The sequence below is a fragment of the Sturnira hondurensis genome, unplaced genomic scaffold (assembly GCF_014824575.4).
Source record: "Sturnira hondurensis isolate 20B ecotype Veracruz unplaced genomic scaffold, ASM1482457v3 Scaffold0004089, whole genome shotgun sequence".
Classification (NCBI taxonomy): Eukaryota; Metazoa; Chordata; class Mammalia; order Chiroptera; family Phyllostomidae; genus Sturnira; species Sturnira hondurensis.
This window is the reverse complement of record NW_028076720.1, coordinates 250188-317990: the sequence shown is the minus strand read 5'-3', so window position 1 is coordinate 317990 and position 67803 is coordinate 250188. Positions and strand designations below refer to the sequence as shown.

General features: G+C 51.3%; 5 protein-coding genes across 30 annotated transcripts in view; 4 read left to right on the top strand and 1 right to left on the bottom strand.

Moving 5' to 3' along the window:
* FLYWCH2 (FLYWCH family member 2) overlaps positions 1 to 7947 on the top strand; it is a 14335-nt gene extending 6388 nt beyond the window's left edge. For 2 of the 7 annotated variants that reach the window (XM_037043426.1, XM_037043424.1), the window contains 3 exons: positions 3744 to 3841; positions 4616 to 5048; positions 5919 to 6410. In XM_037043426.1, coding sequence (XP_036899321.1) covers positions 4718 to 5048; positions 5919 to 6298 — 711 coding nt within the window. In that variant the 5' untranslated portion in view covers positions 3744 to 3841; positions 4616 to 4717 and the 3' untranslated portion in view covers positions 6299 to 6410. Of the gene's footprint in view, positions 1 to 3743; positions 3842 to 4100; positions 4215 to 4615; positions 5130 to 5918; positions 6411 to 6667 lie in introns of those variants that run through there. The other 5 variants (XM_037043427.1, XM_037043425.1, XM_037043429.1 and 2 more) reach the window with 4 other exon arrangements.
* Positions 7948 to 12124: 4177 nt separating this feature from the next.
* On the top strand, positions 12125 to 36161 carry FLYWCH1 (FLYWCH-type zinc finger 1). 12 transcript variants are annotated; one of them, XR_005066054.1, is made up of 11 exons: positions 12223 to 12495; positions 14474 to 14590; positions 24427 to 24862; positions 25108 to 25572; positions 26511 to 26942; positions 27075 to 27338; positions 30598 to 30861; positions 31683 to 31955; positions 32826 to 32898; positions 35025 to 35301; positions 35878 to 36161. XR_005066054.1 is itself a non-coding variant. In XM_037043414.1 (10 exons), the coding sequence occupies exons 3-10, from the start codon at positions 24529 to 24531 to the stop codon at positions 35062 to 35064; spliced, it is 2145 nt and encodes a 714-aa protein (XP_036899309.1). In that variant the 5' UTR covers positions 12142 to 12216; positions 14474 to 14590; positions 24427 to 24528; the 3' UTR covers positions 35065 to 36161. The 12 variants fall into 12 exon arrangements, 11 of the variants coding, with proteins under 11 accessions (XP_036899310.1, XP_036899309.1, XP_036899317.1 ...); XM_037043414.1 differs by lacking the exon at positions 12223 to 12495 and adding an exon at positions 12142 to 12216 and having other exon boundaries at positions 35025 to 36161; XM_037043422.1 differs by having other exon boundaries at positions 25111 to 25572; positions 35025 to 36161.
* Positions 36162 to 40251: 4090 nt separating this feature from the next.
* KREMEN2 (kringle containing transmembrane protein 2) lies at positions 40252 to 44561 on the top strand. Its single transcript, XM_037043451.1, has 9 exons — positions 40252 to 40348; positions 40591 to 40765; positions 41486 to 41577; positions 41678 to 41802; positions 42004 to 42157; positions 42464 to 42796; positions 42864 to 42989; positions 43073 to 43151; positions 43368 to 44561. The coding sequence occupies exons 1-9, from the start codon at positions 40252 to 40254 to the stop codon at positions 43576 to 43578; spliced, it is 1392 nt and encodes a 463-aa protein (XP_036899346.1). The 3' UTR covers positions 43579 to 44561.
* Positions 44562 to 44831: 270 nt separating this feature from the next.
* On the top strand, positions 44832 to 51656 carry PAQR4 (progestin and adipoQ receptor family member 4). Of its 6 annotated transcripts, none has more exons than XM_037043407.1 (4): positions 44832 to 45356; positions 46692 to 46913; positions 47064 to 50480; positions 51250 to 51656. In XM_037043407.1, exons 1-3 carry the CDS (start codon positions 45191 to 45193, stop codon positions 47495 to 47497), a joined length of 822 nt encoding a protein of 273 aa, XP_036899302.1. In that variant the 5' UTR covers positions 44832 to 45190; the 3' UTR covers positions 47498 to 50480; positions 51250 to 51656. The 6 variants fall into 6 exon arrangements, with proteins under 6 accessions (XP_036899302.1, XP_036899301.1, XP_036899300.1 ...); XM_037043406.1 differs by having other exon boundaries at positions 50957 to 51656; XM_037043405.1 differs by having other exon boundaries at positions 47064 to 51132.
* PKMYT1 (protein kinase, membrane associated tyrosine/threonine 1) lies at positions 48371 to 63010 on the bottom strand. 4 transcript variants are annotated; one of them, XM_037043402.1, is made up of 8 exons: positions 62946 to 63010; positions 62052 to 62186; positions 52543 to 53049; positions 50930 to 51423; positions 50130 to 50236; positions 49576 to 49993; positions 48687 to 48764; positions 48371 to 48610 (listed from the first exon to the last, which is right to left on the bottom strand). In XM_037043402.1, the coding sequence occupies exons 3-8, from the start codon at positions 52891 to 52893 to the stop codon at positions 48499 to 48501; spliced, it is 1560 nt and encodes a 519-aa protein (XP_036899297.1). In that variant the 5' UTR covers positions 52894 to 53049; positions 62052 to 62186; positions 62946 to 63010; the 3' UTR covers positions 48371 to 48498. The 4 variants fall into 4 exon arrangements, with proteins under 4 accessions (XP_036899297.1, XP_036899299.1, XP_036899298.1 ...); XM_037043404.1 differs by lacking the exon at positions 62946 to 63010 and having other exon boundaries at positions 49576 to 49733; positions 49821 to 49993; positions 62052 to 62444; XM_037043403.1 differs by lacking the exon at positions 62946 to 63010 and adding an exon at positions 61604 to 61671 and having other exon boundaries at positions 62052 to 62443.
* Positions 63011 to 67803: the final 4793 nt, after the last annotated feature.

Here is a 67803-nt window from a genome sequence, read left to right as displayed (position 1 = left end):
TGGTCATTGGACTTGCTTTCTAACACTGCTTTTTTTGTAAATCAGATGTAAACACTTTAAAGCCTTATATTCTTTTCCTTTTTCACCCCTAGTGTCCACTCTTTTTTAAAAAAAATATTTTTATTTATTTATTTTTAGAAAGGGAAAGGAAAGGAGAAAGAGAGGGAAACACCAATGCATGGTTGCCTCTTGAGCGCCCCCTACTGGGGGACCCGCCCACAACTCTGGTATGTGCTCTGACTGGGAATTGATTGGGCGACCCTTTAGGCCACAAACCAGAACTCAGTCCACTGAGCCACACCAGCCAGGGCCCTTTTTTTTTTTATCTTGGTAAAATGGTTCATTTTAAGGAGCAACATCTCTATGTTTTGGCCTTCTAGAGTAATGTTGCTAAAGGTTTAAATTGAATTTTCCACAATACAAGGGTAAATTAAATTGTGCTCTGGCACTTTATGAGAGTCTTTACATCTGGTCTGTAAGCTGGTGGTTTCCACCTTACAAATGGAAAGAAAACAGGAAATACAATTATTTGAAAGCTTTGCTTGTAGCTATGAAAACTGTATGTAGAAAACAATGCAGAAATGAAAGCAGTTTGTGATAGGATTATGCAGATTTACTGTTATTGTTTAGTGTATTCTGTATAACTTTTTCAATTAAATATTTCAAAATTTTAAAATAAGCTCAATATAATCTATCTCATTGCTTTCCCTGGGTTAGAAAACTAAATCCGGATAGACTGTGTGGTGTCTCAGCAGAGTAGAAGAGCTGTTTATTGTACAGGAATATGATTTCAAACTGGTAGCTCTTGGATGGTGGTTTCTATGCGCATTTATTTTTTTTTTAAATTTGAATGATGATCTAAGGAAAAAAAATCCATACAGGTCTATTTTGGCTCCCTGGGATGACAAGCAGAGCTTTTAGGATGGTGAAGGCAGCTGTGCTAAGATCTAGCCGGCTTGAGGGCTCCACACTGAGCAAACAGCCCCTAGTCTCATGCGCAGGCCCTGTGTGCACCTCCCTTCCGAGAGCATGCTCTTGGTTTGAATGTGCATGGAAGGTTGGGATCAAGATACAGGGATACCACAAGTTATGATTTTTTTAAAGATTTTATTTCTAGAAAAGGAGAAGGGAGGAAGAGAGGCTGAGAAACATCAATGTGTGGTTGCCTCTCATGTGCCCAGGTCAGTTCTCATGCACTGGGGAACTGGCCCGGAACCCAGGCATATGCCCTGATTGGGAATTGAGTTGGGGACCCTTTGGTTTGCAGGCCAGCACTCAATCCATTAAGCTACACCAGTCAAGGCACTTATTATTGGGCACTTACCATGCTCTATGCCCCATTGTGCTGACTTGTGCCTGCCCCCAAATTCATATGCTGAAGTTCTAATTTTCAGGACCTCAAAATGTGACTATATTGGAGATAGGGCCTTTCAAGAGGAAATTAAGGTTAAAATGTGTCATATTAGCTTGGCCTTGATCCAGTATGAACAGGGTCCTTGTAAGAAGATATTAGACTGTGAAGCTTCCATCCAAGATGGAGGCATAGGTAGATTTGCCTTGCTTCCTCACACAACCAAAAGAAGGATAACAGCCAAAACAACCAAACCTGCCAGAAAATTGAACTGTATGGAAGTCAAACAACCAAGGTGTTAAAGAAGAAACATTCATCCAGAGTGGTAGGCAGGGCGGAGATGGACAGCCATGTAGGAAAGGATGCATGGCAAGGCAATGGCTGGTAGACTGGGTGGTCCCACATTTGCATGCAGATAAACTGGGAGAAACAACTCGGAAGTGAGACAGACAGTGCAACCCAGGGTTCCAGTTCTGGGAAAGAAAGCTTCAAACACCTCTGGCTGTAAAACCTGTGAGGTTTGCAGCAGTGGGAAAAACTGCCAGTCTCACAGGAGAGTCCTTTGGAGGGGCCCACAGGGTCCTAAACATACACAAGCCTATCCACTCGGGAATCAGTACCTGAAGGGCATAATGCTGTTGTGAGTAGTGAGGGAAGTGACTACTCACAGTGGGGGCAGGAGCTGAGCAAGTGGGGCAGGAGCTGAGCAAGCAGCATTGTTCCCTCCCTGACCACTCCCCCACATACAACACTACAACACAGAGATGTGGGTTGCCCCACCCCCAGTGAATACATAAGGCTCCACCCCTTACAACATAACCGGTGCGCCTAGACAAAGAAATATGGCTCGGATGAAAGAACAGATCAAAACTCCAGAAAAACAACTAAGCAACGAAGAGATAGCCAACCTATCAGATGCAGAGTTCAAAACACTGGCAATCAGGATGCTCTCAGAAATTACTGAGTATGGATGCAAAATAAAGAAAGAAATGAAAGCTATGCAAAGTGAGATAAAAAAAATATACAAGGGACCAAGAGTGAAGGGAAAGGAAGGGACCAATGATTTGGACCAGAAGGAAGAAATAAACATTCAACCAGAACAGAAAGAAGAAACAAGAATTCAAAAAAATGAGGAGAGGCTTAAGAACCTCCAGGACAACTTTAAATGTTCCAACATCTGAATCGTAGGGGTGCCAGAAGGAGGAGGAGGGGGAGAAAAAAAGCAAGAAATCGAAAGCTTATTTGAAAAAATAATGAAGGAAAATTTCCCCAGTCTGGCAACGAAAATAGACTTCCAGGAAGCTCGAAGTCCCAGAGAAGTTGGACCCAAGGAAGCACACACCAAGGCAAATCATAATTACATTACCCAAGATTAAAGATAAGGAGAGAATCTTAAAAGCGAGAGAAAGGGTGAGCGTTACCTACAAAGGAGTTCCCATAAGACTATCAGCTGACTTCTCAAAAGAAACCTTGCAGGCAAGAAGAGGATGGAAAGAAATATTCCAAGTCATGAAAGGCAAGGACCTACATCCAACATTCCTCTATCCAGAAAAGCCTTCATTTAGAATGGAAGGGCAGATAAAGTGCTTCCCACATAAGGTCAAGGTAAAGGAGTTCGTCATCACTAAGCCCTTAGTATATGAAACGTTAAAGGGACTTATTTAAGAAAAAGAAGAAAATCAAAACTAAGAACAGTAAAATGACAACAAACTCATAACTATCAACAACTGAACCTAACAAAAACAAACTAAGCAAACAACTAGAACAGGAACAGAACCACAGAAATGGAGATCACATGGAGGGTTACCAGCAGGGAGGGAGATGGGGACGGAGGAGAATGGGGGAAAAGGTACAGGGAATAAGAAGTGTAATTAGTAGCTACAAAATTGAGGGGGGTAGGTTAAGAATAGTATAGGAAATGAAGAAGACAACTTATATGTACAACCCATGGACATGAGCTAAGGGGAAGAATGCTGTAGGGAGGGGGGTGGATGGAGGAAGGGCATAAAGGGGAGGAAAAATGGAACAACTGTAATAGCACAATCAATAAAATATACTTTAAAAAGATAATATATACACACACAGGGAAGACTCTGAGGATGCAGGAATAAAGAAACAGCGGGAACCACAAAGCCAGTTAAAGAAACAGGTCCAGCGGTACAAGTAGGCATCTGCAGGCCTTGACGCCGCCTCAGTCCACGACAGGACAGGTAAGATGTATCTCCATGCTGCAGCGTTGTTTCTGGGCGAACACTGTAAACTGGGAAGATGTGCCATCCACCCACACCACCAAGTTGCCCTCCAAAGAAGGCTGATGTCCCCACATTGTTACTCCAGGGCTGTGGTCTTCAGACCAGCATTGTCTGGTAATCTGTTGTTTCTTCTTCTTCAGGCTAGAAGCCAGGGAGCCCTCAGTGACCACATATTCTCTGGACCACTCCATACATACCCTCTCTCCACCTATCCAAGCAGCACCAGCTGAAGCACAAGGTCCCTGCACTCACGGCGCCCCAGCACCTCCTGAGCTCTGGGTGGCCCCAGGCCTCCTGCCTGGGGTTGGGGCAGGATCTAGTTGTGAGTCCAGGGAGTCCCACCTCCCAGGGCCAGGAACTCTGGTCTGCAGAGTGTCAGGGTGAAGAGGTTCTGGGAATTCTGGGAGGGTCAATGACCTGAGCCCACGACCCCACTGTCTGTCTCAGATGCCTGGTGCTCAGGAACACCAGGGACTGTTACCCTGGACAAGGTACAGCAGGTGTTGTGTGAGGTTGGGCTCCGGGTCTTCCTCAGCTGGACTCCCGACTCTGCTGCTTTGTGGCTGTGTTAGCTGCCCTGGCCTGGCTCAGTGTCCTCATCTGTAAACTGGGTCAGAAACATGGTAAACTTTTATAACACAAGGGGGGCTGAAAGGTTCAATGGAAAAACCTGTGGAACCCTTGGCCCCATCCTCAGCACCTCCCTCAGCACCTCAGGACTCAATTCTAGTCACTCAGTTATCAGTATCTGAATCCCCCAACAGTGCCTCCCTCCCTGCCCCACCCAGAGCCCTGTGCTTGGCACATTTTACACAGGGGAAAGTGAGGTTTGGATGGGGGAGGTGACATACTCACTGCTGCCCAGAGAGGAACGGCCCAGCAGAAGCAGCCACCCAGGCTTCTCCAGCTGTGTTCAGGTCCTTGTCCATCCTGGTGCCCCATCTGCCCAGTCTGCACCCCGGGTCCACTCTGAGCCCCAGGCTTCACTGATGGGGGTTGTATCCTCTCTTAGGACAGAGCCCCTGGACTGCCAGCCTCCTTGCCAGGGAGGAGGAGTAGAAGTCCATCCCCAGGGGCCTGAGTGCAGCCTGGGGGACAGGCTGTTGGTCCCAGGATGCCTCTGCCTGAGCCCAGCGAGCAAGAGAGTGAGAGTGTGAAGGCTGGTCAGGAGCTGTCCCTTGAGTCCCCTGGGACTGGCACTGATGTTATTCCTACAGCCCCCAAGAAGCCCAGGAAGTTCTCCAAACTGGTCCTGCTGACAGCCTCCAAAGACAGTGCCAAAGTGGCCGCAGCCAAGCGCAGAGGAGTGCACTGTATCATGTCTCTGGGGGTGCCTGGCACCACCACCCTCGCCAAGGCCCTCTTTAGGATCCATCCTGAGGCCCAGTGTGCCATTGAGGCAGCCCCCCAGGAACCTGAACAGAAATGCAGGAAGCTGGACACAAGTGAGGCCCTGGTCCCAGAAAGCAAATCTATGAGCGAGACCTCCCTGAGGCCGGAAGTCCCCTGATGCCTGGGCAACCGAGGTGATAGGCTGGGTCAGCTCTGAAAAGAGTGTGCCTGTCCTGTGAATGTGTCTGTGCATGTCCTTTCTATGATACATCTCAGTGTAAATCTCTGTGTGTTTGTAGCCTCCCTGCGTGTGTGTCTAGGGTGCTGTGTCTACATATGTATTTGCCAGGGAAGGTGTGTCTGTGTGTACATCATTGTGTGTCCTTGTCTCTGAGCCTATTTCTCGCCATGTCTGCTAGTATGTGTTTGTGTATTTGTGTGTCTGGGGTCTGTATGTACATGTTTCTGTGTAGAGTGTATTTGAGGCCCCAACTAGAACCCCCCACCCACTGCCCCGTCCACCAGGCTCGGTGCAGATGCCAATGGAACATAGAATCCTGAGGGATGCCTGGGGGAGGGGACGCCTAGTGGTTGGGAAGGAGATGAGCCAGGGTTTCTTTTCAACTGGAAGTGGGGTCTGCCATGCCCTAAAAGATAGAGAAAGTAAAAGGCACAGCAGTTGGCTCTGTTTGCTGCCTATGAACAGGCAGCCGCCTTGGAGTCAGTCAGGGCACTCGGACTGGCTGCCAGTCTCGGGAAAGGAAAACCGGAGCCTCTTGATTTCCATCATGTAGCTGGGCAGTGCAATGGACTCTTCTTTATTGATGGAAATTTACTGGGGAGTGCTCTGAATTCGGGGGGAGCCCTGCTGTTTCCCCAAGGCTAAGACTTCAGGGCTCCTGAGATTGGGGCACCCCAGCTACAAGGCCAGGAGCTCACAGGGGACCTAAGGAACCCCTCACCCTCTATCCCTTGCTAGAAAGGAGCTGCAATCAGGAAGTCGGGGACCTCACCTCCCCAGAACGTGGAGGTCCCGCTGCAGCATCCCCAGCTCACCTTGGGAGCACTTCTACCAACTGGTTCTGGTTCAGGTCTGTCTCCATGTGTCTACCTGCTTCTTGCCAGCCCCATGACCTATTGGTCAGCAAGGCTCAGACAGGCCAGGTTACTACCTCGAGGCCACCTGCTGATCCTAAAGGTGAAAGGGGAACATCTGGCTCAGAGCTTCTGCGTCCCGCTTAACCCAAGTGGGTCAGGTAATCTGCCGAGTCCTTTCTACCCTGTCTGTGACCTCTGCTTAGGCATCTGCCCAGGTTCTGGGCCCACATGGGCATCACTCCACTCATGCTACTGTGAGAATTAAAACAAAGCCACCCTTCCTCAGATGGAGAACAGAACGAGAACTGCCTCTCAGCCACACAGTCTCCCGTAAGCAGGCGCTCCAGCAGTCACCAGCTCCCTCAACCTGCCACCCCATCTTTACCGCTGTACCTAATCCACACCTTCTCTGCCTCTTGCTCCACCCCAGGCCAGGAAGTGGAGCTAGCGGCAGGTTCCTTGTGCTCAGCCCATATTTGGTCCAGAGTTTCCTGGAAATGACTTTAGCAGCCTTGGTAGCCTTTGGGAGCATATCTCTTGAGTGGCAATTACTTCTCTAAGTCAGTCAGTGGAACCCCCTCCCACCCCTCCCTTTTCCTCTGACACCAGCCTGACCCACCCCCTTCTCTTCCAGAAGGAAAAGAAGATGGAAGGTTGGCCAGGAGGCCTGCCCTCAGTCCTGCAGTGGGCGGGGAGGAGTCCTCTGTGGGGCCCAGCAAGGCCTTGTAACCCTGACAACTGCAGGCGAAGCATCCTTGATGAGTCAGTGAACTAGGCTGTGACTTCTGCCTGTGGCCCTATCCCTGACTAATTTTCACTTTTAACATCGTGTAATGTTTTTCAGCTCAAGCGCAATTTACTTTTGTAAGCAGGGAAAAAATATCAAAACAATAAAATAAGCTACATGCTAGATCCTATCATGAACAGGTTGTATAAATTTCAGGATTCTGGGTCCTTTGAGGCCCAACTCCAACCACACCCACCCCCCAGAACTCTGCCCGCCTTACCAGCCCTCACAGGGCCCTTCCCCAGGGCTGCCTGGTCTGGGCTATCTCTCAGACCTGGGGTGGCTCTCAGGGGCCCTCCATCCCCCGTAACCCCATACCCCTAGGGCACCTTCAGTCTGGAAAACCAGCTGCTGGCCCAGAGACTAGGTAGGGTCCCTGAGGTTCCCCTTCCTTCTGCCTTGGTCTGAAAGTGGGCAGTGGGACCTCTAGCCCTGACCCTCTAGGAGGGTCAGGGGTCCAGCCCCTCCGTGACTCTCCTTCCATGGTTGTTCCCTAGCTGGAGTGACAGTCTGTTCCTCCGGGTCTCTCAGGAGCCTCACCTACTCCAGGTAGCCACACAGGACTGGCAGCCCACTGCACAGGGTCCCTGCAACTATGGCAGCCCAGGGTTCTACTGAGGGGGTGGGCCTGCAGTGTGGGGGTAGGGACCATGACAGAAGTGTGTGGTACTCTCATCATGCTCCTTCCAGGTGGTTTTGTGGGCTGAGGGAGCCGACCAGGACCCTGAGCCCCTCCCCAGACCCTGGGTGCTGCCCGTGCAGGAAGAGGGGAAGAAAAACATCTGCCTTCAACCAGAAGCCAGGATCCCCCAGAGGCTCCCATGGGGAAGGTTTCCACTGCAGCTGCTTCACCGTGTGTGGTCCTCATCCTTTGAAAACTGCCACTGGGCACAAGGAAATGGCTTATTTTTAAAATGTAGAGTTTAGAGGCCTCATGTAATGGATAATCAGTATCTATTGATTCCCTCTCAGGAGAGGGAGACACTTAGCACAGTTTCCTTGCCAGCCCTTCATTTTGCTATTTTATTTTTACAGCATGTTTGTTTATAATGTTTATATTCTGTAACCATAATTCGAGATGTTCTTTTGTCTTAATTCTATATTTAAATAGATTCCTCTTACCCTCCAATTCCTCCTTTCCTCAGTTCTGCGTCATCCTTTCAGTGGGCTGGTTTTGTCTGATGGTAAGAATGCAGGGGGAGTTGCCCAGGGTCTAGTGTGTGATGGTGGCGTGCCTACCACCAGGGAAGCAGCCATGGAGAAGAGGATGTGAGGAGAGGGGGCAAGCAAGGCACAACTTCAGCCACTCAGCCTGGTGTCCAGGCAGGCCCAGCCCGGGTGGGTCAGAGAGGATTAACCCTAGCCCGCCCACTCCCTGAACTTTAGTGTCGAATTACTGACCCCTCTTGCTATTACCGGGGAAGCTGCAAGCTGGATTCTCCTGTCCCCAGTGAGGGGCCTGGCTGAGTTGGTGGCCACTGGAGGCTGCTTGAGGGCACAGCAAGGGCCACCTCCCTCCTGAGTGGCAGGCAGTATCCATTGTCTGTCTGCAAGGTGTTTAGTACCATGAGACAGGAAGGCACTGCTGAGGCTGCTAGGAGCACACTCGGGCCAGCGGTGTAAAGATTTTTTTATTTTGAGGCATTTCAAACTTCCATAAAAGTTAAGGGAACAGTGCAGGTGAGTGGTGTAGCCCTCACCTAGATTCACCCTCATCCCTCCCCCTTTCCCTCTACCTGTTGGTCCAGAGCAGGGTGCCTGGGATCTGGGTCACAGCTCTGGACTTCCAGGGCTAGACAGGAAACACGGAACTATCTGACTTGTAAGTTCATGAGAGCTGAGGCTAAGGGCTGCCCAGGAGAAGGCCAGGTGTGCCACAGCATCTGACAGGGTCCTGACTCAGGGAGGACCTTAGAGGGACCTGAAGGGTGAGGAAGGTGGGCCTGAGAGGGTTAAGTGTAGGGCCCAGAGGAAGCAGGGCAGGAAGACCAGGAGGCAGGCATGGTGGGCAGGTGCTGGTGGCTCAGGGCCTGGAGTCCACAGTGAGGGTTTCAGATTTATCATGGGTATTGGGAGGCAGGGGAAGGAGTCATATGCAGAGAAGGGACATGGTCAGCATCATTACACAAAACTCCCCAAGCACCATGAGGAGTGATGGTTGGGGTCCAAAGTGGGAGCTGGAAAACCATTGAAGAGGCCCCACAGCCTGGGTGAGAGGAGAGAGTGGGAAGGTAAGAAGAGTGTGGAAGGAGGCTGAGCCAGGCTTAGTGACAGATCGTTTTGCTTGGGGGACTGGGTATGAGAGAGAGAGGACTGACCTGCCCAGCTGAGGGATGACAGTGCCACCCACCAGGAGGAGAAGGGGCAGGGGAAAGTGACCCATTCTGGTTCCACACAGTTGGCATTCTACCGGATGCTGTGTTCCTGTGAGGAGAGTGGTTCCCAGGAGTGTCCAACAGAGCAGAACATTCTCAGAGGTCAAAGATGATGTCTGCCAGCTCCTACTCTGTGCATAGGAGGGTGGTGCATTAATTACAGTGGGGGTGAAAAGTGAACAGGATGATCACATATTTGCTTTTTTAAGAGAGCTTTTATTTGTCTTCAAGCTGAAATAAAAGGTAACTCAGTCATTAAAAAATGGAAAATAGGTGATGAAAAATATTACAAATATATTTTGTAATCCACCATTTATAATCCATATGTTTCATATTCAGAAAATTGAGATGATACAGCTCATATTTTTTCTTAATGGATTACAAATGATTTTCTAACATCCTTTTACTAACTGCACAGCATACCACTACAGGGATCGGTAAGTTTATCCAACCATTTCTGACTGCGAGAGTATCCCAATTGTTTCTAGGTTGTTAACAATCTTTTAAAGCAGCGATTTGCAACCTTTTCTATCTCATGGCACACAGAAACTAATGACTAAAATTCTACAGCACACCCAAAATTACAGGGTTTTTTGAGAGTCAGACCAAAAAAAACCCCAAATAGAGTTTTGATTCATTCACACTGCATGGACGTTGTGTTGCTGTCGTAATTTATCTGACAATCTAAGGGAACAGAGGCCAGTGCCCCTCAATAGTCAGGTGCTGCATGTTTTAAAAATTCCTGTGGCACACGGGTTGAAAATCGCTGTCTTAAACAGCCTTGGGCTTTCCTAGGACAAAGCTCTTGAAGTGAGGTTGCCAATGAATACCGAACTCTCCAACATTCTTGCAAGCACCTGGTTCTATCATTAGAAAGAACAAAAATAGCGCCCTCCACTTCCCTATTGTACGCACAGCTTTTACTTGTTTTCTCCTGGGGGTTGCATTTCCCCTGGTTGCTTTCGAGAGCTCGTCAGAGGACCTTTGTGACTGATGCTCTTGGCATCGCCCCCCGCCCCCCGCCCCACTGCCCCCGACGTAGGGGGCGCAGGCTGACTCAGCGGCGATCCAGGCACCTCCCCTCTACCAGGGCTGTGAGGGCCGCCAGAAGAGCCATTTTTCGGCAGTCAATTTATCCTACTCTACGTACCCAAGACCTCCACCCAGACACCTCAAGGATCCAGCACCAGCTCTAAAGTGCCTTCTACAGGGGGAGAGGGTGGGCGATTGACCCGCAGACGGACCGCTACCAGGAGAATGCGACTGAGATCTTCCCACCCTAAAGTCTATCACAAGTTGCAGCCAACCCTCCTCCTTGTTTTATTTCCCCATAGCAGGTACTTCTTTTTCTTTTAATTAAAATTTTAATTTTCAACTACAGATTACATTCAATGAGCCCGTACTACTTCTAACAGACCATCAATTCAATATTTGTATCTATTGCTTCCTGCCTATCCCTAATAACACAAGCTCCACATCACTAGGGCAGGGAGATTCGTTGATTTTGGTCCCTGCGGTGGCAGGTGTGGAGAACCGAAAGGTGGGCAGGCTGAGGTGCGGAGTACGAAGCGGTACAGGACTGTGAGTAAAAGTGGAGAGCAGAGATTTGGAGCTTGGAGAAGCGTAGGTGCGAGAAACACGTGGAGGATGCGGGGAACAGTGCTCTTCCGAGCACTGAAAATGTCGAGGGTGGGAAAGGGTGCGGGAGAACGCGGGGAAGAAACAGACTCGGGGATAGAACTCGCGGACGATGCGGAGAATAAGGAAACCGGGAACGGGCGGGAGGCCCAGCGGTAGGACCCTGCAGGATGTGGAAATCCACTCGCCTGGAGCCAGGGGACCCTACGAGCAGCTGCTTTAGAGCGACCAGGCGGTGGAGCGACCCTCGGGGAGGGAGGGTGGTCTGAACAGCGCGGAGTTCCCTAGAGAGGAATAGCGTCTTTACTCCGCAAACTCCGAGGCCGAGGAAGCGCAGCTAGAAGACCGAGACCTCTGTCTGGCGAAAGAGAGCGAATGGAGGAAGGGGTGTCACCGGGCTGGGGAGGGTCGCGGTGAACGAGGTCCCGGGGCCCGAGCGGGAGGGGAGGCAAGGCGTCCGGGCGACCTGCAGGCGCTTCGTGTCTGAGGCCCCTCACGCTGCCACCAGCCAAGTGTCTAGGAAAGCAGTACTGAGGCCCCTCAGCTCCCCGCGCCAGATCAGTTTTGGTCCCCACAAGGTGAACACAAGGTAGTCGTAAAGGTGGTCAGAGAATGACAAGTGTCCAGTTGCTGTGCGAAGGATGACCACTGCACCGAGGGAAGAGGTCGGGACCAAGGGGCCAAGGCTGGACCGGACCCGTGGGCGAGGGAGGGACCAATGTGAAATAGATGCTTTCCTATCCGGAATATTTTTGTTTGTTTGATGTTTTACTTTGACATAATTTCACACCTACAGAAAAATTTCAAGAAGTGTTCAATGCATTCCCAAGTATTCTTCACTCCCCAAATGTTAGGAATGATGCCAGCCACAGCAGCAATATTGATAATAGTTAGATTTAGAAATTTCCAAAAGAAAAACAAATTATGTTGGCAACGATAGGTAAAATTAGCTTAAATATTTTTACTATAAGAAATAACTTTCCCTTCTCCCCCATTTACCTATTTACATCATGCCGACTCATGGATTCTTATTTTATTCAATGTTATAGACCATTATCATTTATTTTGAATCTCAAATTGGCCCAGGTTGGGACGGGGTCACTTGAAGGTTTCAATAGGTTGCAGAAGAAATTGCCTTCTGCTCCCGGGTGCCCAATTAAGATCCCCATCCACTTGCGTGAAAGCTACCGTTCAAGAGCCCCGGGACCAGACGCAGGCACTGAGGCTCCGCCCAGGAAGCTGCCATCCTATCCTGGGCTTTCTCCACCTCTTTTGCGAGCTCTAGCCCCACCTCCTAGCGCCGATTGGTCGAGCTGCCATCTCCGCACCGCGTCGCGAAGACCCGGAGAAGCGGATTTCGTTCCCCAAAATGGGCTCTGCTGCGTAAGAAAATCGGGAGCTCGCTTAGGCGTTCCCAGAGGCTGGTTCCCCGCAGGGGTGGCGCGCGCTCCCGACCACCCGTGCGACGGCCCGCACAGGCGCGGGGCTCGCTCCCGAGTGTCATGTGGGGGCGGGGATCCGGAGCTCTGGTTGCGGTGGCCTGAGGGGCCTGGGCCGCAAGGTCGACGCCTGTGGCTGCAGTGGCCGAGGCCAAAGGACCTGTCGCAGCTCGGTCGCCGGGGAGGGAGGGCCCCGATGCCGTCGCCTTCTGGCCGGTGCCCGGTGAGGACGGGTCCCAGAGGGTCGGGGAGGGTTCCAGTTACCATGATATGGACGCGACTCTCCTGGTGGTCCCAACGGTTGCGGATGCTGGGAGTAGGGGGGTTCGCAGGCTCTGGGTTGTGGCGCTGAGGCCGCCTCCTTGTCCTTCACTCGAGATTTGCCGCCTTTCTCCTCACCCCTCCTTCCCGCGCCCACCCCACCCTGGGACTGAGCCCTGACACCCAAAATGAGGGAGCCCCACATTCGCCCGTCTTTCCCGGCGGTGACCACTCCACCACATACTGCCTCCACCCTGGCACCCATCTTTGCAGCTCTGGAGGTACCAGTGACCTTGCACTTTTTGCTGTTCTTACATTCCTCATTCCACTTCTGACTATGTAGATTGTCCCCTGTGGCTTTCAAACTTTTTTTCAACTTACACTGAGAAATGTATTTCACGTGCAAACCCTGCGCCTGTACATACAGATTAATGAAAGATAACTTTAAAGGGAGATATTACCCTAACTTCACATTCACATTCTATTCTAGTCTAGCCCAACCTAGCCTATTCTATTCTATTCTTTACATTTCAAAAGACTATTGCTAAACCATGAAATTGATTTCGGGACCTAATCTGTGTGACCATAGTTTCAAACGCTTGCTCTAACCATCAGTTTTTCACTTCCTTTACTCCTTGCCTTTGGTGGGTGCTGAGCTGCGTTATCAGAGAATAATGTGTAACCTTCGAAAGGGTATACTTTTATTATTTTGATATTTCTGTGTTTCAAGCCCAAGACCATTTCCAGGACTGGATTTGAATTTTCTGGTTTGATTCAGTCAGGTTTCTCTTGTTCCTCTTCCAAAACCCCGTAGTCAGACTAGAGGAAGAGAAAGTGTGAGGTCCAAGCTAGATTGTGGAGGGGTGTGTGTGTGTGTGTGTGTGTGTGTAGCTTTTATAACAGAGATGGAGATGGTTTTTATTGGAGAGAGAAATGATTAAAGTTGAATTTTAGGAAGATTAACCTGTCAACACTGCACTTGTGTAGGGAGAATTGGAAAGCCCGAGCTAGTGGGGAAGGCCATTAAGGACAAGGTAGGGTTCGTTGAAGTGCTGAGGTGATGTGCAGTGGAAGGCATGGAAGATGGCCGGATCGGGTGTAAAGAGAATGAGATTTGAGGACACATTAGGCCTGGTGGGGGAGAAGTGAAAAATAACTAAGATTCTGATGGGGGATTTGGGGTCTAGGGGACGGGAGTACCCTTGGCTGCAATTTCTCTTTCTATAATGCATCTCAGGGGACATTCACAATGTTTGGTTGTCAGGACTTTGGGGGTGCTTCTAGTGTCTAGCAGGTAGAGACTGTGGGTGCTGCTCAACATCCTTCATTGCACAGGACATCCATCACAACAGAGAATTATCTGGCCCAAAGTGCCAGTGGTGCTGAGTTTAAGAAGCCCTGCTTTAGAATAGCAGCTCTGAATCTTGATCACTGCCACCTTCAAGCTCCCCCAGGAATAATGCCTGTGTACCCATTCAGACTGGTGCGTATACAGAAGGGTTCACAGGCTGGCCAGTGTGCATCTTTAACCCACATAGCTCATTAGTGGCAGAAGGTGGGGGGACAGCAATTGGACTCATCCAGGAGCTTTAAATTTTTTTTAATTCCTTTTCTTTTTTGTGTATTAATTTTAGAAAGGGAGGAAGTGAGAGAGAAAAGACATCAGTTTGTTGTTCCACTTACTTATGCATTCATTCGTTGACCTGGGATTGAACCCACCACCTTGGTGTATTGGAAGGATGCTCTAACCAACTGAGCTGCCTGGCCGGGGCTCATCCTGGAGCTTTTTCGAACATCATGACCTTCTCTCCTCCCCTCATTCTTCTTCAGAACCACTATTTGGGCCTGGACAAAGAATTCCCTGCTCTTGTGTGGTGATGTACAATTCATAGAAGAATTTCACATACAATATCTCATTTGCCACTTTTCCTGTTTCACAGGTGAAACCAGCCCAGAGAAGTGATGGGATTTGCCCCAGGTCTCCCACCTAGAAAGCCAGAGCTAAGGACCTAGGTCTTGGCACCTGGCGATGGGGGTTGTCCCTCTCTTGTGTGAAGGTAATTCTGTTGATCCACCGTCAGTTGCTGAGCCAGGCTCTGCCTTCCAAGGTCTTACTGATTAGGGCTTGGACCCAGGGGTGTCACCTGCGTGTTGGTGACACCGATCCCTTTGTCACCAACAGAGGACAGCCCTGTCAGAGCAGGCTATCTGAATACTGCCCTTGGATTGCTCTGTACCGCAGTTTTGGGGGAGGGGAGAGAGGGTAAGAGAGTGACCAACCAGAACTGTGAAGCTCTTGAACTTTCCATTTACATCTACCCGACTTAAAAACACTCCAGATGCTCAAGAAATCTGTATTAAATAAAAATTAAATGCTGTGAAATAAACACATTAGGACCCAAGAATTTACCTCAAAACAATGACCATCCAAAGTAAAACATTTTGTATAACAAAGAACAGTTTCATATGATAATACTCACTTTTATTACATGCAGTAAAGATTGGTATAGCCGAAGTAATTTTTTAAATTGTGACTGGAACCCAAAGATAGTAGGACTGATGACCAGGACAATTTGAAAAGCAGAGCCTTAGGCCAAAACAAAGGAAATAAAACTCATGATTTCATACAGATATAAAATGAACATGTGTGCAAGCTTTTACTCATTCATGAACCAAAAAACCAGTAAGATCTTACTATCAGTTGGCAAGAGAACCCAAGGAAGATTGTAGAAGACTAGATCAAGAATTTAGAAATGAATGTGCAGATGGAAGCAAAACTGGTTTCTTCCCTGCTGGGAAGAATCATTTACATGTCTATATTTATGTGGAGAGAGAGAATTTATTGTCTTTAGACTAAGTTATTTTGCATTCTTATCAGTTCTTCTCATTCTCTATGACGTAGAGTTGTAAAAATAGCTCAAAGCTACGGAAAGGCTAGATTCATATAACCTGGAAGGGTATGTTCTAGACAATATATAGTTTTCCACTGAAGAACAGATTTTCCCTACAGTCTCATAATCTAAATAGAAGATATTTTTATCATGAAATAAGGCTGGTCTCGTTAGTTTTGGCCTGATTATTTGCCTAGGTGCAGCAAGTGTGTTCATTCACCTTATAGTCTCTTGAATTTGTTTTGCTGGAAGTCTTCATAAGGAATCTCAGATTGAATTTTTAAAAGTCTGGTGTTTGCTCTCCTGAGGCATAGAAGCCATGTCCAGGAAGCTCTCTCCACCATATTTTACCTGCACTACTTATAAATTTGCTCAAGTTCCTCTCTTCTTGATGTGCCCACAACACTCCAAAGTATCTGAAACTTGTTAAATTGTTAAAGGATCATTTTTAAAAAGATGAAATCATGACTCTCCCACTGCTATGAAATAAACAGGTGTTAATGATTTTATTTAACACATTAATGAGGGAATCTGTACAGTGTGACAGATTTAAATGATAGATGTAAAACATTTCATGTAGTTCCTGGCACAAAGAAAACCTCAGATACTTCTTAGGTTGGTCACTTAGCTGCAGACCACCTATTTCTCAAGGGCATTTATTCCACTGTGTCTCAAAGCACAGTTTGTGGTCCACTAGTACCAAAGCCTCATGGGATACTTGTTAAAAACAGATTCTTGAATCCCTCTCCAGAATTTTAGGTGTGAAATTCAGGTACCTGCATTTTTATCGGGTACCCTGGATAATTCTTATGGAGATCAGAATCAAACATACATATACTTGAAATAGAAACTTAATGAAAACTATACTTAGCTTCATTATATGGATGCTCTCTTTATATTCTCATTTAAAAAAATTTTTATTTATAGTTTTTGCAAATTAGGTTAAAGATTTTTTTAGATTTTATTTATTTTTAGAAAGGGGAAAGGAAGGGAAAAGAGAGGGCGAAAAACATCAATGTGTGGTTGCCTCTTGTGTGCTCCCTACTGGGGACCTAGCCTGAAACCCAGGCATGTGCCCTGACTGGGAATCAAACCAGCGACATTTGGATTTGCAGGCTGGTACTCAGTCCACTGAGCTACACCAGCCAGGGCCTATTCATTTTTTAACCACTGGTCTTAGGCAGGGTTTCTCAACCTTGGCACTATTGATGTTTTAAACCAAATTCTTCTTGGGAGTAGGTGGGGTGAGAGGCCGCCCTGGGTACTGTGAGATAAGTAGAAGTAACCTTCCTGGCCCTGGCTGGTTGTAGCTCAGTGGATTGAGCACAGGCCTGCGAACCAGAGGATCGTGGTTCAATTCCCAGTCAGGGCACATGCCTGGGTTGCAGGCCAGTTCCCTGCAGGCCAACTCCTAGTAGGGGACGCACGAAAGGCAACCATACATTGATGTTTCTCTCCCTCTCTCCTTCCCCTCTAAAGATAAATAAATAAATAAAATCTTTAAAAAAATAAAAAATAAAACTAAATATAGAAGTAACCTTCCTGGCCCTTACCCACTAGTAGGGTAGTGGTGTGCCCTGCTCCCCCAGTTGTTACAACCAACGATGTCTCCAGATATTTGCCAAATGTTGCCTGGGGAGCAAATCACCCTGACTGAGAACCACCAGTCTTAACCCACTATGGTGATACCTATGGCTGGAACTATTTTAACTTATTTTAAGAGTTTAGGACCTGAAGGCATACCCAGGAGTTGTGAATGCTCACTCTGGTCTGTCCTTTGCTGACCTGGCTGTTGGTCACAGGAACCTAAAATCAAGCCTTATGGGCCTACTCTGTAATATCAAAGAACAGTAGAATTTTTTAAAAGATTTCATTTATTTATTTATTTTAGAAAGAAGGGAAGGGAGGGAGAAAGAGAGGGAGAGAAACACCAACGTGTGAGAGATCCAACCCGAAACCCAGGCATATGCCCTGACTGGGACTCAAACCAGTGACCTTTCAGTATTCAGGCCAGCACTCCATCCACTGAGCCATACCAGCCGGGGCAAAGAACAGTAGAATTTAATTGAGGCTGTTTGGAAGATAATACGAAATAATGCATTGAAAGTCCTTAGCTTAATGCAGCACATAGCTCCTGTTTGACAAATATTAAATGTTGTAATCATAGTCCTTTAGACTCTTGAAGGATGTATCTGTCAGAATCCAACTAGGAAAACAGAAACTACTGTAAGATTTCAACGGGGAATTTCATTGCTCTTCTTGGTGGTAGAAGAGCTGAGAAGCCAAACAAGAATGGTGAGCATCCCTGGAGATTAACAGTTGTTAGATGCCACCATCACAACCAGGCCAGCGATCCAGTGGAGTAGGAGGGCAACCCTGCAAAGTGGGAGCAGACAACACTGGTGGGGCCATGCCAGGCAGGTGACTGTAGAGACACCCTCCTTGCTCTGCCCTCCAGTCTCCCATAGTACCTCCCGTTGGGCAGATCAGTTGGAAGCCACTATGACAAACCACAAAATAGTTGGTCCGTAGGAATGCATCAGTGCAGCCAACAGCTTACTCTGAAGGTCTGGCCAAAGCTCTGCATGTTTCCTCTGCAACTGGCATTTCTCATTTTAATCCCTGCACCACCGTACCCCACCCCCGACCGCCCCCACTTAGAAAGTCTCTGAGTCACCTGTTTTCTCTGTCAAGTTTCATTGTGTCTATAATTGTGAAACTTGGGCTTTCAAAAACCCATTATTTTTGTTAATTTTAGACTTTTTAAAAATTGCAAAAATAGCGCAAAGAATTCCCATATACCCGTCACCCAGTCTCCCTGAATGTCAACATGTTACCTGCCATTGTGCAGTGATCAAATCCAGGAAAACCCCACCAGTGCAATACTATTACCCCAAACTATTGACCTTACTCAGATTTCACCAGCTTTGCACCTGGCACCCGCTTTCTGTTCTGGGCTCCCACGTTGCATTTAGTTGTCATGCCCCCTCGGTCTCCTGCAGTCTGCAACTGTAGACTGTACTCAGCCTCTCCTTGCCCTCCATGACTTTGACAGTTTTGAAGTGTTCTGGCCAGTTGTCTTGTAGACTGTCCCTCCATGTCGTTTGTCTGACTAGAGTGGGGGTGCATGTTTTGGGCAGGAGTATCACAGAGATTTTATGGTATCCTTCTCAGTGCCTTTTATCAAGGACGTCATTGAGTTAATTTCTCTTTTTACTGGTGAGGTTGACCTTGCTCATTTAAGGGGGTGTCTGTGGGATTTCTTCACTGTCAAGTTACTATCTTTCCCTTTGTAGTTAATAAATACCTTGTGAGAAATATCTTTGAGGCTATGCAAATCCCAGAACAGGGATTTTAATATACTTGATTTTTACTCATTTCTCTGTTCTATTGTTTATACTGTTTATTTTCTTGTATGATAATCATGTCGTATAGGAATGTTCCCTGCTTTTTCTGTGAGTTACGGAATTAAAAAGAAATTACCAAGCAAGAAGATACAGCTTATCTTTAAAGCATTTAATATTTTCTCCATTGTAAAAAGAGTTTGTGCACATTGTAAACCATTTTGAAAAAAAAAGTTTAAGGAAAAAATAAATTACTATTACTACTTTTAACATTTTGAGATACTTCTTCCTCATTACTTATGGTTTATTTTAAGTCATGAATACATAAAATAAAATTAGTCAGTAAATAACAAATATGACCAGAATCAAGGAGATTTAGAAGAAAAGGGAATTGGTAATGTCAGTGTCTCAGTGATACTGTGGTCTTTTTTTTTTAACTTAGTTTAGAAAAAATAGACTTTGCTGAATTTGTTCATTGGATTCTACTTCTTAACTAATAAGTTTTGTAGATCCAAGCATTTTCAGAATTCTTAAATTATTTTTGTGACATGTTCAAACTCCCGAATTCTTGTTTTGGAAACATTGCTCTGCATTTAATTTTTACCAAGGATGCGGTAGATTCATTTTTATGGGGCAACATCACCATCGTGTGGCCTTCTAAAGTATTGCTGCTGAGGATTTAGATTTGTGTTGTCATAACCGTTAGATAATGCTTTAGGACTCCACCTAGTTTGTAGGTGGGGGCTTACCACTTTAACATGCAATAAAATAGCAGACAACATGTTGAACACAATGTGTATACAACAGGAAATAAGGAGTTGTTAAAGGTACAAATACCTTAATATAAATAATTATATTCTTAATATAAATAGCTGTGTGCTGGAGTGGCAGGACTATGGGTGATTTACTAGTGTTTTGTTCTTAACATTTTAAAAATGTGTTCTGTGTAGTTTTTACAAACATTAGCACCTTGCAAAATATCTCAATACGCAGTTCGTACTACCCCCTCCTTTGATGAGGAAATCAAACCCAGGAGTGAGAAGCCTGTTTGTTTATGGTGTAGAAAACTGGTTTTTATCCAAGTGACCCTGGGAACCTGAGTCATAACTGTAAGGATTTATTTATTTATTTATTTATTGGAGAGAGGGGAAGGGAGAAAGAAGGAAAGAAACAGTGTTTTCCCTTGCATGCCCCTGACTGAGGACCTGGCCCGCAACCCAGGCATGTGCCCTGACTGGGGATGGAACCGTGACCCTTTGATTTGCAGGCTGGCACTCAGTCTACTGAGCCACACCAGCTGGGGCTCTATAAGGATTTTTTAGATGGCATTATTGAGATATGATTTATATACCATACAACCGCCCATCTAGCGTGTATATTCCAATGTTTTTAATGTACTCACAGAGCTGTACAACCATCACCACAACTAATTTTACATTTTCATTATCCCCAAAAGAACCCCCAACCCCCTTGGCATCACTCCCTAATCTCTCCCACCCCCACAGTTCTATGCAACCATTAATCTGCTTTCTGTCTATGTGGATTTGCCTTTTCTGGACATTTCACATGAATGAATTGCACAATATGTGACTTTTGTGTCTGGCTCTTTTCACTGCACATCCTGTTTTCAAGGTTCATCCACATTGAAACATGTGTCAGAACTTCATTCCTGTGTTCCTAAATAAATGCCATTGTCCAGATAGACCACGTGCAGGCGTGAACAAGGGTTTCAGAGGGAGACTGTGGTTATGGACCGATTCTGCAAAGAGTCCAAAGAGGAGAGTGTCTGCGGATGACCAGGGTGAGAAGGAAGGGGGTGGGCTGTTCTTGCAAAATTGCACCGTTAAGGGAAGAAGGGTGTTTTTTTAGGTTGTGTTTTAGTATACAGGAGGCCTAAAGACCTTGGTGGTCCAAATGCAAAGAACCAGTAGAGGCACAGAGATTTGGTGACCAGAGAGCAGGGCGTGAATGGTAGACAGGGTTCCCCTGGGGGGAAGGGAGGTGTGCCAAGGGAAATGGATGGAGGCACTTTATTTTCCAAATCAGGATAAAATGTGTTTGCCTTCTTTATTCAGAAAGTGAGGAGTTATAAGAGCTTGTGAAGGTATCTATCCCAAATGGACAAATTGTGAAACGTGAAATTGTAAAATTCTGAATCCTGGAGGGACACCTGTAGTTAATCAGATGTTGGGTAAATGGGCCATTACTACATGTAGTTTGTTACAGACTGTTTCTCTGTGTGATAAAATAGACACAAAAATGTACAACTTAAGTCATGTTTAAGCACACGGTTCAGTGGCATTAAGCACATTCACAATGTGCCACCATCACCACCATCCATCTTGTCCTTGTCCCAAACCTCACCCTGTACCCATCACACAACTCCCCATGCCCTCCCCTGCCCCCCAACCACCATTCCAGTTTCTGTCTCTGATTGCTCCAGCCAAACCATGTGAGTGGAATCATACAGTATTTATCTTTCTGTAACTAGTTATTTCATGTTATAGGCTTTTTAATTTTATTATTATTATTTTAGAGAGAGGGGAAGGGAAGGAGAAAGAGGGAAAGAAACAGATGTGAGAGAGAAACGTCTTGTATGTGCCCAGACAGGGGACCGAACTGGCAACCTAGGCATGTGTCCTGATTGGAAATCCAACTGCCGACCTTTCACTCTGAGGGCCGATGCCCTGACCAACTGAGCCACACAAGTCACGTTATGTACTTTTTAATACATAAGTCTCATTCGTTCTCCTTTATACTTAATAGTTTTGTTTAAGTGTATTATACTTAATATACAAAATATTTGGCTCCTTAATATACTTAACACTTTCACAGCCCTTTAAGTTCGGTCGTCTGAGGGACTGAATATTTGTGTAGCGTGGCACCTGGATTTCAAAAGCACTTTGATGTTGAATATTACAGAACCATTATTGTTATTTCATTCATCAAAAAGCCACAACCCACGAGGTTCAGTCACTTGCCAAGAACTATGTAATAAATGTAAATGATCCTGATCTTAGCAGCTTAAGTGACAGTAGTTTATTATTGATCAGGGTTTTGTGGGTTGGCTGGGCTTTCTCCGGCACCTCCACGTGGCTACATCCAGCTGGAGGGTCTGCTGGGCTGGACAGTGCAGGATGGTCTTCCTCCAGGCTGGCACTGCTTCTGTCCGCCGCATGTGGCTTCTCATACAGCCTCCTTCCCTGTCAGTCTCAGGGCCATGTCCCAGCAGGCAAGGACTGCAAACCCCCACAGTATTTCTGCAACTCGACAAGTCATACAGCAAGTGACCAATCTGGGCAGGAGGCCAGTTTGGGTTTGAGACCGCTGTGTAAAGGGACCTGCATACTTTACAGGAGAATTTGTGGTCATTCAACAGTCTACACTTTAAGGCTTGTCAATGGTTGAGAATGGGAACTCTGACTCAAATCCAAACTCTAGTCCATGGAGGTACCCAGACCTTTCCAGGTGGTAGTCAGCCATAGTTAAAGGTCTCTTGTTATACAAGGTCTTTTCCAGTACATGGGTCTTGGATTTAAACGGCGATTTCGGCTGAGAGGATTGCAGTGTCCCCTGACTCGGGTGCGTACAGTTTCAGGGGAATTTTGGGTCCTTGTCATGCTCACCCGTGTTTGTCATGGCTGGTCCTGTTGACCCCAGCTGAGCTGGAGGAGGCAGGGCTTCAGCATCCGGTATCTGAGGCCCAGGCAGTTGGTGTGTGTGGCGGGGAGGCGGGGGGTAAGGGGGAATCCCTGCAACCTCCAGTCCTGTCCAGCTGCGTGGCAGGGATGGATTGCCTGGTCCTGTAGGAATGTGCATGCTGGCTGGAGAGTGACCTTACAGCTTTTGGGTGGCCTGAGGGGTCTGAAAGGCCTTCTGTAGAGGGGAAGGCCGGCTTCTCTATGCTTTTTCAACCTGTCGGTGGAGGCCTCGGGGAATGAAGAAGCATGGGCAACTCTCTGGGGCACAAGAAGGAGGCAGCATAGGGGGCCCACCATTTTCTTTCATCCAGGGACCCCAGAGAGCCTGGGAACCATCAGGGCAGATGGCTGGTGGAGGGACATGCACTGGGGCCAATCAACATGGGAAACTGGGTGGTCTGTAGGTGGGGCCTCAACTCTAACCCTTTCCTGCCAGAGGGAATCTGCCTGAGGAGGTGCAAGAGGTGTCTGCTTCTGCCAGCGTTGTCCCCGGAGTCCCCACTGCCTCCTGGAGTTGTGGTGGGAAAGGCAGGGCAGAGAAGGACAGTGCAAAGGCAAGGGATTAGCTTGTCCTGGAGCTGGACCGGGGTTAGCGGGGCATGACAGAGGAGTTCAGGCAGGGACTCCCAACCAGATGTCCCAGTACCTGGAGGATTTATTTCCCTGGCTCATGCCCCACTCAGGACTGGGCTTCACTGCTGTTGGGGGCTGGGTGAGCATGGAGCACAGGGACTTCTGGGGATGCTGCGGGATATGTGGAAATCCTGGGGCCCAGAGCTTGGGCTGACCAGGCCTTGGAGAGCTAAATGTGGGCACCAGCCCAGGGAACTTCTGAGTGGGTATGGGGAACCAGGAGGAATTGGAACCGCAGAACTTGGGGTGAAAGTGACAGGCCACAGTGGAGAAACCAAAATATGAGGGCAGGCAGCTGTCTTGATTCTGGGCTATTACTGAAAGATGGGAAAGACCCCACAACTCACCTAGCATCTACTCCCCGGAGAAGACAGAAAGACCATTCCACACTGATGCCCCTGAGCCAAGTCTCCGGTACACACTGGTCCCCATAGTTCATTCTTCCTGCTTCTCCAGGCTAGGGAATCCTAGGTGACCACAGATTCTTGAACACCTTTGCAGCCCTGTCCCCACCCAGCTGAGGCAGTGCCAGCACCAGCTGAAGCACAAGGTCCCTGCACTCACGGCGCCCCAGCACCTCCTGAGCTCTGGGTGGCCCCAGGCCTCCTGCCTGGGGTTGGGGCAGGATCTAGTTGTGAGTCCAGGGAGTCCCACCTCCCAGGGCCAGGAACTCTGGTCTGCAGAGTGTCAGGGTGAAGAGGTTCTGGGAATTCTGGGAGGGTCAATGACCTGAGCCCACGACCCCACTGTCTGTCTCAGATGCCTGGTGCTCAGGAACACCAGGGACTGTTACCCTGGACAAGGTACAGCAGGTGTTGTGTGAGGTTGGGCTCCGGGTCTTCCTCAGCTGGACTCCCGACTCTGCTGCTTTGTGGCTGTGTTAGCTGCCCTGGCCTGGCTCAGTGTCCTCATCTGTAAACTGGGTCAGAAACATGGTAAACTTTTATAACACAAGGGGGGCTGAAAGGTTCAATGGAAAAACCCGTGGAACCCTTGGCCCCATCCTCAGCACCTCCCTCAGCACCTCAGGACTCGATTCTAGTCACTCAGTTATCAGTATCTGAATCCCCCAACAGTGCCTCCCTCCCTGCCCCACCCAGAGCCCTGTGCTTGGCACATTTTACACAGGGGAAAGTGAGGTTAGGATGGGGGAGGTGACATACTCACTGCTGCCCAGAGAGGAACGGCCCAGCAGAAGCAGCCGCCCAGGCTTCTCCAGCTGTGTTCAGGTCCTTGTCCATCCTGGTGCCCCATCTGCCCAGTCTGCACCCCGGGTCCACTCTGAACCCCAGGCTTCACTGATGGGGGTTGTATCCTCTCTTAGGACAGAGCCCCTGGACTGCCAGCCTCCTTGCCAGGGAGGAGGAGTAGAAGTCCATCCCCAGGGGCCTGAGTGCAGCCTGGGGGACAGGCTGTTGGTCCCAGGATGCCTCTGCCTGAGCCCAGCGAGCAAGAGAGTGAGAGTGTGAAGGCTGGTCAGGAGCTGTCCCTTGAGTCCCCTGGGACTGGCACTGATGTTGTTCCTACAGCCCCTGTGAAGCTCCAGGAATTCTCTGATCTGGTTCTGCTAATAACCTCCACTGAGAACGGGGGTGGGGTGGGCTCCCCGCCCAAAGGAGCGCACTGCATCACATCCCTGGAGATGCCTGGCCCCGACACTCTGGCCAGGACCCCCCAGGTCCTGCCAGCAGAGGAGCAGGGAGGGCCAGTCCAGCCAAGCCCCCGGGCCTTCGAGCAGAAATACAACAAGCCAGACACAGGTAAGTTCCAGGCCTTCTACCCCTGGCCCTGCATGCTTAGACTTGGGGCCCCATGAACTTCCCCCCTCTCTCTTTCCAGTGCAATGACTTTGGATGCCCTCTCTGCTTGTCTCTAATTACAAACCTGTCCCAGGCTGGTGTGATGCTCCTCATCCCTGTCTACCATCTCCCCCCTCCCTCTGGTCCACGTCCCTGGCTTCATGTTCACTCTGTGCCAGCTAACCCAGCCCTCTCCTTGGTCTTAGCAGACCCCAAGCCCCTGGAGTTCCTGAGGACCCCATTCGGGGGCCGCCTCCTGGTGCTCGAGTCCTTCCTGTACAAGCAGGAGAAGGCTGTGGGGGACAAAGTGTACTGGAAATGCCGGGAGCACACTGAGCTGCGCTGCCGGGGCCGGGCCATCACCCGAGGTTCTCGGGCCACAGTGATGCGTGGCCACTGCCACTCCCCTGATGAAGAGGGCCTGGAGGCCCGGCGCCAGAAGCAGAAGCTGCGTGGTCCAGTCCTGCCGGAAGGCTCTGGGGGTCCTGAGCTCCTCCGAGGCCAGGTGGAGGAGCCGCCCAAGGGAGTGGGCCCGCCATGGCTGTGCCCCAAGGAGCCAGAGCCTGCCCCTGGGCTGGTGCCGAGCATGCCTGCTCCAGAGAGGAGTGAAGGGCTGCAAGCCCTGTCGATGCTGAGCTTGCCCTTCAAGAAACGCCGAGCAATAAGGATTGGTGAGTGCATTTTGGCGGCGTGCACCCCAACCAGGGATCAAGCCCATGTCCTAGGCATGTGCTCTGACCAGCGATCAAACCAGCAACCTTTTGGTTACAGGATGATGCTCCAGCCAACTGAGCCTTGCTGGCCAGGGCCCTTCTAGGATTTTCTGATGCAGCAGGGTCTGGTGTGGGGCCCAGAAACATGAGTTTTAATAGGCTCCATGTAATTTTGGCAATCCATGCAGTTTGGGAAGGTCGGCCTGGTGGGAGAATTTTGAGCTATGGGTTTCAGATTGAAGTTCCAGTTCCACCTCATGTAGCTGGGTAGCCTCAGAGCATTTGCTGAATTTCTGCGGTTTTGGGAGCTTTGTCCTAAGAAGGGTGATAGCCTAAGTGTAAGGGAGATTAGATGTTTGGCGTGTGGGACGTGCTCGGCACCAGCCCAGCATGTGGTGGCGGCACTGAGTAACTTGTAGATGGAATTTTTGTGTACTCATGACTGGGAGGTGAGTTTGGTCCCAAAGGCAGGTGCCTCCTGACCTGGAAAGGATTTCAGGACTCAAGGATTAAAGGATTAAAGGCAGCTGTCCTGCTGGGTACCTGGGGCAGGATGAGGGAGAAGGACTGGTTTTACCTTGTGTGTCTTCGTACCATTTGTATTTATGACATGTGCAAGTATCACTCAGAAATTAGATAAAAATTTCAAACAAACCCTAAGAAAATGTATGGCCTGAAGTGACTGAGCACATAGGCTGTTTTCCTTCCGGGTGTATGACCTTGAACATGGCCTCCTCTCTGACCACCAGGAGAAGAACTGCAACCCCAAATTGGGTTGCTGGGTCGGCGGGCTCAGTGGGGTGCATTTGGACCAAGCCCACCTGGCCACCCATTCCACTAGCCGCACTGCCTGCTTCCTCCCCTTCTGCCAGTGTGACTGCCAGTTCCTCCCACAGGCCAGTGCCCATCCTTGGAGTTCCTGAGGACCTGTTATGGGGGCAGCTTCCTGGTGCACAAGTCATTCCTATACAAGCGCGAGAAGGCTGTGGGGGACAAGGTGTACTGGACATGCCGGGACCACACACTGCATGGCTGCCGCAGCAGGGCCATCACCCAGGGCCAGCGAGTGACTGTGATGCGTAACCACTGCCACCCACCTGACATGGAGGGCCTACAGGCCCGGCGGCAGCAGGAGAAGACCATGAAGATGCCGCAGGCCAGGCCAGGTGGCCCTGGGGGCCAAGTGGACAAGGTGCTTCAAGGCGTGGATGGTCTGCTCTACTGCAGGGCGCCGGGCACCACGACTCTCACCAGGCCCCGTCCCAGAAAGCCCACAAAGCCCCAGGCCCTGCAGGGCTCCCCTACTGAGGACCAGGACAAGGGGCTGGGTGAGTCCTCCTTACCCACTGACCAGAACTGGGGCCCCCTCAAGTCTTACTTCCTGAAGGCCTGGGAGGCAGGAGGGGGTGGCATCAGGCCTGGCCCCGCCTTTTCTGATCACCTACCCCATTTTTCCTAAGGAGGCCCTGAGTTCCTGAGGACCCCTCTGGGGGGCAGCTTCCTGGTGCACGAATCCTTCCTCTACAGGCGGGAGAAGGCCGCTGGTGACAAGGTGTACTGGACGTGCCGAGACCAGGCCCGCATGGGCTGCCGCAGCCGAGCCATCACCCAGGGCCAGCGGGTGACTGTGATGCGTAACCACTGCCACCCCCCTGACCTGGTGGGCCTGGATATCCTGAGGCAGAGGGAGAAACGCCCTGGTGCAGCCCAGCGAGGAATTTCAGGTGATTCAGACGCTGCAGGCCTGGGAAAGGCAAGAGATCCAGTCAGCTAGCCTTTCCCTCCTGACCCTCTGTGCTCCCTAGCAAGCACCCTCCTTTCCCTTACTAGGAGCACTCTGGAAGGAATGACAGCCCTCTCCTCACTCTTCCCTTTCCTCACCTCCACTCTTTGACCACCACCTTGCTGCATTTCCCGACCAGACCCCACCAGGCTCTGGGCGACTGGGGGTGGTCCCGCTGACTCAGGTGGCAGTCCTCACCCTCCTACTCAGACCAGCCGAGCCACCCTGAAATCTCTACATGACCAACCCAGGCTCCCTTTTCTCTTCCCCCTCCCTTTTTTTCCTTAAAAGTTTGTAGGATTTATAAAGGAAGCTGATTGCACACGGCCAGTTCCTCATTTTTACAGTGTGCGTGGGTAATGCAGAGCCTAGTAACAAGCACATCCTGCGGACCTGGTGGTTAAAGACGGAAGGTGATATTTTCATGTAGTTAATCAGCTACTTCTCTCTTCCAGCTGTTCTCCATAGATTTCTGTCCTCAGCCCTAAGGGAGCTGATGAGCGTACACAGCCCCTCTCTTTTCAGCCTTGTCTGCCCGGGCAGCCCAACAAGGCGAGGTGCTTGGGCTCTCACCGTCACAATGATGTCAATGTCCCTGTCCTCATCTTGCTAAGAAGAGCAACTTTGGCCCAGTTCTTTATTCACGTCAGAGAAACATCTGCCTCTCCTTTAGGGGTTACCAGTCGTATGATTTTCTGAGTCACCTGAGTCACCTTTGGAGTCTTTTTGGCCCTAAAATTCTCTGAAGCTTGCAATCTCTGATTATATTTCTTTCTGACTCCCTTCCCCACTCCCACCCCCATTTCCTTGTAACTTCTGTGTACATGGAGAGAGAGCTACAAGGCACACGGCAGCCCTGCCCTACCCCCGCCCCTGCCTACCCTCGCCCCCAATTCCCACTCCAAATAACCACTCTGGGCTCTTTCCATTGTTTCTTAGAGTATCTGTTGCCCTATTTCTTTTTTTTTAAAGATTTTATTTATTTATCTTTAGAGGGGAAGGAGAGGGAGAGAAACATCGATGTATGGTTGCCTTTCGTGCGTCCCCTGCTGGGAGTTGGCCTGCAGGGAACCGGCCTGCAACCCAGGCATGTGCCCTGACTGGGAATCGAACCGCGATCCTCTGGTTTGCAGGCCCGTGCTCAATCCACTGAGCTACGCCAGCCAGGGCTCCTGTTTCTTAGGATGTGCTTCTACCACTGTGACTGCTTTTTCAACCTCTTGTTGACTTCCAATGAAAGAAAGTATTGGTTTTTTAAAAAGAGAGAAAATATGGCTCCCACTGTTACCTACTGCCCTCATCCTTTCAATGAAGTTACTGCAGTTTTTGGTTTTTGCTTATATAAACCTGTTCACGCTGAGCTGGGAACACCTCGCTGTTGTTTCCTCCTCACGCAGGGCCTTGGTTTCTGGGCAGTCCAGCAGCTGCTTTATTTGTCGGCCCAGTGTTCTGCATGCTCATCGCTTCTCTTCTTCACACACCACTTCCCTTCTTCATCCAGTGGCAGACAGCTCCAGGTTTTTTGGCTCCTGTCTAACTGGGGCCCTGCCTCACCATCTCCCTGTAGTCCCCTAGCTGGACCCTCATCTCTAGGTCTCTCTTGCTCTTGCTTGGTGTACCCCCTTGTCATTTGAAGTCCCTCCTCTAGTCACTATACCCTAGCAAGAGTTCCTGGAGGCCACACTGTTCAGCCCATGCATATCTGAAGGCATCTTGATGGAAAGCGTGGCTGTCTGCTGAGCCCCAGGCTACATAAGTCCTTCTGCAATTGTATGGTCTCCGTTCTTGCATGAGGACACAGCTGTCTGAGGACTGATGCCGTGCAAGTACTAATGCGTCTTGGCTTGAAGCTTTAGGTTGTGTCTCCATCCCTGGGCTGGTCAGTGTCCACAGGAAGAACTCCCACAGTGGTCTATGACTGGCTGCAGGTGTTCTGGGACTTGGGCAGGGAAAATAAGCGAGAAGTGTCACATTCCAGCTGCAGACTTCCACTTCCTCTTTCCACACCCCAAAGAGTCTTTCTTCCCCAGGCACAGACACCCTTATGTCATTGCTCTTCATACAAAGAACTCACATCTAGGCCCCCTGTATAGCACTGCCCTAGACCCCACCTTCCAAGGGGCCTCAGACCTCCCAGACTTGCCCACGAGACTCCACTGTTCTCAGTAGCTTCCCCACCAGGCTGGTTTGCCAAGTCTGTAACCACACCTGCCCCTCCATACCCCAGCCTCTCCCATTCTGTCAGCATCCTTGCTCTGCAGCCCTCTCCCCTCCTCTCCAGATTTCTGCCCGTACTCTGAGCCTTCATCATTCCTCAGGGAATATTTCCACTGGGTGTGGTGCCGGAGGAACAAAAACATGCCCTGAGGTCAGCTAGCTCCATTCCATATCCAGATACCCTCACTGCAGCCCCCACCCTCTCCAGGGCCTCCTCACTATCCCCCTCCCCACGGCTTCTGGTGTTCTCTGCTGTGGGGAGACAGATTTCCCAGTTTGTCTCCAGCTCCTCTGTGTGTTCCCTGGAAGGAGGGGAGTCCTTTGGGCAGAAGGGTTTGGCCACCTCCCTCTCAACACATTCAAGACCTGGCTCACTCTTGCTTACCTCCTCCTGCTGCCCTCGGGTCAAATCCCTACCCAGCCTGGCTCGCTGGAGAGTCTACTCTTCTATAACTCAACTCCCTGCTGCAGGAAGGCCGAAGTTGCCACACACAATGCCCATTTCACTGCTGATTACTTGTCCCCCAGAGGAGCTGTCTGACCACTTACTCCTCCAATGTATCTGGGACCGCATGGCCTGGTGCACATCCAATGGCAGGCACCTGGGATAAGGGAGTGCATGGAGTAAAGACACCCCCTTCCTGTAGGCACCATGAGATGGGGGACAGCCCTCTGCCTTCGGGGGCCTCCACTTCACCGTCTCCCATCTCCCCTTACTGCCAGGCTCCGGAAAGGAGCCCCCAGGACCTGAGGCTAGGGTGGGTTTAATGCTCCTGGTGGGTGGGTGTCTGAGCCCTGGGCTCCAGGGCTCTCCTGCTGAGAGGAAGTGGGAGCAGCATGGGTGGGCTTGTGGAGGTCACTCCAGGAGCCAAGCTGCTCCAGCTCTGAGAATAGGGCACCCACCAACTCACTGCTCTGCTCCAAGGCCCAGGCTCCAGGCTTTCCTCCCCTGACTGTTTCCCATTTTTCTCCTTTCCCCCCAGGAGGCCCTGAGTTCCTTAGGACCCCTCTGGGGGGCAGCTTCCTGGTGCACGAGTCCTTCCTCTACAGGCGGGAAAAGGCTGCCGGCGAGAAGGTGTACTGGACATGCCGAGACCAGGCCCGCATGGGCTGCCGCAGCCGGGCCATCACCCAGGGCCAGCGGGTGATGGTAATGCGCAGGCACTGCCACCCACCGGACCTGGGGGGCCTGGAGGCCCTGAGGCAGCGCGAGAATTCCCCCAGCCGAGTCCAGAGGGAAGGTTCAGGTGTGGGTTGGCACTGGGCTCTGGTCTCCCTGCTGACCTGGCTGGCCCTCCTCACTTACGGTGCTGGTCCCAGGCTGAGATGGGCTGTCAGTGGGAAAAACCCACTCAGACCATTGAAGAAAAGGGCGGTTGGCCAGGGTGGCATTATTGGCAAGCACAGGAAGTGCTTGGCACCCATTTATGGGTCAATGTGCCCAGACCTTGGGGGCCCTTTTTCTCCACTCTCTGGGTCTCTCTTAGGCCTGTTTTCCTCTGCCTCCTCTCTCTTCCCCTGCCACCCTCCCTGCATTTGTCTCTGGTCACCCCAACCCCAACATTGCTTGACCTTTCAGTTAAGGTCATGAGAGAGAGAGTTGATTGGTTGCCAGCTGGCCAATGGGAGGGTGGACAGGAAGTTGGGAGGTCCCTGGTGCACATGGTTCAGACCAGCCATGGGCCTCCCTGAATGTTCCAGCTCAGCCCCTGACCTGGGGTGCTTGCCAGGAAGTGTGGAGTTCAAGCCAAGTCAGGAGAGCCCAGCAGGAAGCTCCGGGTTTGGGTGGCTGCAGAGCCAAGCTCCCCAGGCAGCACTAGCACCCTTAGAGACAGTCTCTCCACTTGTAGGTGTCGGGACCTGAGCTTTGGTCCCCAGGGCCCTGAGGTACAGACAGGGGTAGTGACCAGAGTGATTACTACAGAGGGTGGGGGTGGGGATGACAGTTTCCTGGTTGGAGCAGGCTAGTGGGAAAAAGGCAACAGGCTCCCTCCCTGGCCCCTAGGCTCCTGCCCCTGCTCCAAGGTCTGGCCCAGGCACTCCACTCACAGCACTGTGTTCCTTCCAGGAACCCTCCAGCCTCTGGAGTTCCTGAGGACGTCCCTCGGGGGGAGGTTCCTGGTATACGAGTCCTTCCTCTACAGGAAGGAGAAGGCCGCCGGTGAGAAGGTATATTGGATGTGCCGGGACCAGGCCCGGCTGGGCTGTCGCAGCCGGGCCATCACCCAGGGCCAGCAGGTGACTGTGATGCGCAGCCACTGCCACATGCCTGACCTGGTGGGCCTGGAGGCCCTGAGGCAGCGGGAGAAGTTCCCCAGTGCAGCCCAGCAGGAGGACCCAGGTACAGACAGGGATGGGGGCAGAGGAGGGGCACAAAAGCCTGTGAGACCTTGGTCCTCACCAGCCCAAGGTTCAGACACCTCAGGGGACAGGCACTGTCTGGGGAGCTCTGTGCCCTGGCCTTTCTGTCTTTCCAGAATCTTCTATCCTCTGTTCTGGCTTCTTCTCCTGAACGGGAAAACACACCGAAATCTATCACATCTTTAAAAACAAACTACCATTTTCTCTTTTATTCTGAGGTCTTAACTTTTTAATGCTCGTAGTCTCTTTTGAAAATCTGATGAAAAAATATAGACCACCCCAAAGACTGAACTAAGGTATGGCCCATGCACAGCCAAACACTCCTGTAAATTTTGCAAACAATTAACTATGTTGAACTGAAATGGTTTGTCTTCACATAACAGAACATAAAATCAGTCTTTAGAAAGCATTGTGTGTCTCACATGAATTCATGTAGATATTAAGGGCCACATCTTATAAAATACTGAAATGAATCTAAGTTGTATAAAACAACCAAAAGAAACTTGATTTCTGCTTAAACCATAAGAGAAGATTTCCACGGGTTTCAGTAGGATGTAGAAGTTGTGGAGAGCCTTCGGCGTGGCAAAGGGCAGATCGTCTTTGACATTGGGTAGATTCCCAATCTCTGTGATGACAACAGCAGCAGACTGACTCTTGGGATCTCATATAGCTTATTTTACCACACGCAGGCGGTTTGGGGGGGCGGTGACTCCCCAGATCAGCATCATTCTACTGGTTTTCTTTATCCTTAGGCCTTGAGGTCTTCGTTACAAGGTATGTGTCATTGGTATGTGTCTGCTTCAATAAAAAAAGAGTTACTAATCCAGGTTTTCAATTTTTTTTTCTTTAGAAAAGATAAAACTCCTGTCTACAGTTCAACTGTGCTTCAAGACTTGTCCTCCTGAAAGCCAGCAGATGAATGGGTAATTGTATTAGTTATCTCATGCTGTGTCACAAATTACCCCAAAATTTAGTCACTCAAAATGACAAATATTTACTGTTTTACACAGTTTCTATAGGTTAAGATTTCAGGAGTGGTTGGGCCAGGTGCTTCTGGATCAGGTCTCTCACGAGGTCCAAGAAAAGGTTTCAGCCAGGGCTGCAGTACTCTTAAGGGCTTGAGTGGGGTGGAAGAAGTGGATCCCGGGTGGTCTGCTCACTTACATGACTGCGAGACTCAGTTTCTCACCATACAGACCCCTCTATAGGGCTGCCCGAGTGCCCTTAAACATGACAGCTACCTTCGCCCAAAATGAGTGAAAGAGCAGAAGAAGAAGAAAACCGCCAATGATAGCAGAATCCATGTGCTTCTCAAGCACACATAGAACATTCTCCAGAATAGACCACATCTGAGCCATAAAACAAGACTCCATAAATTTAAGAGGATTGAAATCAAACAAAGTGTGCTATCTGGCCACAGTGGAATGAAGCCAGAAATCAGTCACAGAAAGAAATTTGGGAAACTCACAAATATGTGACAATTAAATAACATATTTCTAAATAATCAGTGACTCCAAGAAATCACAAGGAAAATTAGAAAACACTCTGAGATGAACTTTAGAGGCACAGCAGACAAAAACACCCGGGGTGCGGCGAGCTCGCTCAGAGGGCAATTCATAGCTGTAAATGCTTATGTTAAACAGCAAAGATCTCAAATCTATGACCTAAACTTACATATCAAAACACTAGAAAAAGAACACAGTAAAATAAAGTAGAAGAAAGGAAATGATAAATATAAAAATAGAAATTAATGAAACGAAGAAGAGAAAGTTAATAACACCAAAAGTTGGTTCTTTGAAAGGATCAAGAAATTTGACAAACCTTTAGTTAAATTGACCCAAAAATATTTTCTAAATTTAGAGAAAACTCAAATTATTAAAATCGTGAATGAAAGATGGGACATTACTCCCTACCTCATAGGAAAGAAAAAGGATTATAAGGGAATACCATGAACAACAGCATGCCAACAAACTAGATAACTCAGATGACATGAAAAAAATTCCTAGAAAAAACAAGCTCAAGAAGAAATACAGCCCCGACTGGTGTGGCTCGGTTTGGTTTTGTCCTGCCAATGCCAAAGGTGGCCCAGCTCAGTCAGCCCGATTCCTGGTCGGGGCACACGCCTGGGTTGCAGGTTAAGTCCCCAGTCAGGGCACAAATAAAAGGCTACTGAGTAATGTCTCTCTCCTCTTTCTCCCTCCTTTCCCCTCTCTCTAGAAATAAATAAATAAAATATTTTTCTCAAATAAGAAGAAATAGAAAATCTGAGTAGACCTATATAACAAGAGATTGAATTAGTAATTTAAAAATTTCCCACAAAGAAAAGTGCAGCCCCCGATGAGCGATTTCATTGGTAACTTCTAAAAACATTTAAATAATGAACACCCGTTCTTCACAAATTCTTCCCAAAAATAGAAGAGGAGGGAGAGGACTGTTGGGGTAGTGAAAATGTTCTACAAATAATTATGGTGATGAATGCACAGCCCCGTGAATATACTAAGGCCATCAAATTTGATACTTTAAATGGGTGATCTGTGTGCTATGTGAATTACAACTCAATAAAGCTGTTTGAGAAAAAAGGGGCAAAGGCCACGATGGCATCACTCCTGCTTTACTCTGTTCGTTAGAAGCCAAGTCCCCTCACCCAAGGGAGAGGAATCACACTCTTCCACTTGGAGTAAGAAACATCAAGGAATTAGTGAACATTTTCTAACCCTATCACAGTAACAGAGGAGAATTGTTTTCTGACAAAGAATCTTGAAAAGGCTTGGCCAGTTACAGAGCATCACGTGGGACCCCATAGACATGTTGGCGTTTTCTCCCAGGGCACTGAGATGTAAAGAGTCGGGAATTCCCAGGGTTTCATGGCAATGGCATGATCTCAGTTCTAAAGGAATTGACGTGATGTATGTATATGTGTGTGTATCAAAATGTTTTTGTTGATGGTTTTCTCTAGGGAAAAAGTATTACAGGAATCCTTAACTTTCTCTTTTCCCTATTTCTGCCATATTTGGGTTTTTATGATGAATATGTGTTTCTTTGCAATCAGAAAAGTCAAAGATATAGAGCCCAACAGTGATTCTCAGTGAGGCCAGTCTCCTGTCCAACTCAGAGGAACCTCATGTGTCCCCAGCTTCAAGGATGTTCTGCATCTACACGGCACCCCGGCATTTCCCACCCGGTTAGCTTCTGCTGGACAAAAGCCCTTTTCTGCTCTCTGAAAGCATCAGCGGCGTTCACGCTTCCTCAAGAGGCCACCCAGGAGGAATGCTCTGATGTCGTCTTCGTGCAGGCAAACTAAAGTGCCAGAAGCTGGCAGCTCACAGGTGTGCGTGATGTGGGGAAGGCCTGATCTCCAAAAGATCTGAAGAAGCATCTTTTGACAAAGTCACTCTTCCCTGTCTGCCACCCCAAGCCACAAATACCCATCTGTTTTCAGAGCACAAGACTTTGCCAAGGACTTTCCAGTTGGGTGTGGCCCTGCCCTGGCCAAGGAACATTTGGGGAACTTTCTGTTTTTTGGAGCTGAGCTGAGCTGCCCTACCTAGCTCCAGCCCCTCAGGTGTTTTCTAGACAGGTGCCAGGTGAGCCTTTGTGCCCCCTGGCCGCCTGCTGCTGGGGTGCAGTGGTCACTGAGAATAACAGCAGGCCAAACAAGAGGCCCCATCACACACACTGCCTGACTTTCTTTCCCGCAGTTTTCCACCTTAAACCCAGAGTCCATGATCCCCACAGCAGGTGTTCCTGGCAGTGGGGGCCAGCCCGGATGTTTGCAGAAGGCCAGCATGGGGCAAATTCTACCTGGCTGAGGCCAGCAGTGTCCTGGGTCACCTGCATTTGTCCGACGCAGGGGGAGAGGCAGATGTGGATGGCAGCCGAAGTGCAGTTCTTTCTCTCTGCAGGTAACACAGCAGAGACCTGCCCTAGCAGGTCCAGGGGAAGCAGGCCGATGTCCCCCTGGGAACGCCAGAGGCTGCTGCTTGCTAACAAGTCTTCATCTTCGACAGTGAGGCTCCTTTCCCTCATCCTATAATTGCAGAGGAGCACACATGCTGGCTCTTTCTCTCCCAGCAAGCCAGCCATGGAGCCTGCCAACCCACCATGGGACAGTGACATCTCAGATGCCCCTCACTGTCCCTTTGCTTGTTCCTTTCCCTCAATAAACCTTATTTTATATATCTCACTATACAGAGCTGGTGTGTACGTTCACATCCCCTTTGCAACAACAGCTGGCCATCAGAGCCACACACTCCAGACATCTCAGTAGCACATGGTGGGAAAGGTGGACTTTGGCTTAGTTTCCTGAGGATGGGGAACCTGACACAGGCCTGAGGTGCCTGGTGAGAAGCACTGAGCCACAACCGTTGCCACCTGCAGAACCTGCACTCTCTACCTGTTCCGCAGCCTCCCCAGTGGGGCCTCCTGGCCAGTAACTTCCCTAGTCCCAAGTCCCACAGCTATCACCTTGGCTGGGCTCTAGGCGCCCAGAAGTTGGAGTGCGATGTGAAAAGAATTGACAGAGGACACGACCAGTGCACTTCCTCTTCTCCAAACCTGCTTTTACCTTAGAGGACAGATGGATGGTCCGTGTTGCTCAGACTGAGGACATCCAGATGGACATAAATTTGGACACTGTCATCACCTTGGGTGGCCCCATGGCTCCTCAACTGTTGGAAGTGTCATCCTCCTAAGTCCACTTCCTCTGTGGTTCCAGAGCCACGGAGATGTCCCCTGCTCCATCACTATCACAAAGTGCACGGGGCAGACTCCCCTCTTGGAAGCCGGCCCCTCTGCAGACAGCAGCACCTCAGCAGGGTCGTGCTTTCCTTCCCTGCACCCACTCTGCTGCTGATTTCCCCCAATAAACTCCATTTTATTACGTCTGCATCCCAGCTGGGTGGTATCTCCATGCTCCTCTGCATGACAGTGTGCAACAATGTCTCAACTGGGCAATTTAAAAAGATCACAAGGGCCCTGGCTGGTGTAGCTCAGTGGATTGAGTGTGGGATTGAGTGTGGGATTGAGTGTGGGCCTGTGAACCAAAGGATCGTGGTTCAATTCCCAGTCAGGGTACATACCTGGGTTGCAGGCCAGTTCCCATCAGGGGACACATGAGAGGCAACCGTACATTAATATTTCTCTCCCTCTCTCCTTCCTTTCCCCTCTAAAGATAAATAAATAAAATAAAATAAATAATAAAAGGAAGCTTTAAAAAATAACCTCTGAAGGGAAAGCTTGGGAAAGCTTCTGTAGGGTGGAACTAAGGACCTCCTTTCCACTAAAGTCAGAAGTCAGCAGATGATTCTCAGAGCTCACGCTCTGGCACTGACCACCCCTGCCTTGATACAGTCTCTTGATACCATCTCTTGGTTCCCCAACCCCCTCCTGCATTCCCTCCGCATTCCCTCCAGTCTCAAGGGATCCTCTTCCCCCTCCTAACCGCTGGCCTATAAGCCTGGGGGTTAGTCCTCTGGAAACTGGACCTTAGCCCTTTTCTGCCCAGCAACTTTCACAGTTCATGGTTCGTTGGTGTGCAGGACCAGCCTAGCCCTCCCCTCTGCAACCAAACCTGTGTATCCAGCTGTCTCCAGGGCCCTGGCCCTGAGTGCACCATAAGTGGGCAGCAAAGAGGAATGTCTACCTGTTGTTCTGGTCTGGTGGCCCCCACCACACAAATAGAACTCAGAGTCATCCTCCACACTGTCCTGCCTGTCCCTACATGTCCCATCAGTTGTCAGTGTCCACCAGTGCCACCCTACCCAGTTCCATTTTTTTGTAGTAAAAGCTTTATTGAGCTATAGTCCACATACCATACAATTTATCCAATAGGCTGTAGCAAATGTAATTAGTTAAGACGAGGTCATCCTAGAGAAGAGAGACCCTAATCCAATGAGTGGTACCCTTCTAAAAAGGGGAAATTTGGACACAGACACACACACAGGAAGAAGATGAAGGCAGAGATCCTGGTGATTGACACTTCTGCAAGCCAAGGAATGGCAATGATGGCCAGCAAACTGCCAAAGCCAGTCCAGAGCCACGGAGCAGATTCTCCCTCACAGCTCCCAGAAGGAACCATCCCTGATTGTGAACAATACATTTTTATTGTTTAATTCCCCAGTCCCTGGGTCCCCTCAGCAGGAGGCGAGGGCCGTGGCTCCCCTAGTAGGAGGTTCCATGTGCCACCTAGGACTGGATCTTGCACTGGGGACACTGCCCTTCCTCTCAGTGCCTGAGTCCTGGAACTGAGCACCCCTTCCCTTTCAATCAAAACCCCCTTTTCAGGAGACTAAGGTAGTGGGGAGTGGGGAATGCAAGTGCTGCAGACCCAGTGAACAGTCCTTTTTGGTCCAAACTCCCTCCAGGGAGGGGGCCAGTTCTTCCTCTATTCCCCCACAACCTGCATTGTGCATGTGGGGTCCTGGTTGTCCGTGTCCCCCACCTCACCCTTTCCTTAGCAGGCTGTGACTGAGGGCTGCAGGGGACCCCATGCACCCCCTCCACCCAGACGCTGGCCCAGGCCTGTGGCCCTCGGATGCGCTCTGTGATCCCAGGGAGCCTCTGCAGCGATGGTACTCACAGGCAGAAGAGAGAAGGAACCCCAGTCCATGGGTGGCTACCCAGTCACCAGTTGCAACTCCCAGGCAGGTGCTCCATGGGGCCAGGACACTGAGAGGTGAGCTTCGGGCCAGCCTGGCCACTGACTGAGCTCCCCAGGAGGCAACTCCAGCACCAGCCTTGACTCTTGACTCTCAGCAAGCCCTCCTCCTTCCTATGGTCCCCTGTGTGCCACCCCCATCCACTTACCCAAAAGCCTGTGTGTGAATTACTAACTCCAAGTTCTTCTCTGGCGTCTCAAGATGCCAGAGGCGTCTTGGTCTTTCTAGAATCCTCCCTGTGCCCCCTATCTTGGGTGGGAGAGATGGTTCAGTGCTGACATGTTGGGAAAGGTCTTCCCAGGCTGGACAGCCTGATTTGGGCCTGGTGAAGAACAAGGCTGGACTGAGGGGCAAGGGATCTGAGAGAAACTGGTCCCTTTTGGGCCTCCGGCCACCACCCATCTCCTCCCCAGGTCCCCTCCCTCACCCTTCAACGCACCTGCGTTGGCCTCCCCCCAAGCCCTGGGGGCAGCCGGCGGGCTGCGCTGGGAGATCACAGAACTCAGTGGAGTCGGGCCCAGGGGGAGGGGGCGGGGAATTTCCCCCCACGCCTGCCTAGGCCTGTTAACCTCCCCCTTCTTCGCCGGGGAAAGGGGGGTACCGCTGGGGGAATTCCATCGTGCTGCGATGGCTCCGGGGAGCCTGGACTAGGGGTCTTAGCGAGAGAAGGGGGAGGAGAAGAAGGGACAGGCTGGGACCAGGGGCGCAGCTGCCTTCATCCCCAGACATCAGCTGCCCCTGCCTGTCCAGGACTGAGCGCGCACCATTCCCGCCTGTCTCGAGGGTGCGGGGGCAGGGAGAGCACTTCCTCTGTGAGGCCAGAGGCATCCGGACCTGAGGAGCCAGGGGAATGAGGATCTGCGAGAGAGTATGCGTGTGCGCGTCTGACGATGAATGGGCGACTGAGTGCAAGTGCCTGCCAAGTGCATTTCATTGAGGAGTGCTTGTGAGTAGTGTTCCGGGGGCGTGTGACCTCGAGAGAGGGCTCTGTATCTCCCCCGTTATGGCCTCCCCACACACACTAGAACCTGCACGGACCCTGAGAAGGGGAGGGGGCGGAGAGGGCCCCACCGGGACACTGAGGGTCCCGAGGCAAGCAGGAAAGGCGTCTGGACCTGCTGCCTTAGCTCCAGTCTCGGGCGGGGCTTCCCGGTCTCAGGGGTGGGAGGTGGGGAGGTAGGGACTCAAGGGGGAGGGACTCAGGGGGAGGGACACCCAGAAGGACGCGAGGGGGGCAGGAGCCCGCTCGTTAGAAACCTGCAGTAGAGAAACTCAGAGAGAGGCTCAGCGGGAGGGGGCAGATGTGGAGGCCGAGGCAAAATCCCCCGACCACCGAGAAGCAGAGATGGAGAAACTCTAGGCCAGAGATTCCCCTGGGAGACCCCCAGTAAGGACCGGGCAGAGAAACGCCTCCAGGGGCAGAAACCCTGGGAGGCAAATACCCCAGGGAGATATTTCCCCGCCCCAGACGGAGTGTGCTACCCAGAGTGGGACGAGGATTCACAGTCAAAGGACAACGACACCCCCCCCGCCCCCAGGTCTCCTGGAAGACCCCGGAGAGACTCCAGGGGTGGAACAGGTCGTGCGCGGGCCAGGGCAACCTCTCCTAGTTTGGGGGAGATGGGGATACGACCCCCTCAGAGTCTCCTCCTTCTCCTCCTCTTCCTCCCGGCGCTGCCGCCACGGGGGGCCTCCGCGGGGAGCCTGCATAGCCCAGGTGAGTCTTGGCTCAGCTACTGGACCTTGGTCCCTATTCCCTCCTCTGCCTTCGCACCTAGGAGCCGGGTCCCGAGCCTGGGGGCCGGGCAGGGCAGGTGGCAGGAGCAACTGAGCGGCCCCCAGGATCCCGTGGGCAGCAGGTGCGCCAGCTGGGGGGCCGGCAGGAGTTATCGTTGGGTGATAGGGTGAGGATACCGAGCCAGGCTCTGAACCTCCCAAGGCCCTGCCGTTGCCGTGTAGGCCTATCCGAGTGCTTCCAGGTGAACGGCGCCGACTACCGTGGCCACCAGAACCGCACGGGCCCGCGCGGGGCAGGCCGCCCTTGCCTCTTCTGGGACCAAACGCAGCAGCACAGCTACAGCAGTGCCAGAGACCCTCAGGGTCGCTGGGGGCTGGGAGCACACAACTTCTGTCGGTGAGGGGCGGGGCCAGGGCGGGGCCTATTGGGGAGGAGCCTTTGGGGCTGGGCCTTGCGGGAGGAGGGGCTGGGTGCACCGTTGCGGGCTTGGGCGTGGGGCGGGGGGGGCGGGGGTAGGTGGAGCAGAAGGCCTAGGGGCAGGCCTTAGCTGCGCTGGGGGTCGGGAAGGGCACTCAAAATTGTTTCCAACTTGGGTCGGCTTTAGGCGCCCAACTGCTGTACAATCTCAGGTCAGACCCGAGCATTCAAAAGGGCCCTTGTGGGCGGGGCCAGAGAGCGATCTCTGGAATGAGGGGCCTGGTTCTTGCCCTGCAATTTCTTGAGAGGGGAGCATCCACTAGCCATGACAGAGGGGTTGGAAGTTTCGAGATACAAATGTTGTATGGAGCTGCAGGGACCGAGCTGAGCGGGAGGACACTTCTCTGCTTATAGAAGTCTCCACTTCTGCTTTAAAGCAGGGCTCTGAGGCAAGGCACGACGAGGCCAAGGCCCAGGGCTGGGTGGGCAGCGAACGCTACAGAGAACACTCAAAGTCCTCTGCTGAAACCTAAAACCAGCCCTCAGGCCCTTTTAATGACTTCCCATTGTCCTCTCGGAAGTGGATCCGCAGAACAGAGAGCTGCTGTACCACTCGCGGTGACCGTTTTGCGTATAGGCCCAGGGTGGTGCCTGGAATTTTCAGGCAGCAGGATTCAGACAACTTCTCCCCATCTGCAGGAACCCAGATGGTGATGTGCAACCGTGGTGCTACGTGGCCGAGACGGAGGAGGGCATCTATTGGCGCTACTGCGACATTCCCACGTGTCACAGTGAGTGAGCCCAGCCGGACAAGGGTGGGATCACTGGGCTGCCTGAGTGGAATTCACTTTCCGTGGCACTGGACAGACCCTGACTCCCCCGCCCCATCAGTGCCCGGGTACCTGGGCTGCTTCGTGGACTCAGGGGCACCCCCCGCCCTCAGCGGCCCCAGTGGCACCTCAACAAAGCTCACGGTTCAGGTGTGCCTTCGCTTCTGTCGCATGAAGGGCTACCAGGTACTGCCCATAGACCCAGACCCAGTGACCCCTGACCTTGACCGAAATCAGGACCGAAAACAACTCCCACCTCTGACGCCAAACTTCGGCACTGATTTCTGAACCTCCGGCCCGATTCCCACTCTGAGCCCTACCCCCGGCCCCACGCCCCCACCCTTACCCCAGACCCTGCCCTTGGCGTCACACAGTCTGTGCTCCCAGCTGGCGGGCGTGGAAGCTGGCTACGCCTGCTTCTGCGGCTCTGAGAGCGACCTGGCCTGGGGACACCCAGCCCCGGCCACCGACTGTGACCAAATCTGCTTCGGCCACCCGGGCCAGTTGTGCGGCGGCGATGGGCGCTTGGGCATCTACGAAGGTGAGGAGAGGGCGGGAATGAGCTGGCTAGGTGAGGGGCGGGGCCTGGGAAGGGGAGGTGGTAGGCCAGGGGCGGGGCCAGGGGCAGGGTGGCTGTAGGCCAGGAGCGGGGGGCCAGAGGAGGGGACTGGGTTGAGGGCTAGGCTGGTGGAGGGGACTGGGCTGAACTTGGGAGCCAGGGGAGGGGCCCGGCGCGGAGAGCAGGATTTGAGGGAGGGGCCGGAGGAAGCCGTAGGGTCAGCCCGGGTGCAGGCTTCTGGGTGGAGCCCGCGGGTCTCCGGGCTCTGACCGTCGACCCTGCCCCTAGTGTCGGTAGGCTCCTGTCAGGGGAACTGGACCGCGCCTCAGGGCGTCATCTACTCTCCGGACTTCCCGGACGAGTACGGGCCAGACCAGAACTGCAGCTGGGCACTTGGTCCGCCTGGCGCCGCCCTGGAACTCACTTTCCGCCTCTTCGAGTTAGCCGACCCGCGCGACCGGTTGGAGCTGCGCGACGCGGCCTCGGGCAGCCTGCTCCGCGCCTTCGACGGCGCCCGCCCGCCGCCACCAGGGACTCTGCGCCTCCGCACCGCGGCGCTGCTGCTCACCTTCCGCAGCGACGCGCGTGGCCACGCGCAGGGCTTCGCGCTCACCTACCGAGGTGAGGCCCTGGGCCCGTCACCCCTGCGGCCGTTCCCCCGCCCTCTGCCTCACGTCCCTCTCCACAGGTGTGCAGGACGCGGCGGGGAACCCGTCGCCTCCCAAGGGCTCTGTCCAGACCCCTGCAGCGCTCCCAGACGGGACCAATGTGAGCTGCAGCCCCCGGCCTGGAGTTCCGGAGGCCACGATGGGGGGTGAGGCGGGCGCTTAAGGCAGGAGGGAGTTTGGGGAACAGACCCTCTGAAGCCCTGTCCTCACCGCAGCCGTCTGCCCACAGCCCGAGTGTTCTCCACAGTGATGGCCGTCTCAGTGTTGCTGCTGCTGCTGTTGCTGCTGCTGTCGCTGCTGCGCCAACGGTGCTCGCCCTGGGGTGCCTCATGTCTCCGTGCCCGGAGCGGGGCGGGGCGGGGCGGGACGCTGGGGCCCAGGAGGAGAACAGAGCTGGAACTCCTAAGTTCTTGAGGGGCACAGCCTTGGGCCCACACAGGGAATCGTGCCTGGGATAGCAGGCAAAGCAGGATGCTGGAGGTGAGAACAGCTGAGTGTTCGGCTGACGTCTGCTCCCTCTCTAGGAGTTGTCTGCTGGTTCCAGGGAAAGGGCCCCCGGCGCTGAGGCTTTCCCAGGACTCTGGGAGAAGCTGGGCTGTGTGGTACCGCCGTCCTGGAGGGGTGGCACTGCCCCGACCCCCTGGGGACTCCCAGGCGGAAGGTCTAGCCTCGAATTACCGCCCGCTGAGCACCTCCAGCCAGAGTTCCCTGCGTTCGCTCATCTCTGCTCTCTGACTCAAGATCCCCAGGGTCCACTGGATCCTCTGACAGTGGGGTGTACATCCGAGACGCTATGCTGCACTCTGCCTTGGCCTCCCACTTTTTAAAGGGCAGCTCTGCCTCTGGTCACCTCTCAGAGGCCAGACATCTGACAGGAAGCATCTGGTACTATTATTGGGAACTTGACCTGACTCTAGGTGCCCAGATGGTTGAGGCCAAATGGCAAGAGGAATCAGCTCCCCTCCTCATAGATTATAATATGGAGATCTCTGATTTCAGGGGTCTTTGAGCCTCTATTTGGGTGGTCCTGGACTCCTGCCCTAAGTCAAATATGAGAGGTCAAGAAAAGTGGTCAAAAGACCAGTTGGACTTTAAATAAAGGAGCTATTTTTGAATAGGGCTCTTCAAATTCTTAAGTGGTGGGAAGTTATGTTGATAACACTGGAACCAAGGATTTGGGTACGTCCATGCATATTAAAGGGTGTTACATGCAATTTCTGGAGCCGCATGAAGTGCAGAGGACTGAGGAATCGCCCAGGTGGACGACTGGGGACTTGCGGGATCCGGGGGAAGGGGAGAAAAAGGCCAGGTTAAGCGGTAGAAGTGATGCTTTCCTGGGCCCGCCTCAGTACGAACCCAGGCAGGGACTGACCTTTCTTTCCTATCTGCCCTCTTTCTTCCCCTCCATTTCCTGGCTGTCCTGGGTGGAGCTGAAGGTGCACTTTGTGGGAGATAACAGGGGAAGAGTCTGGTCAAAGTCGAGCTCGAAGAAGCCTGACCTGAGGGCTCCAGCCATTCAGGCACACCCTTAGGAGCCTGGACATCTCAGAGCGCTTTGCTGCGCTCCCGTGGAGTTTGGCTTGTGGAGAGATCATCCCTGGAGTGGGGGTGCGCCAGCTCTTGACCTGACCTGTCCGAGAATGTCCCAGACTGGCAGCACCTTGGACAGAGCCCTGGCTTCAGGGGGTGGTGCTGGGTAGTGAGGTTGTGCAGGGGAGGGTGAGTGCCCAAGGGTGCACTGACTGGGGGGGGGGGGGGGTCGTGCGTGACACCGGGGCACACACTGCGGGGGGCGGGGGATGCAAGGTGCCAGGTTTACTCTGGCAAAACCACCAGAACCCAAAATGTCAGGTCCCAAGTGTACAGCCATTCCACGCAAATGAGACCGGCACTGCAGATATCACGCTAAAAGGGTGAAGGCCTGGGTGGCCTTGGGGCGGGGCCTCCCCACCAGCCGGTAGCTATTGGCCCTCGCAGTGTCTACGCTGGTGGGATGGCGGGGGTGGCCAGCTGGGGCGGAGTCTTCTGTCCCCTCCCTCGTCCGGCCGCACCCGTCCTCAGCGCTTCAGAGAGACCACTGGCCTGCTGCCGCCTCCTTGAACTGTCCCTACGGTGCGCCTGCCCAGGCGGAGACCGGTGCACTGCAGCCCCGCGGGCTGACGCAGGGGCGCCGGACCCGCGCTTGCGCAGCGGAGGAGCGAGAGCAGGGACCCCCGGGCCGGCGCGTGCGCGAGCTGTACAAGGCCCGTGGGCAGGCGCTGGGATGACCCTCCCGCCGCTGCTGCCCCACTGAGAAGGCCGGGTGGGGTATAAGAGGAGGGCGGCACTCTCGCACCCGGGTCGGGCCATGGCGTTCCTGGCCGGGCCGCGCCTGCTGGATTGGGCCAGCTCTCCGCCACACCTGCAGTTCAACAAGTTCGTGTTGACCGGCTACCGTCCAGCCAGCAGCGGCTCGGGCTGCCTGCGCAGCCTCTTCTACCTACACAACGAGCTGGGCAATATCTACACACACGGTGAGCTGCGCCCCACATCCCATACCCGCGACAGCCTTGCTTGCGCCGGGCTGGGGGCCCGAAGGCCAAGGAGCGACCAGGTTCTGGGCTACCCCTGTTCTGGCACAGCCAGGAGCCGCGGTGACAAAGCTACCATTGTCTGGGACAGCACTGACTGCTTCCGCTACCCCAGCAGGGCCCCCAGAGCAGGCGAGGGAAGCAGAGTGAGGGACCAAGTCTGCTTAATCCCTCTGAGCCCGGGGGGAGAAGCAGCCTGATATCCAGCCCCTTCGTAATCCCAGCCCCCCTCCCGTGCACCTTCCCCACCAGCACCCGTCCCAGACTTGGGTGTTGACTCAGGCGAAAAGGGGTCCAGGAGCAAAAGTCGGGCACCGGCCCCTCCCCGCGAGCCGCCCTGCCAACCCTTTCCGGAACAATCCAGTCTTGGGACTCCGCCTGGTGGTGACATCTCCGCTGCCCCACTACCACCTCCGCAAGCGCGGGGCCCTTCCTGTGAGGCCCCGCAGAGCTGCACTGACCAAGACAGGGGGCCCTGAGCAGGCTGGGCCCAGCCTTGGTACCTCCTCCACTGGGGGGACTGTGGCCTGGCCGGACCCTGCCAATAATGGGTAGCCAGAGGCCCCAGTCTGCTGTGCCCACTTTTGACCCCTGTGAGGGCAATGCCAGAGTGCCAGCAGGGAGGGTAGAACGCCTAGGATGGGGGGAATGGAGCTCCCAGAGAAGGTGCCTGGGTTGAAGATGGAACAAGCTCTTTTCCACCCCCCTTTCTTGCCTGGCCTAGCCCCTTTTGGAAGACAGAAGATTGCAAAACCTTCATTTGTTTGGTTACTTATGAAGAGGAGACATGGGGTTGGGAGGAATAAGCTAAATGGCCCTGGGATCTGGTATCATTGCCCCCATGTCCTTTTCAGAGCTCAGCTCTAGTCACACTGCGTTCTGGTTTCTGCTGACACACGGAGGCCAGGTTGGGGTTTGAGGTCCTTTGCTTTCAGGGAGGTGATATGGCTGCAAGGGTGAGAGCAGTTTGGGAGTTAAGACTGCTGGGGCTCTCTTCTACTTGCTGGAGACACCTGGGACAGGTTACTCACTTTCCTCACCTGTGAAGTGGGGATACAATCTCTTCTACTTCCAGAACTATTGTGAGCTCTGCTGAGTAAGTTCCTGAAAGCCCAGGGCCTGCCTCTGTCCCAGGTCTGGCAATAGTTGTCTATCGCTGTTGTCAAGACTTGTCTTGCTCTCATTCCTCTCATGTTGTCTCTAGACTGTGGACTCCTGAGGACATGACCTGTCCTCCGTGCTGAAGTTGTGTGATGGATAACTGTCTCCCTCCCCCAGGGCTGGCCCTGCTGGGCTTCCTGGTGCTGCTGCCAATGACCATACCCTGGGGTCAGCTGGGCAAGGATAGCTGGCTGGGGGGCACACATTGTGTGGCCTGCCTGGCACCACCCGCAGGCTCTGTGCTCTACCATCTCTTCATGTGCCACCAAGGGGGCAGCCCTGTGTACACTCGGCTCCTTGCCCTGGATATGTGTGGGGTCTGCCTTGTCAACACCCTCGGTGAGCCAAAGGATGGGGGGAGGGGCTAGAAGAATGAAAGCTGTGGGGCAAGTGGGGAGGGGGCAGTAGGGGACACTCACATGAATCCTGGGTAGAAAGGGCAGACAGACCCCCAGACTGATGTGCCCTCTCCTGCTCTCTCCTCTGCAGGAGCCCTGCCCATCATCCACTGCACACTGGCCTGCAGGCCCTGGCTTCGCCCAGCTGCCCTGGTGGGCTACACCATGCTGTCAGGGGTGGCTGGCTGGAGGGCCCTTACTGCCCCCTCCACCAGTGCCCGACTCCGAGCTTTTGGTTGGCAGGCTGGTGCCCGCCTCCTGGTGTTTGGGGCTCGGGGAGTGGGATTGGGCTCCGGAGCTCCAGGCTCCCTGCCCTGCTACCTGCGCATGGATGCCCTAGCACTGCTTGGGGGGCTAGTGAACGTGGCCCGTCTGCCAGAACGTTGGGGACCAGGTCGCTTCGACTACTGGGGGAACTCACACCAGATCATGCACCTGCTCAGTGTGGGCTCCATCCTTCAGCTGCACGCTGGCGTCGTGCCTGACCTGCTCTGGGCCGCCCACCACGCCTGCCCCCCAGACTGAACCACCACCACCCACACAACATGCCAGCCTGCCCAGTTTTCCAGGGCTAACATCACCAGGCTCCCCTCCTTCTGCTGGTCTGCAAGGGGCTGGCTCCCTGGACGCTTCCCAGCCCCGTCTGTTCACCCATTCTTCCCTGTGGAGCCTCCTCCTATCCACACCTTCAAGCTCCAGCATCCTTTCCTGCCTTCTTCCAGGGTACTGTCTTCCTCTGCAGGCTGGAAGGAAACCAATCCTCCTCAGGGCCTCAGCTTACCCTCTGTGACCTATGAGTTGGGCCAGAGGGGCTCTGGGATCAAGTCTTGCTTGCTCTGACAGCTGGAGTCCTGCCAGCCCAGAGCCATACCCCACCTTGCCCCTCCTCAGACCCACATTAAGGTACCACATGGGTGGCTGGCTGGGCCACCAGCCCATGATTCCTGACCTGACTTTCAACCCTGCACGCCAGCCCTCCTGGCAACCTGAGGCTCATCTACCCCCTCTCCCTTCTGTCCAGACTATGGAGTAGGGAGTTTGGGCAGCAGGACTATCCCCTTACCCTAGGAATAAGGGGCAAGAGGACTGCTGCTGCTTTTTCCAGGCAACTGGCCCACATGTAAAGAGCTGAGTGGCCCTGCATCTGGGCCCCACGTGGCTGGGGACCCACTCCCCACATTGAATGCCATGCTCTCATAGCCCACCCTGTCCCACCAGGGACATACCTGCTCAGGAAATCTGTTCCACACAGTATGGGGCTCCCAGCTGCAATCTGCTGGCCTGAGGCCCTGCTTCAAGGCTCAGCCTCAGCCCATCCCAGAGCCCTCAGACCCTGGGTGATGTCAATAAAATGGGCAGAAAGCCCTGTGTTGCCATGCAAGCAAGTTTGGGCGCTCCCAAGATTCAAATATGTTTTATTAGACATGGCTAGGCAGAAGGGACTACTGGAGTTCCCAGAGGGACCCCAGCCTCCATGAGGATGCGGGAAGGAATTAAAAGGTTAAAAGCACCAGGGCTGTCTGGGCTCAGGTTGGGCCCAGTGAGTCCTCAAACAGGCTGAGGAGGTTTCGAGGCTCAAAGGAGGGGAAGGATCCCTGAGGGGCCTCAGAGTCAATGTCACTTAGGTCCAGGGCATCCCTGGGGGGAAGAAAGAGAAATGACACTCAAGATTCAAAAGACCCTCCTCCCTACCTCTGACCCTGGGCCCACTCACCTCAGTGTGTGCCTGCTCTGGGGGGTGGAGGTGCTCCTGGCAGCCCTGGCCAGGATGGCCTCTGGAGAGAGCAAGGGCCTATGTGGGGTGGGCGAGACAAGCAGGGTGTCAAGCAGTGGGGAGTACATGGGGAGGAGGCCCTGGGAACAGCAAGATCAACCCTGTCCCTGTACGGGCTCCTGCTGAACACAGACAGGGGCCACAGCTGGGGACAATGAAAGTATAATGCCCTTTCAAAGAATAATGTCCACAACTTTTAAAATCTACCTAATCACACTCAAAGGCCACTTCTGTCCCTTTTCAGAACGCAAGGACTTCAAATGAACTGGCTTTGAAGTGAACCTGTGGCAAATGAAGCTTATCTGGTACTTCATGTCAGTTATAAAGTGTCCCTATGACAATGGGGTAACCTTTTCATAAGAGGTTAATGGTATGATTCCTTCTGAGAACTGTCTGCCCTGAGCACATGGTTTTCCTCCCAGGACGGGGGCTTGCCAGGCTCTGGGAACTTTGTCCCGTGAAAAAGACAGTGCCTTGTCTTTGGGCACTGGCAGCCTCTACTGAGCTTGGTGCCACACTGCCCCTTTCCCACTGGGGGCTGTGGCCCTCCAGCTGCTCCCTCATGTGGCAGTGCCCTAAGTGTGAAGTTGCCAGTTCTGCACAGTGGCCATTCCACTCACTAAGCTTAGAAGAAACAGTTGCATTCAAACCAGGACAGGCTGCACTCCCGCCAGCCTCAGTGCCCTTCCCGGGGTATGATGGGGCCAGGTTTGCGGGAGGGATCCCTGTTCACCACTAATCCCAATGGAGCCTGGCCTCTATGTAGAGTTTGACCATGGTGACAGCCCATGTCTCCACCCTAACCCATCAGTCCGGAGCTCTCACCCACCCTATGCTGTCGTCATCCCAGTTGCTGGAGTGGCTGCTGTCCAGGAGGAAGCTGCAGGGTGGTGAGCCAGGCGGGGTGGCTGGAGGGCCCGGGGACTGCAGCCAGTTGGCTGGGTGAGCCAGCCCATGCCAGAGCCAGCACAACAGGGCAAGCAGGGCCTGTGGGGACAGGGAGCCGAGGGAAGCTGGGCAGACCCCAGGGCCAAGGATCAGGGTAGAACAGCCTGTCACGTTCACCAGGCTTACCTGCCATAAGGCCCACCCTCGGCTCAGGGCTTCAGCAGCCATGTACCACAGGACACTCCAGGGCCGTGGCTGCCTGAGCATAGGCAGGGCCAGCAGGGCCTCGGCTGTGGGCCGACGTTTGGGATCAGGCTCCAGCATCATGATGAGGAGAGACCGCAGCTCAGAAGACAGGCCTGTCCATGGGGCAGGGCCATGTCAAGGGTGACTGGGCCCTGGACCCAGCAGTCCCCCACAGCCTGCCATTCTCTTCCACTTGAGTCTGCCCTCCCTGTGGCACAATGTCCCCTCCCATCCTTGCCCCCTACTTACCGGCAGTGAACTCTGGGGGCAGGTAGCCCTGGCGCAGCTGTTGCCAGCCCTCTCCACCATGGGGTAGCTCCATGTTGCATGCCACTTCCAGGATGGTGAGACCCAGACTAGGGGGCAGGCAGTGGGGACAGAGACAGGGACAGAAGATAGGCAAGGTTGGCCTTGAGCCACACATCCCAGAGTCCCAGGATACCCCTGAGAAGAGGGTGAAGAACGGCTGCTGTCTTCCACCATGAGCCAGGGAAATGGGGAAGGAGAGGCTGGGGGCTCTGAGAAGACCTCAGCAGGACCAATGACGAGGACGTGTCATGAAGCATGGACCCAGTACCCAGCACGACCCACACAGGACTGGTGAGTCCTCCTGCACCTCCACCCGACAGGCACTATAGCTATTAGTGTTATTGTCAGGGTCCTGTGGACATGGCTGGATAGAGGCAGAGCAATGGTTACTGGCATGGACCATGGAACCCAGAGCCTGATCCAGTCCAAGCTTCACCACCTGCTAACTGGATTTTGAGCAAGTTTTTTTACGCCCCTTGTACCTATTCCCCTGTGAGTAATAATTGTCCCTCTGTGGAGATATGGTAGAGAGAAGGGTAAATCTAGTAGGGCAGCTCCAGGTGGTTCACTGTCTAGCCTGACTGTAGAACCCCCTCAACTACAGGGTGGGCCTTCACCCTCTTAGGGTACTATCTCCTAGCTAAAGAACACCTCTTCCTGACTTTGAGCCAGGATGGCACTTCCCTCCCTCTGCTACTTGTACCCCAGCTAGTAAGGACCTTCCACAGCCCAGCCTTTACCTGAACACGTCAGCTGCTGTCCCGTAGGAGCCCTGCAGCAGCTCAGGGGCCATGTAGCGGGGATCTCCCTCCTGGGCCTCACCAGCTCCAGACGCATCTAGCTCCACCAGCAGCCCAAAGTCACCCAGTTTGCAGCGGCCCCGAGGCCCCAGGAAGATGTTGGCAGGCTTGATGTCAAGGTGGACCAGGCCTTGGCCATGCAGGTGAGCCAGAGCAAGGAGGGTATCCCGCAAGTAGCCCCAGACCTGAGCCTCAGGCAGGCTAGTGCCCCAGGCCTCACAGTGCTGCTGTAGGCTGGGACCACACAATTCTGTCTGCAGGTACAGGATGCCACCCTCCTCCCAAGCTCGCTCCAGTCGCACACAGCGTGGGTGCTGCCCCACCTTCTCATGGCCGCTGACCTCAGCCAGCTTTCGGGCCCGATCCTTGGGTCCCCGGAATGGTGACATAGAACGCTTTATTGCATAGAGCCGGCCATCTTCTTTGGAGCGCACCTGGAAGGAAGATAATGCCCACAGGTGGGGTGGGAGGTGGCCCAACCATTTAGCAGCACAATCTAGCAGATTCTATTAAGATTTCACATGTGTGGAAGGTGCAATATGGCATTTACCTTAGAAAGACCCCTGCACATGCAATAGCAAGACCAGATGCTGGTTCCCTGGAGGCCCAACAAGGAAGAGACAGGGCAGACATCTAAGTACTAACACAGAGGGTCTCTCAGACTATTGTGGAGTGAAAAAAGCTGGCTGCAGAACAATACAGGCAGTGTGACCCACTGTGTAAAATATGAATGGGTTTATCTCTATATGGTCAATTTTAGAGGTGTAGAGAAAGTTCTGGAAGGAAGGATGCCCACCTGAGAAGCTCAGTGGTTTCCTCTGGGAAGAATTAATCTAGGGTGGAGGGAGCTGCTTTATGAGGGGGATAAATAGTAATGTAAAAAAATACAATTAGAAAAAAAGAAGTGCCCTGGCTGGTGTAGCTCTGTGGATTGAGTGTGGGCCTTCGAACAAAAAGATCGGGGTTCGATTCCCCATCAGGGCACATGCCTGGGTTGCAGGCCAGTTCCCAGCAGGTGACCCACGAGATGCAACCATACATTGATATTTCTCTTCTTCTCTCCTTCCCTTCCCCTCTAAAGAGAAATAAATAAAATCTTTTTTAAAAATTAAAAAAAAAGAAGTAATCTAGGGGCCCATGTTGTTTGTAGTACTTCTGTAAGGAAAACTACCATTTTAAAAGGAAATAGAAATTATTGGGAAATACATGTTTTTTAAAAAGGTGGCATACAGGGTATAGCCTAAGTGCCTGCAACCCAGGTGGGGGTACAGAGGGCAGGGCAGAGCTCACCCAAAACCCCAGAGTGGCTGGCTCTAGGCTGGGAGAAGACGGTAGCCGGGAGCCACTACCAGGCATGCCAGGCTCTGGAAAAGGCAGTGTGCACTGAAGGGGCTGTCGAAGGGGCCTGTGTGAGGGTTATAAGAAAGTGGCCAAACCGCACACAGAGGATGGCCACCTGTCAGCCCAGGAGAGGCAAAGGGGAGAGAGCTGCCCAGAATATTATCCTATCCAGGCACCTCCAGACAGGCCCATAGGGTTGTTACCCCACTTACCTTGAAGACCTCTCCATAAGAGCCATGACCCAGGCGGCCAAGCCTCTGGAAACTCTGCTGGAAAAAGGACTCCGGCCGGCTTGGGTCATACCCAGGGCTCTGCAGGGTCTCAGAGGCTTTGCCTTGAAATGACACGCTCCGAGGCTGGGGCTGGTGCCAGCCAGGGGTCCGAGGAGGAAAGAGACGACTAATGGGGATGCTGCCCTTGGCAGGGGGCCGGGGCGGAAGGGTCCGGCTAAGCCCCCTGGGTCTCTTGAGGGAAAAACCAGGTTCTGCGTGGCGAAAATAAGCTGGGACTGGGATGGGGGTGCCACTCAGTGGTGGCGGGGTGCCTTCTGTGGGCACAGGCATGGCCAGCACAGGAGGCCCTGAGAGGTAGAGTACAGAACAGTGTGTCCACTCAAATGGGTTCTTGTCCTGTGGCCCCAGAGAGGCCGTAGAAGAAGGCCGCGGCTATTCTGCACACATGTTCTGCTTTAAACATGGAAGCTGTGGGGACACGAGCACCTGCCAGGAAAAGGCAGAGGACAAATTATATAAACTTACATACAGCTGTCTATACCTGGAGGTCACAGAAACAACTGCATGGGACCGTGGCCCAGAGCCTCCCACAGTCCAGCAGAGGTCAAAACAAGGCAGGTTTGGGAGCCATACAGCATATGCCTACAATCCCTTCCTCGTCACAACTGTTATTTGACATTAATATACGTAATCTCTTCTAAGATAGTAAGGAGGAAATATTCACACAGACCCCTTATTCACACAGATACTCCCTTATCTCCAATTCCAAAGTGAAAAAAAGAAGGTCTGATTCCAAGTTTCTTGCCTTCTTTTTTATAGTTGTGATGCTAAAAAACATGTAGTAGTTTTGCTTTGAACTCTTATGTTGCAGAGGCTAAATTCCAGCTGAATGTAGCAGAGAGGGCTCCCTCCTTCCACCAGCTCCTACTAATAAGGCGGAAACTCTCTCTGTCTTAGGTCTAGTAGGCTCATTCCTACAAAGGCGGTTCTACTCTGGGAGAGGCAAGCTGAGAAGGCCAGAGGCTGTTGCCTTCAGCCTAAAGCAGCAGTGTCACTCGGGGAGATGGACATAACTGTCCCTGTCCCCAGCTCCAGAGCTGCAGCTCAGAGATTTTGCCTAGAGAGAGAAAAGTAATAAAACAGAGAGATCTGGTCCTAGCAGGTTAGCTTAGTTGGTATAGGTGTATCACCCTATAGACCAAGGTTGTGGGTTTGATCCCTGGTCAGGACACATACAAGAATCAACAAATGAATGCACAAAAAAGTGAACAACAAATTAGCCCTGGCTGGTGTGGCTCAGTGGATTGAGTGCTGGCCTGCGAACCAAAGGGTCCCAGTCAGGGCACATGCCTGGGTTGCAGGCCAGTTCCCAGCAGGGGACACACGAAAGGCAAACACACTGATATTTCTCTCCCTCTCTCCTTCCTTTCCCCTCTAAAGATAAATAAATAAAATCTTCAAAAAAATTTTTTTTAAAAGTAAGTAAATGAAATCTTAAGGAACAAAAAAAAGAATCAGTCGGGATTTAGGCTCTGGCTGGGGGCTCACGTGGTTAGTGTCATCCCCATACACCAAGGTTGCAGGTTTGAGCTCCAGTCATGGGACGTGCAAGAATCAACCAATGGGGGTAAAGGGGGAAAGACTGGGACAACTTTAATATAAACAATAAAAATTTAAAAAATTTTAAACAATCAATCAATGAATGCTTAAATAAGTGAAACAACAAATTGATGTTTCTCTCTCCCCCTTCCTCTCTCTCTAAAATCAATAAATACAAATTTAAAAAAAAATCAGTGCTAGGTGGTAAGCAAGTAGAAGGTGGCTGGTGATTCCACTATAACAAAAAGCTAACCCATGGGCCTGCTAGTTTAGCAGCGAGAATCAGGGAAAGAGCCAGCTAGGAAGAGCCTTCCTGGTTTCAGAACAAAGCTCAAGAACTGAATTAAAAACCCTGTTTACCCTGTTAAAGGAGCCAAAATTTAATTATATCAGTCTATAGAGCAATTGATACTGCAGGACAAAAGCAATAGAGAAGACAGACAGAAATCGGGGTAGCCTGACAGGTAGATATGATCAGGGGAAGCACAAAGAGAGTCCCCCAAAATTCTCAGTGTCCTGGGTTGACTGTACACATGTTCCAGCTGGACCCTTTAAGGAGCAATGTCAGAGACTCCATACTGCGGAAAGAGATGTCACTACAATGGTCTAACCAGTCACTAAACAAACGGATAAGCAAACACATGCAAACATACACACACACAGCCCTGGCTGGGTGGTTCAGTTGGTTGGAGTGTCATCCCGATGTACTGGTGTTGTAGGTTTGATCCCCAGTCAGGGCACCTGTGGGAGTCAACCAATGAGTGAACAAGTGGGTAGAATGGCAAATAGATATGTCTCTCTCTTTCTAGCCTTTCCTCTCTCTTTAAAATTCAATTTAATTTTTTTTTAAATCACAAGCCCTGGACAGGGTGGTGAAGAACCAGTGTGCACAGTGGCTAAAATGTATTATCTAAAATGTCCATGACCTGAAGGCCCTGGCTGGTAACTCAGTTGGTTAGAGCCGTCTGATACGCCAAGGTTACTGGTTTGATCTTTGGTCAGGGCACATACAAGAAACAACCAAGAAGTACATAAATAAGTAGAACAACAAGTCATTCTTTCTTTTTCACCCATCCTCTCTCTCAAATCAATTTTAAAAAATGTCCAGTTTTCAACAAAAAATTGCAAATTGTGCAAAGACATGGGGAAAAAGGCAACAGAAACTGCCTATAAGAGGGACCAGATGTCAGATGTAACGGACTAAGACTTCAAAGTAGCCACTGTAAATATGTTCAATGAACAAAAGAAAACCATGCTTAAAAGAAGCATGCTGACATCTCACCAAATAGGGAATATTAATAATAAGATAGGAATTATTAAAAGAATCAAATGGAAACTGTGGAGCTGAAAAGTGCAAAAACTGAAATGAAAATTCACTGGAGGGGTTAAACATTAGATCTGAACTGGCAGAACAAATAATTATCAAAGTTGAAGATAGACTGATAGAAATTATACAATCTGAAGAACAGAGAGAAAGAAGAATGACAGGAACAGAGCCTGAGAGAAATGTATCACACCATTAAGTGTACCAACATAAGCATAATGAGGGCACCAGAAGAGAAGGAACAGGAAAAATATGCTAAGAAGTAATGGAAGAAAACTTCCCAAATGTAATTAGAAAAACACATAGCAAAGAAGCTCAATAAACTTCAAGTAGGATAAAAGCACAGATCCACAAACACATTATACTAAAAGTGCTGAAAACAAAACAGGGAGAAAATCTTGAGAGCAGCCAGAGAAAAATGATCCATCACTTAAAAGCCTCCCCATAAGATTAACTGCTGACTTCTCATCAGAAACAATGCAGGTCAGGAGGAAACAGAAACCCTGGCTGGTGTAGCTCAGTGGATTGGACCCAGGCCTGTGAACCAAAGGGTCACTGGTTCAGTTCCTGTTCAGGGTACATGCCTGGGTTGTGGGCCTGGTCCCCAGTGGGGGATGTGCAAGAGCAACCACACATTGATGTTTCTTTCCCTCTCTTTCTCCCTCCCTTCCCCTCTGTCTATAAAAATAGATTAAAAAAAAAAGACAACAGGATAAGGTGTTCAAAGTGCTAGGAGAGAATTTGTCAACCAGGAATTCTTTTTTTTTCAAATTATTTATTATTTATTTATTCTGAGAGAGAGAAAGAGAGAAAGAGGAAGGGAGGGGGGAAAGGAGAGAAACATCAATGTGCGCTTGCCTCTCATGTGGCCCCCACTGGGGGACCTGGCCTGCAACCCAGACATGTGCCCTGACTGGGAATCGAACTGGCGACCCTTTGGTTCGCAGCCCGCACTCAATCCACTGAGCTATACCAGCCAGGGCTTCAACCAGGAATTCTATATCCAACAAATTACTTTTCAAAAATAAAGGCAAAATAAAAACATTCCCAGATAAACAAAACCAGAAAGACTTCATTGCTAAAAGACCTGCTTTACAACTTCTGTGAGTCTGGACCGGTCCCCATGTCCGGCTGCAGGGCCCCTGCAGCCTTAGGTTTTAAAAATTCTAGGACTTCCGCCAAGATGGAGGCATAGGTGGAAACACTGTGCCTTCTCCCACAACCAAGTTTGAATACAACAGAGGTTTGAAGAACAAAGACACAGCCAAAGAACAGAAAATTGAATTATACGGAAGTCCGAATACAACTAACCATGCAACTGGGACAGTAAGAGGGGCGGAGCCAGCAGCGGAACAGGGTCGGCAGGACAGATCCCCCGACCTAGGCACGCAAGTGGCCCGGACCCAGTCAGGGTGTGGGGCAGACTGACTGCGGTCACACATTCACGCACAGTGAGACGGACCACGCAGGCCCCAGGGGGCGAGGGCTGCCAGTGGTGGCACACTCGAGTGCAGTGGGATGAAACACGTGGGCCCAGTGACAGTGGGAGGTGACGGTGGCAGCTGCAGCACCTGTGGCTGCGGTGGTGGGAGGCAGCAGACGGGATGCCACTGTTCCTCTTTGACCCCGCCCCCACATACAACGTCCCGACCCAGCGACTGAGTTGCCCTGCTCTGGTGAACACCTAGGGCTCTGATCCTGCTATGTAAGAGGCACGAACAGCCCAAAAGATGGTGCGAGAAGAACTCGAAGTCCCAGAGCCAATAACTCTCAGCAACTGAGAAATTGCCAGCCTCTCAGAAGCACAATTCAAGACACTGTTTATCAGGATGCTCACAGAACTGGTTGATTATAGTCACAAATTAGAGGAACATATGAAGGCTAAACTAATTGAAATGAAGGGAGATGTCCAGGAAACCAACAGCGATGGAAAGGAAACTGGGACTCAAATCAATGGAATGGTCCAGAAGGAAGAACAAAACATCCCACCAGAAAGGAATGAAGAAATGAGAATTCAAAAAAAATGAGGAGAGGCTTAGGAACCTCCAGGACATCTTTAAACGTTCCAACATCTGGATTATAGGGGTACCAGAAGGGGGAAAGAAACAGCCACGAGTGGAAAACTTATTTGAACAAATAATAAAGGAGAACTTCCCCAGTCTGGCAAAGGAAATAGACTTCCAGGAAATCCAGGAAGCTCAGAGAGTGCCAAAGAAGTTGGACCCAAGAAGAAACACACCAAGGCACATCATAATTACATTAGCCAAGACTAAAATGAAGGAGAGAATCCTAGAAGCAGCAAGAGATAAGGGAACAGTCACCTACAAAAGAGTACCCATCAGACTGTCAGCTGATTTCTCAAAAGAGAACTTGCAGGCAAGAAGGGGCTGGAAAGAAGTATTCCAAGTCATGAAATCCAAAGACCTACAGCCAAGATTGCTTTATCCAGCAAAACTTTCATTTAGAATAGAAGGACAGATAAAGTGCTTCTCAGATAAGGTCAAGTTCAAGGAGTTCATCATCACCAAGCCCTTATTATATGAAACGCTAAAGGGACTTATATAAGAAAAAGAAGATGAGAGCCCTGGCTGGTGTAGCTCAGTGGATTGAGCTTGGGCCCGCGAACCAGATGATTGAGGTTCGATTCCCAGTCAGGGCACATGCCTGGGTTGCAGGCCAGTTCCTGGCAGGGGCCAGTTCCCAGCAGGGGATGCACAAGAAGCAACCATACATTGATGTTTCTCTTCCTCTCTCCTTCCCTTCCCGTCTAAAGATAAATAAATAAATATTTAAAAAAAAAAGAAAAAGAAGATGAAAAATACTAACAGTGAAAGGACAGCAAACTCACAGTTATTAACAACCACACCTAAAACAAAAGCAAACTAAGAGGAGAGCTAGATCAGGAGTGGAACCATAGAAATGAAGAACACATGGAGGGTTAGCAACAGGGGAGTGGGAGGAGGAGAAGGGGGGAGAAGGCATAGAAGATAGCATAGACAGTAGGTAGAAAATAGATGGGGGGAGGGCAAGAATAGTGGGGGAAATATAGAATCTAAAGAACTTGAGACATGTGGTTATAAACTAAGGAGGGGAGAATGGTTGGGGAGGGAGTGTGCGGGTAGAGGGGAATGAAGGGGGGGAATAGAACAACTGTAATGGTATAATCAATAAAATATAGTAAAAAAAAAAAAAGACCTGCCTTACAAGAAAAACTGAAGGAAATTCTTCAGGCTAAAAGCATGTAATCCCAAACCGTAATTCTAACCTACATGAAAAAACAAAAAAACACTAGTAAAGGTAATTATATAATATAAAAGAAGAATAAATGTATATTTCTTCTCCTTTCTTCTCTTAACTAATTTAAAAAGCAACTGTATAAAACAATATGTAATTGAATTGTTGGGCATATAACACAAAGAAGTGTGATATACTTGCATATAACCACACAAAGGAGGTAGGAGAGAATAATACTATTGGACTAGAAAATGATACGCAATAGTAACTCAAACCCACAGGAACAAATGAAAAAAAAAGAGCCAGATGTGGTAAATAAGGTCACTGTAACAAACATTATGCATATATACTTTCTTTCCTTTCTTCCCTCAGCCTTTTTTTAAAAAGATTTTATTTATTTATTTTTAGAGAGAGGAGAAGAAAAGGAGAGAGGGAAAACAACATTAATATGTGGTTGCCTCTCAGGAGCCTCCTACCAGGGAACTGGCCTGCAACCCAGGCATGTGCCCTGACTGGGAATCGAACTCGCAGCCCTTTGGTTCGCAGTCTGGTGCTCAATCTACTCAGCCACACCTGCCAAGGCACCTCAGCTTTTAAAAAATTTTTAATTTATTGATTATGCTATTACAGTTGTCTCAATTTTTCCCCCTTTGCCCCCTTCCACCTAGCAACCCCCACTCCCTCAGGCTATCCCCACACCATTGTTCATGTCCATGGGTCAGGCCTATATAAGTCCTTTGGTACTCCATTTCCTATACTGTACTTTACATCCCATGGCTATTCTGTAATTATCTATTTGTACTTCTTAATCCCTTCACCTCTTCACCCATTCCCCTACACCCTTTTCCATCTGGAAACCATCAAAACACTCTCCAGGTCCATGATTCCATCTGTTCTTCTTGTTTGCTTTGTTTGTTTTTTTAGATTCAATTGTTGATAGATATGTATTTGTTGCCATTTTATTGTTCCTAGTTTTGATCTTCTTTTTCTTAAGCAAGTCCCTTTAACATTTCATATAATAATAGTTTGCTGATGATGAACTCCTTTAGTTTTTTCTCATCTGGGAAGCTCTTTATCTGCCTGCCCTTTGAGTCTAAATGGGTTTTTTTTATCTTTTTATTTTTTAGAGGGGAAGGGAGGAAGAAAAAGAGGGAAAGAAACATCAATGTGAGAGAGAAACATCAATTGTTTGCTTTCTGCATGTGCCCTGACTCAGGACCAAACCCACAACCCAGGCACATACTCCACCTGGGAATCGAACTGGTGACCTTTTGCTTTGTGGGACAACACCCAACCAAATGAGCCACACAGGCCGGGGTTCCCTCAATTAAAGACAACTTATATAAGTGATGAGGCAAAAGAAGGTTTACAGTTGTGAGTATGAGAAACAGAGTTATTCTTGTATTACTTATTAATTACTGTATTATTTTCCATACAAACAAATGTAAATCTGCTTTTACCCTATCCCATTAATGGAAAGATATTACATGTTCATAAATCCAAAGATTTAATATGGAAAAAAATGATAATACTCTCCAAATTAACCTACAGATTCAGCACAATCTCTACCAGAATCTCAGCTGGCTTTTTTTTGCAGAAATTAACAAGACGATCCTAAAATTCATATGGAAATTCACCAGACCCAGAATAGCCAAAAACAATCAAAATGAAATTGGAGAACTCATACTTTCTGATTTCAAAACTTACTACAAAGAAACAATAATCAGAACAGTGTGGTATTCACATAAGGATAGACATATAGATCAATCAAATAGAGAATTCAGAAATAAATCCTCACATTTATAGTCAATTGATTTTGACAAGGGTGCCAAAACAATTCAGTGGGAAAGAACAGTCTTCTCAACAAATGGGACAACTAGATACCTACATGTAAAACTCATTTGGCAGAAAAATCTGGTCTGACTTTTTTCCCCCTCTAAGTATGAATGTTCATGTATTTCTCAACAGAATTATTAATGTGTTTCATTATTGGATGATGTCCCAAACCCATGGGTGGTGTTACATATAAATGTCATATGCATCCTATTAGCTTTCTAAAATCTGACACCTTTTGAATTCTGGAACACACCTGGCTGATTCAGAGGTTTGCAGACCTGTAAATTAAGCTCAAGGAAGACTCAGCCTAGTGTCTAGCATGCAGATTCCTCAATAAGTGCTGTTAAAGGACACACAAAATTACAGAGGCCTCATGTGTATAAGTGGCTTTATGTGTTGGAGCACAGAGGGCTTTTTGTGTTGCTATAATGTTGTAATTAAAACAAAAATAAGAAAACAAAAGGGGGGAGTTTAATTTTGAGAGGAAGCCACAGTGTATCAAAAGATGCAACCCCAACAAGAGGTGAGCCAGTAACTGAAACAAGGGGGACAGTCATCTGAAGTGTGCCCTCCAGTCCCTGGGAGAGTAAGGACTGAGGGAGGGACCCCCATGGGTGCCTGCCTGGAAGACTCACCCTACATATTGTGAGGACCCTTCCTCTGCCTCTTTTACCTCAGGAATCCCATTCCTGGGTTTCTCAAAGTGAAGAGCTGGGATGTCAGGATCCTCCAGGGCACTGGTTAAAAGTACAGCCTCCCAGTCCTGTCACATTTGGAGACACTGGCCACCTTCATCTTAAACCAGTTCTCAGACCATCCCAAAGTCACATTTTAGTACCACTGGCCTTGCCAAACAGCTTTGTGGGTGGGGCCGCGTAGGTAGAAGGAGCAAGGTGAATCTAGGGTGGCCCTGAGCAGAGGCAGGGCCAGGGTGACCTCTAAAGCTTCTACAAGCCTCATCCTCTCTTTGGGCGGGACACAACTGCTGACCTCGGTCTACAGCGCTAGATTGTGAATTCCTCCCGGGCAGGACAACAGCAGACTCACCTCTTTGGAGGTAGGGAAACAAACCTTGGCGAAAAGAGTTGAGTAGACCAGCTGTCACGCGGGAGGGGCTGTGGATGGAATGTGGGTGGGGCTTTTCCTGGGGAAGAACTAGTAACGGGGGCGGGGGCAGTCGCTGGGGTTCCCAAATGAAAGGGGAGAGAGAGGCTGTAAAAGGACGGGTGAGCAGCAGGGTCCATCACCCCCAGCAGCTAGAGGGAAAGTGGGCGGGGTCGCCCGGGGCAGGGCTAGCCCAAGGGGGTTAACCGAGGGACACCTCAAGACTCAGCCCCACAGGGAGGGAGGACGTCCAAGGGATATAAGGGGGGGAATGAGGGTGCGCAGGGGAGGAGCTCTCGGAGGGCAAGGGGTGCCAGGAGCTAGGGGAAGAAGAAAAGAAGAGGGGAGGGAGGTCCGACCCGAGGACCCTCAGGGCTGGCTCTGGGCTCACCTGGAGCGGGTAGGCGGGGCGCAGCTCCGCGAGGTCCCAGATTTCGGGTCAGCAGAGCCCGCAGGGACCTGTCAGGGGGTCAGAAGGGCCAGGGTCTGCCGTCGACAGCTCTCTACGCCCAGGCTAGAGGAGCCTCTGGAAGGGGAACGGCCCGTGAACGCGCGCGGAGCCAACTCGCGCCAAAAATTCCAAACCGGACTCGAGTCCCCGCCCAAGAACGCCTCTTGCTCCGCCCCCTCCCCGATTCAGCCCATCAAAAAGCTCAGTCTTCCTGAGCTCTGCCCCTCACGTCCCAGCGTGCTCGTCGCCAGCCCCCGCCCTCAAGTTTGTGCTGCCGAGCATTCTGATTGCTGCGCAGGCGCAAAGCGTACGTGGTGCCGGCCGGGGGAGGGGCAGAAGCGCTTCCGCCTTGCAGTTCTGTAGGGGTGTGAACAGTATGTTGGGTCCCTTCCACCTCTTTTCCGGGACTCCGACCGACCTCCAGACCCCGGTCCCGTCACCATGATTCTCTCTGGCTTAGTTCTCTCTTCTATGAAAGGAGCAGTTACCGCGTTTTGCCCCGGAGGTGTAGTCCCAGGAGGCGGTCACCTCAGAGCAAGACAGGAAGTCTCTGCGTCCTCTAGGATCCCGGCGAGGTGGAGTTCCCTGGGCTCGCTGGTTACACACACCCCGGGCTCTAACACACACACACACACACACACACACACACACACAAACACACAAGAACACACACAAACACACACACACGTCGTTCCCTGGGCTCGCTGGTTACCCCCACCCCGGGCACGCGCGCGCACACACACACACACGTCGTGAATGCGGTGGGGATGCCAGACACATTCCTTAGACCCGTGGAACGAGCGGTTTTGGCTTTGGGAACCAGAAAATGCTAACCCAGGAAGTCTTCCAGACACCTAGGCTGGAGCCTCTCTGCTTCCAGGCTTCAGCCACCATGGCCGCAGCCTTTCCCATTCGTTGGATTTGAGACTAGAGCTCAGCTCACACCTCCCTCAGCTCTTTCTGGGCTGAATGACCTTGAAAACGCACCTGGGCCTCTGAGCTTTGGATTAGTCTCCTCTCTAAAAATTGAGCTGATGAAGCTTTCCTCAAGGAGCTAGAGGTTCAAGTGGAATGATCCCCTTAAAGTGCTTAGCAGAAGGCTGGCGCAGAGCAAGTGCTGATTCCTAACATTAGTGCAGCTAGGGTTACTCCTTTACTGAGTGGACCTTTATTTCACTCAACAGGGCAGAGGGGAGTCACTCTTCCAGGCCACCCTCCCTAGAATGCTCTACATCTCATCACAAACCCTTTCCCACTTCATTTTCTTCGTATTGCAACTCTATATGAGATTCTATCCTACTTACCGGTTTATTTGTTGACCATTCGTCCCTCAAGTTTCTGAAAGGTCATGGACTCCAGGGCTCCCAACCCACTGCAATGCCTGGCTTTCGATGAACATTCTCCAGTGCACAGATCAGCCTGGCATCCCAGGTTAGGCCCAGAACTCGGGGGGATTCAGCGCCCTCCCCTTTCCTTGCACCCTTCCTTTGCATTAGCATCTCTGGCAGCCACAGTCCCTGTGACTCACCCTGGATCCTCATTAAAGACCCCAGCCCGGTCCCCGGGAGGCCTTGGGAGCAGGCATGTCCCTCTCCAGCTGCCATCTACTCTGCCAACCCCATCTTCCAGAGTCCTGGACTCAGGCCTCTTTCCAACTGCCCATTCCTGAAAGTCTAACTCACGATGACTTAAAAATATTTTTGAATTAAAAGATATGCTTCCAATGGACATTTTATTGTGTAGAAGGGCTGTAATTTAAAGTTAAGTACAGATAGCAGGTAAGAGCATGGGCCATAGAGTCAGTGAAACTGGGGCTCCTTTTCTGCCACACAGAAGCTATGCAATCATGGGCAAGTTGCTTTATGTCTCTGGGCCTGTTTCCGCATTTGTAAAATAGAGATAATAATAGTTCCTACCTCCTTGGGGAGTATGAGCATTAAATGAGAAAATGCATGTGAAGTGCATAGTATAGGGACTAGAACATAGTAAGAGTTTACTCATTGTTTAATAGCAGTAACACTCCTTTATTTGCACAGTGTTTTGCCGTTTTCAAAGCAACCCCCTAGGCCAAAAGAAGGAATTCGGAGAAGAGGGGTCAGGACTCCCACACCCACCCCAGGGTCATGGGGGTAGAGGCATGGGCCTGCAGGGTTTGACACCACAGTGCTTGGCTGGGGCTCCATCCAGGAGAAAGCCCCCACCTGCTGCCCAGGAGTGTGATTCCTGGCTATACATCTGTATGAGAGCCAGCTGGAGCCACACACATCCCCGTGTGTCCCCATCACCACAACAGCACATGTCCCTCTCAGACTGTGTCCAGGAAGTCCTTCAATGTGGCCACAAAACAGGATAAGGTGGACTAAGAAAGGCAAGTAAAAGGCCACAAATGGGAAGACGGCTACCTCGCAGGAAAAGGGAGATTGTGGTGGGTGCTTTTGGGGAGCCGGCTGTGTTCTATTTCTTGACCTCTGTGCCAGCCGCACAGGTGTTTGCTTTATAGATATTTATTATATTGTATATTTCCATCTTATGCACACTTCCGAATGTACACCATACTTCACACTGGTATACAGTCTAAGCCAAGTCCCTTCTACTCTCTGCCTCTGTTTCACCATCTGCAAAATGGAGTATCAAATAGCTCCCCCATAGTCCTGACACCGTAGTACTATTCGTATCATCCGTTTAGAGGACAGTGAACAGACTCAGGGAGGTCAGATGCCTGCTCAAGCTCCCCAGCCAGATAGAGCAGGCACTTAACCCAGAATGTACGCCATATTTCACATGGTTTTAATAAACTGACAGTTTATTAAACTGGTGTATGAGGGGAGGGAGTTAACACAGGTCAGCTTTACACAGTGCAAATGCCTGGGGATGCCAGGGAAGGTGTCCCAGAGGCTCCGGTTCAGAGGTGGGGCTAAAGAGCTACCAAATAGAGTCAAGAGGGTAACCTGAGGGGCCTTTAGCACAGCTGCAGGTTCAGAAGGTGTCTTTACTGTAGGCTTCTGGCAGCCCTTCTAGCTATTCTCCCTAATTCCCCTCCTGGTAGGTAGGTGGTGCTGCTGAGAGCAGATGGCTGGGAGTCTATTGACACAGGCTATGTCATTTTATTTATTTTATTTTTATCTTGTTTAATCTTCACCCAAGGATACGTTTACTGATTTGAGCGAGAGAAAGAGAAAAAAGAACATCTATGTGAGAGACAAACAGCAATCGGTTGCCTCCCCTATATGCCTTTACTGGGGATCTAACCCACAACCTAAGTATGTGCCCTGACCAGGAATCAAACCCACAGCCTTTTGGTGCATAGGATGATGCTCCAACCAACTGAGCCACCTTGCCAGGGTGACTGTGTCATTTTAGGTGACTGACTTCTTGGGCCTCTGTCTTGTACTTAAATTTTTTTTTAATTTATTGATTTTAGAGAGAGAGGTGACAGAAAAAACAGAAACATTGATTTGTTGTTCAACTTATTTATGCATTCATTGGTTGATTCTTGTATGTGCCCTCACTGGGGATCAAACCCACAACGTTGGCTTATTGGGAAGATGTTCTAACTAACTAACTGAGCTACCAGGCCAGAGCAGTCTTACACTTTTAACACCCCAGCTGTCACCTTGTCCTAGGCTTCTGGCTCTGGCCCTCAAAGTTGCTCCTCTATGCAGAGGCTGGGCCATGTCCACTCAAGCCTGGGAGCAAAGGGTAGCCTAGGTCTCGCTCCACCAGGAGCTCTGTCAGCCCCGAAGTGATCCATGTGCTCTCAGGCCTGCCCTGCTTGTTTGGGGCTGGGGTTGAGCTGAGGGGACAGCTATGCTGGGGGTAGGGGTGGTGGCAGTGCAGGGTCTGTGGGTGCCCAACTGGGCCCAATCCTCGTCCTGAGCAGTGTTAAGCTGGCCCAAGGTCCCTGGCTGACTGACATTTCCCACAGGCCCATGCCAGCACCCAGGCAGCTTGGCAGTGGTGGTGGGCACCGGCATTCCCTCTGGAAGTGGCCAAGCAGGCACCTAGCCTTTACCTCCCACATGGCTCTTCCTGGTCTCCCCGCCTGCCTCCTCCTGAGCCAAGCTTCCCTGGCACCCTGTGGGGTGAGCTGAGTGTCTCTGACTGGGTCTGTGTAGGGGGCCCTCAAGTCTAAAGCAGACACCTTGGGCCCAGACTGGTGTAGGGTAGGCAAAGAGCAATGCAGTGTCTGCAGTCACTGGGCCTGTTGCTGCCAGAGTGTGTGGAGTAGCAGAGAGAGAAGTACTGTGGACTGGGGTTGTGGCTGTAGACTACCTGGCTTCAAATTTCAGCCCTGGTACTTAGGAGGTATACAATCCAAGCCAAGTCCCTTCTACTCTCTGCCTCTGTCTCCCCATCTGCAAAATGGAGTATCAAGTAGCTCCCCCCATAGCCCTGACACCGTGGTACTATTCATATCATCAGTTTAGAGGACAGTGAACAGACTCAGGGAGGTCAGATGCCTGTTCAAGCTCCCCAGCTTGATAGAGCAGATACTTAGCCCAGTATGAATCTGAGCCCAGCACCCAGCCTGGTAACCATAGGCCGTGAGCTCCATGAAGACCAGTGCTGGTTGTTACAGGGAAGAGCAAGTGGCAGGCAGGAAATCCCTCCCTGGGGAGCCTGAGTGAACCATCCCAGCTGTCCCAGGCTGTCTTGGGTGGCTGGGGCCAGGAGCCACACCTGAGCCATTCCCAGCAGCCAGTGGAAGGTCCAGCGTCCTCCAGGACTCCAGGTTACAGCCTATGCCAGGCAGGGCAGGAGATGGCATATGGAGTGCTATGTTAGGGCCTTGGACTGAGGGGACCCAGTAGGAACCTTGTGCAAAGATGGGTCTGTCAAAGGAGCTGGGTGCCAGGGGGCATAGTTTTGTGTGTGTGTGTACACATGCGTGCATGCGCTCAGGTAAGCATAATTCCTGAGTGGGGGTCCTCTTGTGTGGGGAGAGAGAGAAGCAAGAGTGTAGCCCAAAGGTGGGTGGGAGGAAAGGTGCAGGCACAGCTCAGTTCTGGGGGGACTACAGGTGAGGGGGTACCTGGAAAAAGACCTGCATTCCATGGGTGGCTAGCTGGAGCTGTCCCCATAGCTGTTGTGGGTTCTGAGATCTCATGTAAGAAGCAAAACCTACCACCTGCTGCCCACTCCTCACTGTAGTCCCTCTCCAGGCCCCCATCCTGACAGCCATCCCATTTGGCAGGCTGGACTCCTTAGCCACAGGTGCCAGGAGGGGTTGACCAGGCAGGGAGCAGGCCAGCAGATAGACAGGGTGTGGGGCCTTGTGGACTAGGGTCCAGGGGGTCTGAGTCACTGCTATCCCCAGCCAGCCCAGTGGGGCCCACAGACTCACTGGAGGAGGTAGGGGCTGGTGTCCAGACCCTCAACTCCTGGCATTTCCCAGGCCTGCCTCTCCTGTCCTCTCATGCTCCCACCAAGCCCCCTTCACCTGGCTCGACTCCATCTGCCCTCCCCCTAGGAATGGAGAGTGGTCACTAGCCCCCCAGGTACCTTTCTTGGAATCCTGAGCCTGCAATCCTGCCACAGCCTGAGCAGTGGCCCCCCAACACTCTGTCCCCCCAAACTAGAGTCAGTGCTGCTTATTTTATTAGCAAGAGATGGAAGTGAAGCTGGGAGGGCCTCCTGCAATGGGTGGGCCCTAGCAGAGCCTTCAAGAAACAGTGAGGACCCTTGGGCAGAA

Bases quoted from the DNA above. Each gene is read 5' to 3' on its own strand.
- FLYWCH1 (XM_037043415.1), top strand. From the start codon at position 24,529: ATGCCTCTGCCTGAGCCCAGCGAGCAAGAGAGTGAGAGTGTGAAGGCT. The intron at 25,573-26,510 runs GTGAGTGCATTT...TTCCTCCCACAG, and splicing joins ACGCCGAGCAATAAGGATTG to GCCAGTGCCCATCCTTGGAG. The intron at 31,956-32,825 runs GTACAGACAGGG...TTTTTTCTTTAG, and splicing joins AGCCCAGCAGGAGGACCCAG to AAAAGATAAAACTCCTGTCT.
- PKMYT1 (XM_037043402.1), bottom strand. From the start codon at position 52,893: ATGCCTGTGCCCACAGAAGGCACCCCGCCACCACTGAGTGGCACCCCC. The intron at 50,237-50,929 runs GTAAAGGCTGGG...CCTGCCCCCTAG, and splicing joins ACAGCAGCTGACGTGTTCAG to TCTGGGTCTCACCATCCTGG. The intron at 48,611-48,686 runs GTGAGTGGGCCC...TCTTCCCCCCAG, and splicing joins CAGAGCAGGCACACACTGAG to GGATGCCCTGGACCTAAGTG.
- KREMEN2 (XM_037043451.1), top strand. From the start codon at position 40,252: ATGGGGATACGACCCCCTCAGAGTCTCCTCCTTCTCCTCCTCTTCCTC. The intron at 42,158-42,463 runs GTGAGGAGAGGG...CCCTGCCCCTAG, and splicing joins GCGCTTGGGCATCTACGAAG to TGTCGGTAGGCTCCTGTCAG. The intron at 42,990-43,072 runs GTGAGGCGGGCG...GTCTGCCCACAG, and splicing joins TCCGGAGGCCACGATGGGGG to CCCGAGTGTTCTCCACAGTG.
- PAQR4 (XM_037043407.1), top strand. From the start codon at position 45,191: ATGGCGTTCCTGGCCGGGCCGCGCCTGCTGGATTGGGCCAGCTCTCCG. The intron at 45,357-46,691 runs GTGAGCTGCGCC...TCCCTCCCCCAG, and splicing joins GGGCAATATCTACACACACG to GGCTGGCCCTGCTGGGCTTC. The intron at 46,914-47,063 runs GTGAGCCAAAGG...TCTCCTCTGCAG, and splicing joins CTGCCTTGTCAACACCCTCG to GAGCCCTGCCCATCATCCAC.